The sequence below is a fragment of the Oncorhynchus masou genome, chromosome 29, assembly GCF_036934945.1.
Source record: "Oncorhynchus masou masou isolate Uvic2021 chromosome 29, UVic_Omas_1.1, whole genome shotgun sequence".
Classification (NCBI taxonomy): Eukaryota; Metazoa; Chordata; class Actinopteri; order Salmoniformes; family Salmonidae; genus Oncorhynchus; species Oncorhynchus masou.
Genome location: NC_088240.1, coordinates 23,243,224 through 23,299,605, shown reverse-complemented (window position 1 = coordinate 23,299,605; position 56,382 = coordinate 23,243,224). Strand labels below are relative to the sequence as shown.

Sequence of the window (56,382 nt, the reverse complement as noted above, 5' to 3'; positions counted from 1 at the left end):
AATGTATGGTTTCCTTTGTTCCAGTGGAGGTTCCTCAGAGGAGGAAGGGGAGGACCATCCTCCTCTGTGAATAATTTATTGCCACTGGGACCCGCTGGTGTAACTGCTAAACTGCTTGCTGCTGACTGTATACTGTACTGATTGTAGTGGGTTTAAGCGCGTTAGTTCTAGTAGTTATATAGACTACGATGTTAATATGGTGACAACAATGTAGAATGATGTAAGCTGTGTGTAGCGGTTATGATATGAAGGTTTGGCTTGGAAAGCAATTTTTCGCCTGGTCACAGGAAGCTATCCACAAGCGAAGAGAAAAGAAGTCTCGAGGTATATTGCTCGCCTGAGGTAGAATACCGTATGATAAGCTGTAGACCACACTATATACCAAGAGAGTTCTCATCTATATTATTCGTAGCCATCTATTTACCGCCACAAACCGATGCTGGCACTAAGACCGCACTCAACCAACTATAAGGCCATAAGCAAACAAGAAGATGCTCATCCAAACGCGGCACTCCTAGTGGTCGGGGGCTTCAATGCAGGCTTACTTAAATTTGTTTGTACTTCATTTATACCAGCATGTCACATTTGCAACCAGAGGGGAAAAAAACTGTAGACCACCTTTACTCCACACACGGAGATGCATACAAAGCTCTCCCACGCCCTCCATTTGGCAAATCTGACCGTTATTCTATCCTCCTGATTGCTGCTTACAAGCAAAAACTAAAACAGGAAGTGCCAGTGACTCGCGCAATACAGAATTTGTAAGATGACGCAGATGCTACGCTACAGGATAGTTTTGCTAGCACAGCCTGGAATATGTTCCAGGATTCATCCAAAGGCACTGAGGAGTATACCACCTCGGCCATCGGCTTCATCAGTAAGTGTATCAACGACGTAGTCCACACAGTGACCGTACCTACATATCCCGAACAAGAAGCCATGGATTACAGGCAACATCCGCATCGAGCTAAAGCTAGACCTGCCGCTTTCAAGGAGCGGGACGTTAAAATGAAATCCCGCTATGTCCTCAGACGAACCATCAAACGAGCAAAGCGTCAATAAAGGATTAAGATTGAATCCTACTGCACCGGCTCTGGAGCTCTTCGGATGTGGCAGGGCTTGAAAACGATTACGGACTACAAAGGGAAACCCAGACGCGAGCCACTCAGTGACGCGAGCCTACCAGACGATCTAAATACCTTTTTTGCTTGCTTCGAGGAAAACAACACTGAAGCATGCACGAGAGCACCAGCTGTTCTGGATGACTGTCTGACAACTCTCTCTTTGAGCAAGAACTTTAAACACATCAGGGTACCCTAGTGGTTAGAGCGTTGGACTAGTAACTGAAAGGTTGCAAGTTCAAATCCCCGAGCTGACAAGGTACAAATCTGTCGTTCTGCCCCTGAACAGGCAGTTAACCCACTGTTCCTAGTCCGTCATTGAAAATAAGAATTTGTTCTTAACTGACTTGCCTAGTAAAATGAAGGTAAAAAAAAAATATATTCACAAAGCCGCGGGGCCAGATTAATTACCAGGATGTGTACTCAAAGCATGCGCAGACCAATTGGCAAGTGTCTTCAATGACAGAGTCTGTAATACCTACAGTTTCAAGCAGACCACCATAGTCCTTGTGGCCAAGGAAGCGAAGGTAACCTACCTAAATGATTACCGCCCCGTGGCACTCACGTCGGTAGCCATGAAGTGCTTTGAAAGGCTGGTCATGGCTCACATCAACAGCATCCTCCCGGATACCCGAGAACACTCCAATTCGCATACCGCTCCAACAGATCCACAGATGACACAATCTCAATTGCACTCCACACTGCATTTTCCCACCTGGACAGAAGGAACACCTATGAGAGAGTGCTATTCATTGACTACAGCTCAGCGTTCAACACCATAGTGCCCATGAAGCTCATCACTAAGCTAAGGACCCTGGGACTAAACACCTCTGCAACTGGATCCTGGACTTCCTGCTGTGCTGCCCCCAGATGGTAAGGGTAGGCAACAACACGTCTGCCACGCTGATCCTCAATACTGCGTCCCCTCAGGGGTGTGTACTTAGTCCCCTCCTGTACTCCCTACTCACCTATGACTGCATGGCCAAACACGACTCCAACACCATCATTAAGTTTGCTGATGACACAACAGTGGTAGGACTTATCACCGACAACGATGAGACAGCCTATTGGGAGGAGGTCAGAAACCTGGCAGTGTGGTGCCAGGACAACAACATCTCCCTCAATGTGAGCAAGACAAATGAGCTGATCGTGTATTAAAGAAAAAGGCAGGCTGAACAGGCCCCCGTTAGCATCGACGGGGATATATTAGAGCGGGTCGAGAGTTTGAAGTTCCTTGGTGTCCACATCACCAACGAACCAAGACAGTCATGAAGAGGGCATGGCAACACATTTTCCCCCTCAGGAGACTGAAAAGATTTGGCAGGGGTCACCAGATCCTCAAAAAGTTCTACAGCTGCACCATTGAGAGTATGCTGACCGGTTAAATCACCACCTGGTATGGCAACTGCTCGGCATCTGACCATAAGGTGCTACAGAGGGAGGTGCGTACGGCCCAGTAGATAACTGGGGCCGAGCTTCCTGCCATCCAGGACCTATATACTAGGCGGTGTCAGAGGAAATCCCCCAAAATTGGGTCACCCGTCATAGACTGTTTTCTCTGCTACCACATGGCAAGGACCAAAAGGCTCCTTAATAGCTTCTACCCCCAAGCCATAAAACTGCTGAACAATTAATCAAATGGCCACCAGACTATTTATGTTAAGTACAGTGCTGCTACACGCTGTTTATTATCTTTGCATAATCATTTCACCCCTAACTACATGTACAAATTACCTTGACTAATCTGCACCCCCTCACATTGACTCGGTACCAGTAACCCCTGCATATAGTCTCATTATTTTATTTTGTTACTTTTTATTATTTTTTACTTTAGTTTATTTGGTAAATATTTTTTTAACTCTTTTTTGAATTGCACTGTTGGCTAAGGGCTTGTAAGTAAGCATTTCACGGTAAGGTCTACAGTTGTTGTATTTGGCGCATGTGACAAATAAAGTTTGATTTGATCTGATGAGAGGAGGAGTGAAGGAATGCAACAATCAAAGTGATCATTCATGCAGTTTGTATGTGGCTGCGATGAAAGTGAACTGTGTTTGCGTGTGTACAGGGGTGTATTCATTCCGCCGATTCTGCTAACGATTTTGAAATAGAAGCAAACGAAACGGGGATAAACTTACCTGCATTTGTCCAGTAGAAACTCTTGTTTCCAACTGTTAGACTAATGAATACATCCTAGATCAGCTATATGCTGGCAAGAGTGTGCAAGCCGGTATTGAATGTGTCAATGTCTGTCATCTTGATTACTCAAATTTCTATCAACCTACGTTGTAAACTTCCATTCTTAGGCTAAGTTGTAGCTAGCAACCTCATTATGTGGGCATAGGGAAAATGTGATTATCATGTAGTACCTAAACCTATCGATGTTATGTTAACCTGGGTGAATGGAATATGAATGACAGTCATCCATTATGCTGTAATAGAAATAAGGCCATGCTCATGATCATCCTCCCACATCTTAAATGGCAACATCGCCACTGCTTTGTTCATATTTCACAGGTTATGTCGGAGTTCCGTTGCTACGTTCAAATCAACTGGGAACTCGGAAAAATACGAAATCAAATCATGACGTCAGTGATCTTCAGGTCGGAAAGTCGGAGCTCTAGAAAGAGGCCCGAGTTCCCGAGTTGGATGACTATTCCAAATGATTTTCCCAGTCGGAGCTTGTTTTTTTTCCAGAGTTTCCAGTTGTTTTGAACGTGGCATTTGTCCTATGTCTCCGTCATTCTGGTTGTGCGTAATAGGAGCGCGCGCGCCCAAATAGGCTACGTGGCCTGAGCTCCACGCTTTGGAGTCAGAACGTTGAATAAGAGAAAATGATTGTTCCATGTATGCATGGTGTTGAAATATTATGAATAATCATTAAGTCTGAATAAGACGAATGTAACAATGGATGTGGAAATTGCCTTTTACATTGTAGTACCAGGTTATTGGTTGTAATTGCCAATTGGGTAATTGTATGGTCCTGGGGGCCACGAGCTTATATTATTTAGGCCTACCTGTTTGCCGGATTCGATTAGTTTTTTCAATGGGAGGTTACAGTCTTGCCTCTACTTGTGTCTGCTCAGATAGAACAGGTTCATCCTGATACAGAGGCTATTTCTTTTGGTCTATTGGCTCTGTATATTTGGTAAATCTACGTGTATATTTTGTATTGTAAAGTGGATGGTTCGAGCCCTGAATGTTGATTGGCTGGCAGCTGTGGTATATCAGACCGTATACCACAGGTATGACCATTTTTACTGCTCTAATTACATTGGTAACCAGTTTATAATAGCAATAAGGCACCCGGGGGGTTTGTGGTACATGGCCAATATACCATGGCTAAGGGCTGTGTCCAGGCACTCCACGTTGCTTCGTAATTAAGAACATACCTTGTATGTTGGCCATATAGCACACCCCCTCGGGCCTTATTGCTTAATTAAAAATAACCCGCGTTCACCAAGACCTGTAAATAAATATACACTGAGCATGTCAACCTGCCTTGCCTTCTGCTGATTTCATGCCCTTACAACTGCCACAAGGTCCCTATTTTACAATAACATAGGCAAATCAAAATGTGTTGTAGACAAAATAATGAAAAGGGCTGTCTGGTAGCCTCAGTAAATAGACGACAATGATTGGTAGTTGAACAAGTTGTTGCATGTATAGATTTTTTTTTTTACTTGACTTGAGATCTGACTTGAAAACTTGTGCCTGGGCTCTTAGAATGCACGACTTGGACATGACTTGAGTTTTGACCCGTTCTACTTGGGACTCGACTTGAGACTCGGGACCTTGTCACTTGAAATTTGCGTGTGACTCGAATAATAGTGACTTGGTGCCACCTCTGAATAATACAGTATTTCTATAAAACATTTGTGAATTCCAGTGGGATCAAATATTCTGGTCCACGTATAGTTACAACCTTACCAATAGGCTAATAAATAAAATTGACAAAATTCCCCATAAAATAATTTCACACTTGCACAATATTATTCAAATTGTATTATCCATCACCGCTGTGTAGTGTGCTCTTCATTGATCGAAGTGAGGATTCTCGTGCGTTGTATTTCCTGTAACCTGTCTGTGACTCCACTGTTAGCAACTTCACGTGTCCTGAAGAACCTCACCAAAGGTTCTGCCGCTATGTCTGAAAAAACGGAGGTTGATTTAACCGGAGCTAAGCAAAACACCGGTGTATGGCTAGTAAAGGTATGTTGCCTAAAATCTAATTAAACGGTAAGTCATATCCATACACATATTGGTCACAACTGACGGTTTTGTTGAGGAATAGCCTAGCATTTGGCTAGCTAAATTAAAACCTCCGGTCTCTTTTAAACTTTTGTTTGACCTAATCAGGTTCCCAAGTACTTGGCCCAGCAGTGGGCCAAAGCATCCGGAAAAGGAGAAATTGGAAAGCTCAAGATTGGAAAGTAAACACTGACCATTAGCTATAACTCCACATCTGTTCATTACTGAAAACATATGACTGCTTTTCAGAGGGGTTCAACACTACCAGACATAGAAATGTTGACTTTTGCAGTGGACATCATGCTCTATTTGTAGTTGGTGGTGCTAGTTATAAATGGTCCGAAAAATCCAGTAACATGGTTCTTCAGGAATCAGCTATCTAATGAGACAATTAGTGTAGCCTATGTTGTAGTTAACTGAAAGTAAATGCATTTCCCCCCCTCATAGGAAACAAGGAAAAGCAGATGTAAGTATGTTACTTGTTGCCACAAGGTGTCACTGTAAACCCATACACTGTTCCTTGTCCTCAGTAATACCTCAAACTTTTGGAAGCGTTCTAGAAAACAGTAGCTGTATTATTATAACATAATTTTCATTATTGGAAGTCATGTTTATAGATTCATAGACTATGATTAGTTGAATCAGAGGTTTAACTGCTTGGTTTGAACAAAAGCCTGCATCCATGCTGGGATGTTAGCGGATCCAAAGGTCTGTGGTGTTTCCTTTAGGTGTCGTTCACCCTGAATGAGGACCTAACCAGCCTGTCTGCCCTGGGAGAGAAGGCAGTGTCTGTACGAGCTCCCCGGGACCACCCATTCACCATGCATAGTGTGGGGGGGCAGACCCTGGCTGTGTTCACTGAAACCTCTGCAGGTAAGACTACTGCCCTGCTCTGCTCTACTACTGGTAAAACACCATGGAGATTCATTTTGAGTTGACGGTATATGGTGCCTTTTGAGTTGGTGAATCATAAATATTCAAGAGATGAGACTCCTTGAGATTTAATCGGATTAGATTTGGGTCGTCATTCTCAAGCAATGGAGAGATTCATCATCAAGACTTCTCGTTTGGCCTATTTCAGTTGACTTGTCTTAAAAGCTGTAGCTGAAATGTTGACAAACTATTTTATACTCCTGTTTTTGCCTTGCTCTATTGTAGACAGAGTTTTTACGATTACTCTAATGCACTGACTTATGTTTTAACCCTTTAAAATGTTATATAAAACAATTCTCATCAAATAGATATACCCGACTTTATTTTAAACAACCTACTGTAGAGACACAGGAGAGGTGTGCTTCTTTGGTTTATGGTTAATCCATGAGGTTCTCTTTGATCATTGCATGGAATAATATAGAATGAAGATACATTGATTAAGATCACTTTGTTGGTCAAGCTGACATTTGACTTCTACTTTTAACCCCTCAAAGACACAGATCCAGGTTTTTGTAAAGGCGCAGGGGGCTGCCACACTGGGCTCCCATTGGGCTGTTGTTGTGTGGGGTTTGCTCAAGGGCACAACAACAGGTAGTGGTATATAGGATTTGATATCAGCAACCTTTCTGCCTGCCAACTCGCTTCCCAACAGATTTTTCCCGTCAGACCTGGGTTTGGGACTGGCAGCCTTTCGGTTGCTGGCTCGCCTCTCTAATTGCTAGGCCACCTGCTGCCCTCATGAGACATAGGCTTGTGGTGCACCAATGCGTTGCGGCTACAACGGCCTTTGTCAGCTGGATAGTAAACAATGCAGTGAAACATTTTGAAAGCCTTTGTTTTCTGCTTATGCAAGAATTAAAAAAATGGACCAATGCGTTGCGGCTACAACGGCCTTCATCAGGGTGACAAAGAATAGTGGAAAAACAGGTGTGTATATACCAACTCACACCAAGCCTTTGACTGGTACTATGTAAAAAGGTGTATTTTTACATTTTGTAGAAGAAAAAAAATAACGTTAAAAAGTTCTACCCAATGACATCATCAAAAGTGAAAATATATTTTTTAATTTACTGAATCCTACCTTGTGATGTCACAGAGAAACATAGAAACACACCATTTTCACATAGTGCCTTCAGAAAGTATTCAGACCCCTTACATTACACTCATCTAAAATGTATTTAAAAAAAAATTAAAAATCCTCAGCAATCTACTCAGAATACCCCATAATGACAAAATGAAAATGGGTTTTTACATTTTTTTTGCAAATAAAAAACTGAAATACCTTATTTACATGAGTATTCAGACCCTTTGCTATGAGATTATAAATTGAGCTCAAGTGCATCCTGTTTCCATTGATCATCATTGAGATGTTTCTACAACTTGATTGGCATCCATCTGTGGTAAAGTCAATTGATTGGACATGATTTGGAAAGCCACACACCTGTCTATATAAGGTCCCACAGTTGACTGCATGTCTGAGCAATACCAAGCCAGGAGGTCAAAGGAATTGTCTGTAGAACTCTGAGACAGAATTGTGTCAAGGCACAGATCTGGGGAAGAGTACCAAAATATTTCTGCAGCATTGAAGGTCCGCAAGAACACAGTGGCCTCCATCATTCTAATTGGAAGAAGTTTGGAACCACCAAGACTCTTCCTAGAGCTAGCCAAACTGAGCAATTGAGAGGGGAAGGGCCTTGGTCAGGGAGGTGACCAAGAACCTGATGGTCCCTCTGGCAGAGCTCTAGATTTCCTCTGTGGAAATGGGAGAACCTTCCAGAAGGACAACCATCTTTGCAGCGCTCCACCAATCATATCTTTATGGTAGAGTTGCCAGACACAAGCCACTCCTCAATAAAAGGAAGATGACAGCCCGCTTTCATTTTGCCAAAAGGCACCTAAAGACTCTCAGACCATGAGAAACAGTATTCTCTGGTCTGATGAATCCAAGATTAAACTATTTTGCCTGAATGCCAAGCATCATGTCTGGAGGAAACCTGGCACCATCCCTATTGTAAAGTATGGTGGTGGAAGCATCATGCTGTGGGGATGTTTTTCAGGGACTTGGGAGATTAGTCAGGATCGAGGCAAAGATGGAACGGAGCAAAGTACAGAGAGATGCATGATGAAAACCTGCTCCAGAGTGTTCAGGACCTCAGACTGGGATGAAGGTTCAACTTTCAACAGGACAACGACCCTAAGTCCACAGCCGAAAGAATGCAGGAGTGGCTTCGGGACAAGTCTCTGAATATCCTTGAGTGGCCCAGCTAGAGCCCGGACTTGAACCCGATCAAACATCTCTGTAGAGACCTGAAAATAACTTTGCAGCAATGCTCCCATCCAATCTGCCAGAGCTTGAGAGGATCTGCACAGAATAATTTTGCTTGGGTTTTTTAGGCCTGTGGGTGTGTTTTGAGAAGACTTTCTCTTTCCAGAGATTTTGCTTTGGTGAGAGACTGGTTTAGCATTCTTGGTTTGTATCCCCGTTGCTGAGACCTAGAATACATTTTCACAGCTTTTTCCTCAAAATCCTCCATCCTGTCAAAAATACGGCTTTGCGGAGTGAAAACTGTCCACCCTGAGGATATTGTGGCCCGTACGTTTCCTGTAAATGGTGATGTGGAGTGGGCCATCCTGAGGATATTGTGGCCCGTACGTTTCCTGTAAATGGTGATGTGGAGTGGGCCATCCTGAGGATATTGTGGCCCGTACGTTTCCTGTAAATGGTGATGTGGAGTGGGCCATCCTGAGGATATTGTGGCCCGTACGTTTCCTGTAAATGGTGATGTGGAGTGGGCCATCCTGAGGATATTGTGGCCCGTACGTTTCCTGTAAATGGTGATGTGGAGTGGGCCATCCTGAGGATATTGTGGCCCGTACGTTTCCTGTAAATGGTGATGTGGAGTGGGCCATCCTGAGGATATTGTGGCCCGTACGTTTCCTGTAAATGGTGATGTGGAGTGGGCCATCCTGAGGATATTGTGGCCCGTACGTTTCCTGTAAATGGTGATGTGGAGTGGGCCATCCTGAGGATATTGTGGCCCGTACGTTTCCTGTAAATGGTGATGTGGAGTGGGCCATCCTGAGGATATTGTGGCCCGTACGTTTCCTGTAAATGGTGATGTGGAGTGGGCCATCCTGAGGATATTGTGGCCCGTACGTTTCCTGTAAATGGTGATGTGGAGTGGGCCACCCTGAGGATATTGTGGCCAGTATGTTTCCTGTAAATGGTGATGTGGAGTGGGCCATCCTGAGGATATTGTGGCCCGTACGTTTCCTGTAAATGGTGATGTGGAGTGGGCCATCCTGAGGATATTGTGGCCCGTACGTTTCCTGTAAATGGTGATGTGGAGTGGGCCACCCTGAGGATATTGTGGCCCGTACGTTTCCTGTAAATGGTGATGTGGAGTGGGCCATCCTGAGTTAAGATTTTCAAATCCAGAAAACTCGCCTTCAAATTCTCATTGAGGGAATTGACAGATTTGAATTTTAACAATTAGCTTTCTAATCTAGATGGCACTAAAAGGATGTCATCAATGTATCTGCCATACCATACAATTAAAAAAATGGTTGATCAATATTTACGGAATGGTTACCTGTAGGAAATGCGGGAGGGTCATGCTTTCTCAATTTCAGTCAAGGGGGGGTTTATTTAAAACATTTTTTTATCTAGTCCAGCGGAGGGTCATGTAATTGATGAAATGTTTAATATTTGACCGTGTTTTAGAATTAGTTGCTAATTTGGCTATATATCGATGTGTGCCCGATGCTGTACCTCATCTGTGATTCTCTGCTGGGCGCGCAATCTCAAGTGCGCCTATAGGCTATTTAGTGTGGTCTCAATCAAATGATCCATAGCCTACGAAGTGCATGCTCAGAGAAGCATAGATCAAAATTATATTTATAAGATAGCTGCTGGGCTGGTGTAAATTAAACTAGGCTGCATTACACACTGCAATGGATATTCCAACCCTGAGAACCCGTCTTGCTTTGCTCTTGTTGATCAAACTTTTTTATGTGCTGCCTAATCAATGGCTGTGCTAAAAGTAGGCAAATTCGAGTAGGCATAATTAATTTTAAGTCTTTATTTTAATTAGACTTTACTAACAACTAGTGGGCTTTGTGTTAGAGCCTGCTTCTTCCTATTTAAGAAATTAGATGGGCCTACCTGTTTGACAGACTAAATTAGGCTATAGGCTACTATATCCAAAGATCTGTTGGTCAACTCCCCCCACCATGCACTTTTTAAATAGCCTACCTCCGTGTCAGTGAAGGGCTGTTAAGTTAAAACCAAGACCCGAACTGAGGGGGTATGCAAGGGTATGCCATAGGCCTGCCTTTTCTGAAAGAAAATAGCAAAAAAGCACAGGCCTACTCCTTGTTAGCTTAAGATGTTGAAGAAATCTGTCACTATCAATTCATTTAACTATTCACTTTCTGTACAGTGGATGTTTAAACCCAGACAGCTTTACAGGGATCACTTGTGACCTTCTCTCGTTGGGTTAAGCCACGGAAGAAGAGTAGCCAGCAGTTAAAGCTTACAGTGTTCTGCATTGGTAGGCCTACTCTGTCTGGGGAGGAAAGGTAGGCCTACTCTGTCTGGGGAGGAAAGGTAGGCCTACTCTGTCTGGGGGGGAAAGGTAGGTCTATTCTGTCTGGGGGGAAAGGTAGGTCTATTCTGTCTGGGGGGGAAAGGTAGGCCTACTCTGTCTGGGGGGGAAAGGTAGGCCTACTCTGTCTGGGGAGGAAAGGTTGTCTACTCTGTCTGGGGAGGAAAGGTAGGTCTACTCTGTCTGGGGAGGAAAGGTAGGCCTACTCTGTCTGGGGGGGAAAGGTAGGCCTACTCTGTCTGGGGAGGAAAGGTAGGCCTACTCTGTCTGGGGAGGAAAGGTAGGCCTACTCTGTCTGGGGGGGAAAGGTAGGCCTACTCTGTCTGGGGGGGAAAGGTAGGCCTACTCTGTCTGGGGAGGAAAGGTTGTCTACTCTGTCTGGGGAGGAAAGGTAGGTCTACTCTGTCTGGGGAGGAAAGGTAGGCCTACTCTGTCTGGGGAGGAAAGGTAGGCCTACTCTGTCTGGGGAGGAAAGGTAGGCCTACTCTGTCTGGGGAGGAAAGGTAGGTCTATTCTGTCTGGGGAGGAAAGTGCCATGTTCAGATTCCTAATTACGTCGCCGATTTAAATTATTTGCAAACGGACAGTTTCGTGGGCAAACAAGACATTGGCATTGGAGAAAGATGATCAAATTCTTGGAATGTAATTTGTGTGATACTACAAAATATTCTGCTAAATCTACATAAAATGACATAGAATTGCTTGACATTTTTATACAAGGCAATATTTTTCCTCAGAACTGCAAATAGGATGATAGGTTCATGCAATGCTTTTACTATAAAGGAGATCTCTCCATCCCTACTCTTGTCCACAGTGGTCTGCGATTCCACAACCGTCTGGTCCACAGCCCTGTGCTCTATCACTATTCCTGTGTTGCCATGTAATGCTTACAGGATGAAGAACAGGTTCTAAAACTGCATATCTAAAGCTCAGGTCTGTGCAAGAAGTGAGCTGAAGCTGTAGACTTGTTCTCTGCTATCTACTTTGTTTTAATGATTATTTTAGGTCTAGGGGAGGTTCACTTGTTTTAATGATTATTTTAGGTCTAGAGAAGGTTCACTTGTTTTAATGATTATTTTAGGTCTAGGGGAGGTTCACTTGTTTTAATGATTATTTTAGGTCTAGGGGAGGTTCACTTGTTTTAATGATTATTTTAGGTCTAGGGGAGGTTCACTTGTTTTAATGATTATTTTAGGTCTAGGGGAGGTTCACTTGTTTTAATGATTATTTTAGGTCTAGGGGAGGTTCACTTGTTTTAATGATTATTTTAGGTCTAGGGGAGGTTCACTTGTTTTAATGATTATTTTAGGTCTAGGGGAGGTTCACTTGTTTTAATGATTATTTTAGGTCTAGGGGAGGTTCACTTGTTTTAATGATTATTTTAGGTCTAGAGAAGGTTCACTTGTTTTAATGATTATTTTAGGTCTAGGGGAGGTTCACTTGTTTTAATTATTATTTTAGGTCTAGGGGAGATTCACCTGTTTTTTTAAGCTTTCAGGGGGGGTTTAGGTAAAATATACTTTTTCATCCGATTTTCTCCATGTAACCCTTTATTATAAATAATGTTCACTCACTTAGCAAAACAGAGAATAAACTTCTCTTCCCAAAGTCCCCATAATAAGTTTGGGTAGTTCAAAGCAAGCCCTCATAGCAGTCTCCTTCTCTTGTGTAGTTCCACTCTGTTAATTGAAGAAAGTCAGCAGGGAGCATATTTTCATATGGCCTATGTTTGAGGTAATGCTTTGAAGCCTCCAGACCTTCATTGTGTACAATATTGGTGTAAAGGGATTCAACATCCATCGTTACCAAGTAGGAAGATCCAACATCTTTGAGCTCAGATAGCTTGTTAAGAGTATGAGTGGTATCTTGAAGGAAAGATGGAAGTTTGCCACAAAAAGGCTTAATGTAGAAATCAATGTACTTGGAGGCAGGCTCTGATGTAATGTCATTGTTGCTGATGGGCCTTCCAGGAGGTTTATGAGGATCCTTGTGGACTTTTGGTAACGTGTAGTAGCACGTTAACCTAGGGTGGGCAGGGACTTTTTCCACATTTTGTTATGTTATCCTTATTCTAAAATGGATTAAATCGTTTTTCCCCCTCATCAATCTACACACAATACCCATAATGTCTAAGAATTATTGTTTTTTAATTTGAGCAAATCTATATAATACAATAAAAAAAAAAATTGAAATCACATTTACATAAGTATTCAGACCCTTTAGCCTGTACTTTGTTGAATACCTTTGCCAGCGATTTACAGCCTGGAGTCTTCTTGGGTATGACGCTACATAGAGATGTTCCATAGGGTTCAAGTCTGGACTCTAAAAACAACGTTCTAAAGACGGTTGACATCTAGTGGAAGCCTTAAGAAGTGCAAAATAACCCATATCCCACTGTGTATTCGATAGGGGTGAGTTCAAAAACTACAAACCTCAGATTTCCCACTTCCTGTTTGGATTTTGTCTCAGGTTTTTGCCTGCCATAATGAGTTCTGTTATACTCACAGACATCATTCAAACAGTTTTAGAAACTTCAGTGTTTTTTATCCAATAATAATATGCATATATTAGCATCTGGGACTGAGGAGGAGGCAGTTCACTCTAGGCACGCTATTCATCCAAAAGTGAAAATGCTGCCCCCATCCCAAACAAGTTAATGATCTATTGGATGATTCTCAAAGAACACAGAGGGCACATCCACAGGTTGATTTAAGATGGCGCCGGTGTTCCTAACCAATTGTGTTTTTTGTTGTTGTTTCTTTGCGTTGTTTAACTTATTTGTGTACTTATTTTGTAAATAATGTTGCTGCTGCTGTCTCTTATGACTGAACATAACTTCTGGGCATCAGAACAGTGATTACTCACCACGAACTGGCAGAATCCTTTTTTTTCCCTTTTAACGAGTCCGACGTGAATGACATACTGCTTTCCCGGGAACAGGCCCAAATCCTCCTCATTTGCGTGGAGAAAAAGGCGCCAGAGGTCGAGCTGCCTTCGGAGAATTTGAAGTCGATCGAATAAGCCCCCACTACCTTCCGTTCTGCTAGCAAACGTGTGATCTTAAGAAAATAAAATCAATGACCTACGTGGAAGATTAACTTCTCTAGGGTAGGGTGCAGCATTTGGAACGTTGGTTACATTTTTACATTACATTTAAGTCATTTAGCAGACGCTCTTATCCAGAGCGACTTACAAATTAGTGAATTCACCTTCTGACATCAGTGGAACAGCCACTTTACAATAGTGCATCTAAATCATTTAAGGGGGGGTGAGAAGGATTGCTTTATCCTATCCTAGGTATTCCTTGAAGAGGTGGGGTTTCAGGTGTCTCCGGAAGGTGGTGATTGACTCCGCTGTCCTGGTGTCGTGAGGGAGTTTGTTCCACCATTGGGGGGCCAGAGCAGCGAACAGTTTTGACTGGGCTGAGCGGGAACTGTACTTCCTCAGTGGTAGGGAGGCGAGCAGGCCAGAGGTGGATGAACGCAGTGCCCTTGTTTGGGTGTAGGGCCTGATCAGAGCCTGGAGGTACTGCGGTGCCGTTCCCCTCACAGCTCCGTAGGCAAGCACCATGGTCTTGTAGCGGATGCGAGCTTCAACTGGAAGCCAGTGGAGAGAGCGGAGGAGCGGGGTGACGTGAGAGAACTTGGGAAGGTTGAACACCAGACGGGCTGCGGCATTCTGGATGAGTTGTAGGGGTTTAATGGCACAGGCAGGGAGCCCAGCCAACAGCGAGTTGCAGTAATCCAGACGGGAGATGACAAGTGCCTGGATTAGGACCTGCGCCGCTTCCTGTGTGAGGCAGGGGCGTACTCTGCAGATGTTGTAGAGCATGAACCTACAGGAACGGGCCACCGCCTTGATGTTAGTTGAGAACGACAGGGTGTTGTCCAGGATCACGCCAAGGTTCTTAGCGCTCTGGGAGGAGGAAACAATGGAGTTGTCAACCGTGATGGCGAGATCATGGAACGGGCAGTCCTTCCCCGGGAGGAAGAGCAGCTCCGTCTTGCCGAGGTTCAGCTTGAGGTGGTGATCCGTCATCCACACTGATATGTCTGCCAGACATGCAGAGATGCGATTCGCCACCTGGTCATCAGAAGGGGGAAAGGAGCAGATTAATTGTGTGTCGTCTGCATAGCAATGATAGGAGAGACCATGTGAGGTTATGACAGAGCCAAGTGACTTGGTGTATAGCGAGAATAGGAGAGGGCCTAGAACAGAGCCCTGGGGGACACCAGTGGTGAGAGCGCGTGGCGAGGAGACAGATTCTCGCCACGCCACCTGGTAGGAGCGACCTGTCAGGTAGGACGCAATCCAAGCGTGGGCCGCACCGGAGATGCCCAACTCGGAGAGGGTGGAGAGGAGGATCTGATGGTTCACAGTGTCGAAGGCAGCCGATAGGTCTAGAAGGATGAGAGCAGAGGAGAGAGAGTTAGCTTTAGCAGTGCGGAGCGCCTCCGTGATACAGAGAAGAGCAGTCTCAGTTGAATGACTAGTCTTGAAACCTGACTGATTTGGATCAAGAAGGTCATTCTGAGAGAGATAGCGGGAGAGCTGGCCAAGGACGGCACGTTCAAGAGTTTTGGAGAGAAAAGAAAGAAGGGATACTGGTCTGTAGTTGTTGACATCGGAGGGATCGAGTGTAGGTTTTTTCAGAAGGGGTGCAACTCTCGCTCTCTTGAAGACGGAAGGGACGTAGCCAGCGGTCAGGGATGAGTTGATGAGCGAGGTGAGGTAAGGGAGAAGGTCTCCGGAAATGGTCTGGAGAAGAGAGGAGGGGATAGGGTCAAGCGGGCAGGTTGTTGGGCGGCCGGCCGTCACAAGAAGCGAGATTTCATCTGGAGAGAGAGGGGAGAAAGAGGTCAGAGCACAGGGTAGGGCAGTGTGAGCAGAACCAGCGGTGTCGTTTGACTTAGCAAACGAGGATCGGATGTCGTCGACCTTCTTTTCAAAATGGTTGACGAAGTCATCTGCAGAGAGGGAGGAGGGGGGGGAGGAGGATTCAGAAGGGAGGAGAAGGTGGCAAAGAGCTTCCTAGGGTTAGAGGCAGATGCTTGGAATTTAGAGTGGAAGAAAGTGGCTTTAGCAGCAGAGACAGAGGAGGAAAATGTAGAGAGGAGGGAGTGAAAGGATGCCAGGTCCGCAGGGAGGCGAGTTTTCCTCCATTTCCGCTCGGCTGCCCGGAGCACTGTTCTGTGAGCTCGCAATGAGTCGTCGAGCCACGGAGCGGGAGGGGAGGACCGAGCCGGCCTGGAGGATAGGGGACATAGAGAGTCAAAGGATGCAGAAAGGGAAGAGAGGAGGGTTGAGGAGGCAGAATCAGGAGATAGGTTGGAGAAGGTATGAGCAGAGGGAAGAGATGATAGGATGGAGGGGGAGAGAGAGCGAAGGTTGGGACGGCGCGATACCATCCGAGTAGGGGCAGTGTGGGAAGCGTTGGATGAGAGGGAGAGGGAAAAGGATACAAGGTAGTGGTCGGAGACTTGGAGGGGAGTTGCAATGAGGTTAGTGGAAGAACAGCATCTAGTAAAGATGAGGTCGAGCGTATTGCCTGCCTTGTGAGTAGGGGGGGAAGGTGAGAGGGTGAGGTCAAAAGAGGAGAGGAGTGGAAAGAAGGAGGCAGAGAGGAATGAGTCAAAGGTAGACGTGGGGAGGTTAAAGTCGCCCAGGACTGTGAGAGGTGAGCCGTCCTCAGGAAAGGAGCTTATCAAGGCATCAAGCTCATTGATGAACTCTCCGAGGGAACCTGGAGGGCGATAAATGATAAGGATGTTAAGCTTGAAAGGGCTGGTAACTGTGACAGCATGGAATTCAAAGGAGGCGATAGACAGATGGGTAAGGGGAGAAAGAGAGAATGACCACTTGGGAGAGATGAGGATCCCGGTGCCACCACCCCGCTGACCAGAAGCTCTCGGGGTGTGCGAGAACACGTGGGCAGACGAAGAGAGAGCAGTAGGAGTAGCAGTGTTGTCTGTGGTGATCCATGTTTCCGTCAGTGCCAAGAAGTCGAGGGACTGGAGGGAGGCATAGGCTGAGATGAACTCTGCCTTGTTGGCCGCAGATCGGCAGTTCCAGAGGCTACCGGAGACCTGGAACTCCACGTGGGTCGTGCGCGCTGGGACCACCAGATTAGGGTGGCCGCGGCCACGCGGTGTGGAGCGTTTGTATGGTCTGTGCAGAGAGGAGAGAACAGGGATAGATAGACACATAGTTGACAGGCTACAGAAGAGGCTACGCTAATGCAAAGGAGATTGGAATGACAAGTGGACTACACTTATCGAATGTTCAGAACGTTAAGCTTACGTAGCAAGAATCTTATTGACTTAAATGATTGAAATGATACAGTACTGCTGGAGTAGGCTAGCTGGCAGTGGCTACGTTGTTGACACTACACTAATCAAGTCGTTCCGTCGAGTGTAATAGTTTCTACAGTGCTGCTATTCGGGGGCTAGCTGGCTAGCTAGCAGTGTTGATTACGTAACGTTACGTTAAAAGAACGACAATAGCTGGCTAGCTAACCTAGAAAATCGCTCCAGACTACACAATTGTCTTAGATACAAAGACGGCTATGTAGCTAGCTAGCTACGATCAAACAAATCAAACCGTTGTACTGTAATGAAGTGAAATGAAAATGTGATACTACCTGTGGAGCGAGGCGGAATGTTGACCGGGTTGTTGAAGTTCAATTCGGAAGACGTTGGCTAGCTGTTGGCTAGCTAGCTAGCAGTGACTCCTACGTTAAGGACGACAAATAGCTGGCTAGGTAACCTCGGTAAATTAAGATAATCACTCTAAGTCTACACACTCTAAACTACACAATTACCTTGGATACGAAGACAGCAAAGACAACTATGTAGCTAGCTAACACTACACTAATCGAGTCGTTGAGTGTAATAGTTTCTACAGTGCTAGTGGACGTTAGCTAGCTGCTGTGCTAGTGGACGTTAGCTAGCTGCTGGGCAGAAAGCAGTGTAGACTACGTTAGGACGACGAAATACGATAATTACGCAATTATCTTTGATACAAAGACGGCTATGTAGCTAGCTAAGAAGAAATTGCTAAGATTAGACAAATCAAACCGTTGTACTATAATGAAATGTAATGAAAAGTTATACTACCTGCGGACCGAAGTGTAGATGCGACCGCTCGCTCCAACCCGGAACGTTGAAAAGCATGCCTAAATTAAACAGCTTTCTACTCAGGCCCAGAAAATAGGATATGCATATAATTAGTAGAGTTGGATAGAAAACACTCTAAAGTTTCCATAACTGTTAAAATAATGTCTGAGTATAACATAACTGATTTTGACAGGCGAAAACCTGAGAAAAATTCATTCAGGAAGTAGGATTTTTTAAACTTATCCATTAACTTAGGACTCGAATTGCAGTTCCTATGCCTTCTACTAAATGTCAACAGTCTTTAGAAATTGTTTCAGGCTTGTATTCTGAAAAATGAGGGAGTAAGAGCAGTCTGAATGAGTGGACCCTGCGTGTCAAAGAGCTTTTTCATACGCGCGACCAGAGAGAGTGCCTTTCTAGTTGACCTTTTATGTTGATGACGATATTGTCCGGTTGAAATATTATAGATTATTTAGGCTAAAAACAGCCTGAGGATTGAATATAAACATCGTTTGACATGTTTCTATGAACTCTACGGATACAATTTGGATTTGTTAACTGCCTGTTGTGACTGTGTTTGAGCCTGTGGATTACTGAAGAAAATGCGCTAACAAAACGGAGGTTTTCGGATAGAAAGAGAGACTTTATCGAACAAAAGGAACATTTATTGAATAAATGAATGTCTTCTGAGTGCCACCATATGAAGATCATCAAAGGTAAGGGATTCATTTTATTTCTATTTCTGACTTGTGTAACTCTTCTTCTTGGCTGGTTACTGTTTGTAATGATTTGTCTACTGGGCTATGTTCTCAAATAATCGTAAGGTATGCTTTCGCCGTAAAGCATTTTTGAAATCTGACACCGTGGTTGGATTCACAAGAAGTTAATCTTTAAACCAATGTAAAATAGTTGTATCTTTTCTGAATTTTTATAATGAGTATTTCTGTATTTGAATTTGGCGCTCTGCAATCTCACTGGATGTTGGCCAGGTAGGACTCAAGCGTCCCACATATACAAGAGAAGTTAAACTACCAATGGGACAATATAAACAGTAATATCTTATGCTTCACGAAGTCGTAGCTGAACGAAGACATTATCAACATACAGCTGGCTGGTTATACGCTGTATCGGCAGGATAGAAAAGCGGCATCTGGTAAGACATGAGGCAGTGGACTATGTCTTTTTGTAAATAACAGCTGGTGCACGATATCTAAGGAAGTCTTGAGGTTATGAGGTAGAGTATCTCATGGTAAGGTACCTTTTCATATGTATTTTTCGTAGCTGTCCACATACCACCACAGACTGATGCTGGCACTAAGACTGCACTCAATGAGCTGTATTCCGCTATAAGCAAACAGGAAAACACTCACCCAGAGGCTGCGCTTCTAGTGGCCGGGGATTTTAATGCAGGGAAAATTAAATCTGTTTTACCAAATTTCTATCAGCATGTTAAATGTTCAATCAGAAGAAAAAAAACTCTAGACCACCTTTACTCCACACATACACATACAAAGCTCTCCCTCGCCCTCCATTTGGCAAATCTGACCATAATTCTATCCTCCTCATTCCTGCTTACAAGCAAAAGTTAAAGCAGGAAACACCAGTGACTCAGTCAACAAAAAAGTGGTCAAATGAAACAGGTGCTAAGCTACAGGACAGTTTTTCTAGCACAGACTGGAATATGTTCCGGGGTTCTTCCGATGGCATTGAGGAGCACACCACATCAGTCACTGGCTTCGTCAATAAGTGCATCACTGACGTCGTCCCCACAGTGACCATACGTATAACCCCAACCAGAAGCCATGGATTACATGCAACATCTGCACTGAGCTAAAGGCTAGAGCTGCCACTTTCAAGGAGTGGGACTCTCACCCGGAAGCTTATAAGAAATCCCGCTATTCCCTCTGCCGAACCATCAAACAGGCAAAGCATCAATACAGGACTAAGATCTAATCATAGTACACCAGCTCTGACGCTCGTCGGATGTGGCAGGGCTTGCAAACCATTAGACTACAAAGGGAAGCACAGCCGAGAGCTGCCCAGTGACACGAGCCTACCAGACAAGCTAAACTACTTCTATGCTCGATTCGAGGCAAATAACACTGAAACATGCATGAGAGCATCAGCTGTTCCGGAAGACTGTGTGATCATGCGCTCCATAGCCGATGTGCGTAAGACCTTCAAACAGGTGAACATTCACAAGACCGCAGGTCCAGACAGATTACAAGGATGTGTACTGCGAGCATGCGCTGACTAACTGGCAAGTGTCATCACTGACATTTTCAACCTCTCCCTGCCCAAGTCTGTAATACCAACATGTTTTAAGCAGACCACCATAGTCTTTGTGCCCAAGAGCACTAAGGTAACCTGCCTAAATTACTATCGACCCATGGCACTCACGTCTGTAACCAATAAGTGCTTTGAAAGGCTGGTCATGGCTCACATCAACACCATTATCACAGAAACCCTAGACCCACACCAATTTGCATACCTCCCTAACAGATCCACAGATGACGCAATCTCTATTGCACTCCACACTGCCCTTTCCCACCTGGACAAAAGGAACACCTATGTGAGAATGCTATTCATTAACTACAGCTCAGCATTGGACACCATAATGCCCTCAAAGCTCATCAATAAGCTAAGGACCCTGGGAGTAAACACCTCCCTCTGCAATTTGGATCCTGGACATACTGACGGGCAGCCCCCAGGTGGTAAGGGAAGGTAACAACACATCCGCCACGCTGATACTCAACACAGGGGCCCCTCGGGGGTGCGTGCTCAGTCCCCTCCTGTACTCCCTGTTCACTCATGACTGCATGGCCAGGCACAACTCCAACACCGTCATTACGTTTGCCGATGACACAACGGTGGTAGGCCTGATCACCAACAACAACGAGACCGCCTATAGGGAGGAGGTCAGAGAGGTGCCAGGACAACAACCTCTCCCTCAAGGTGACCAAGACAAAAAAGATGATTGTGGACCACAGAAAAAAGACGACCGAGCACGCCGCCACCCTGGCGGCTGCAATGGAGCAGGTTGAGAGCTTCAAGTTCCTTGATGTCCACATCCCCAACAAACTATCACGGTCCAAGCACACCAAGACAGTCGTGACGAGGGCACGACAAAACCTATTGCCTCCTCAGGAGACTGAAAAGATTTGGCATGGGTCTTCAGATCCTCAATTATACAGCTGCACCACTGACTGGCTGCATCACTGCCTGGTATGGCAACTGCTCGGCCTCCGACCGAAAGACACTACAGAGGGTAGTGCTTACGGCCCAGTACATCACTGGAGCCAAGCAACCTGCCATCCAGGACCTCTATACCAGGCGGTGTCAGAAGGCAGTAAAAATTGTCAGACTACAGCCACCCTAGTCATAGACTGTTCTCTCTGCTACATCATGGCAAGCAGTACCAGAGCGCCAAGTCTAGGTCCAAGAGTCTTCTAAACAGCTTCTACCCCCAAGTCATAAGACTCCTGAACATCTAGTCAAATGGCTACCCAGACTATTTGCATTGCCACCTCTCTTTACACCGCTGCTACTCTCTTTTGTTGTTGTCATTTATGCGTAGTCACTTCAATAACTCTACCTTCATGTACATACTACCTCAACTAACCGGTGCCCCCGCACATTGACTCTGTACTGGTTACCCCCCTGTATATAGTCTCGCTATTGTTGTTTAACTGCTGCTCTTTAATTACTTGTTACTTTTATCTCTTATTCTTGTCCGTATATGTTCAAACTGCATTGTTAGTTGGCTGCTCGTAAGTAAGCATTTCACTCTGTCTACACCTGTTGTATTCGGCGCATGTGACTAATAAAATTTGAATTGAAGTGAAGGGGTTTGAATATTTTACGAATATTTTAGGAATTCACCTGTATATGCTAAAGGGTCTGTGTACATTCCATCGAGGGCATAGTGGAACAGTAGGCAGGCAGTTATTCAGTCAGCTGTGTGAACATTTCCTGCTGATTATTCCTGGCAACACTTACCTCCTTTGTGAGAGAGCAGAGCAAAAGGTGACCGTCTCTCTGAGAAACAATGACTTTTCCTGCCTGAACAATACGCTGCTGCCACTTCTGGCTGGATGATGTCCATCTGGACCTGGGCTGGTAGCTTTCACACCAACCTTGGCACATCCACCCAGCTTCCCAGCCCATCAGACACTGCATATTTGTTCTATTCCGGCAGCAGCCCTTGCTTGATGAATTGAACGAGGTCTTCTATCTAGAGCTGAGCTGGAGAGTAGAGACATGTCCAGTAGGAGAAGGCAGAGAAACTGTCTGCCATCCCTACCACTCTGGACTTGGCTTCTCCTCTCATTACAGACAAGGACAGACAGAGAGACAGGAGCTCAGTTCTCTGCCTGGCAATAATTACATGACAGCTCCAGTAGAGAGACTGGAGAGAGAACTGAGCAGGTCTGAGGGGGTTTGGCTCTCTTTGATCTTTGTAGTTAATATAATTGTGTTGACTGCAGAACTTTTGGTGAATGGGGCTCGGTAAGACCTATTCCTAGAATAATGTAGGCTACTGTACACAACAGGCACGGTGAAGAATCCGGTCCAAAATGAAAACATGAAACTTTGGGCTTGAAATGGTATCATTTTATCAGGGATTTTTTTCACCTAAAGAAAAGCTCGACTGTCAGGGAGAATAGAAAATCACAAAACAATACATTTAGCAGTGTTCATTTTGTTTGAGCAAAAGAACACAGCATTATCCAAGGAAAATGCATAGAATTGCAGGAAACTAACTTTAAAACTGCCACATTTCCTCAGCTACATGGCAAAATTGAAGGAAATTTGCTTTAAAACTGCTAAATAAAATCTCAGCTCCATGGAGAAAGGTGTATAATTGCAGGAGATTAGTTTAAGATTTTTCTATAGTGCCAAGATGGCTGCCTCTAAAATGTAACCTCTCTGATGGCCCAAATGTGCTCACTGCCTCGGATTCAGACTGCTACATTTCTTACAAGCTGCATCTGATCCTACGAGAGATGGAGGCAGCGAAGACAGACAAACCGACAAAGAACATGACAGCGGGGAATTTTGCTCAAAGCAATTAGATGCACTCAGGGGAGAGCCTGGATTTGTGTACTGTATATCAGCATCACTCATCCACTCCACAACAGGTGGGCTCTTTCTGCTGTGTGTAATGCAGTATGATTATCTCCAGACAGAGTCAAAGGGGTCTTGGCTGACTGCGTGTCTGCAGTAATAGCGGAGTACAGAGTGTTATTAAAAAATGATCTGTATCTCTCTCTACAGGGAGAATCTCTATGCTCTGCTCACCAGACCTGGCTGCTCTGTTTACCGTAGCTTCTGGAACATTAGATGGAAGTAGTTTCACCCCTAACCATTTGCAATTAAAAACTTACTGAGAGAACCACAACCTGTAGGAGTGGGAGAGAGACGAAGAGCGGGGAAGAGAGTGGGAGAGAGGAGAGGGGGAGAGAAAGATAAAAAAGAGAGCTGGTTGGGGGGGTGAGAGAAAGAGAGCAAGAGGGAGGAATGGCTTTCTAACAGCACTTGCAGCTGAGCCTATTCACTGCCAGCTTCTGTGGCCTGTTGCTAAGCAACCTCTTAATCAATACCTGCTGCATGCCAGAGCTGTGCAGAACGCAGAAAAAAATAAAACACTTAGACTTAAAATTACATGAACCAACTACTACTGACATTCCGCGCATGGCTTCTGTAGGAATGACATCATTAATGGACGCAATTAGCGCTGTCTGCGTTGATATACACTGAGTGTGCAAAACATTAGGAACAACTTCCTGATATTGAATTGCATCCTCTTTTCCCCTTAGAACAGCCTCAAGTCGCCAGGTCATGGACTACAAGGCGTCAAAATCATTCCACAGGGATGCTGGACCATGCTGACTCCAATGCTTCCTACAGTTGTGTCAAGTTGGCTGGATGTCTTTTAGGTGGTGGACCATTCTTGATACAAACGGGAAACTGTTGAGTGTGAAAAACCCATCAGCATTGCAGTTCTTGACACACTCAAACCGGTGTGCCTTGCACCTACTACCATACCCCGTTCAAAGGGAGGACTTTAACCTTTTGTCTTACCCATTCACCCTCTGAATAGCACTAACGCAATCCATGTCTCAGAAATCCTTCTTCAACCTGTCTCCGTCCATTCATCTACACTGATTTGAAGTGGATTTAACATTTGACATTAATAAGGGATCATAGCTTTCACGTAGATTCACCTGATCAGTCTGTCATATAAAGAGCAGGTACAGTACATCCACCTATGGTATACCAAATCAAATTGTATTTGTCACATGCACCAAATACAACAGGTGTAGACCTTAGGGGCTCCTAAGTAAGCATTTCACTAACTAACAACGCAGTTTAAAAAAAATATGAATAAGAAATAAAAGTAACAAGTAATTAAAGAGCAGCAGTAAAATAACAATAACGAGACTATACAGTGGGGTACCGGTACAGAGTCAATGTGCGGGGGCACCAGTTGAATTCACCAATTTGTAAGTCGCTCTGGATAAGAGCGTCTGCTAAATGACTTAAATGTAAATGTAATGGAGGTCATTTGTACATGTAGGTAGAGATAAGTGACTATGCATAGATGATAACAGAGTGGCAGTGGTGTAGGGGGGGGGGGGGGGTGGCAATGCAAATAGTCTGGGTAGCCATTTGATTAGATCTTTAGAAGCCTCTTGGACCTAGACTTGGCGCTCCGGTACCGCTTTCTGTGCGGTAGCAGAGAGAACAGTCTAACACTAGGGTGGCTGGAGTCATTAGCAATTTTTAGGGCCTTCCTCTGACCCCACATGGTATAGAGTTCCTGGATGGCAGGAAACTTGGCCCCAGTCTTGCGGTCGGAGGCCGCTCCGTTCCATACCAGGCAGTGATGCAACCAGTCAGGATGCTCTCAATGGTGCAGCTGTAGAACCTTTTGAGGATCTGAGGACCCATGCCAAGTCTCCTGAAGGGGAATAGGCTTTGTCATGCCCTCTTCACGACTGTCTTGGTGTGCTTGGACCATGGTAATTTGTTGGGGATGTGGACACCAAGGAACTTGAAGCTTTCAACCTGCTCCACTTCAGCCTCGTCGATGAGAATGGGGGCATGCTCGGCCCTCTCCTGTAGTCCACAATCATCTCTTTTTTCTTGATCGCGTTGAGGGAGAGGTTGCTGTCCTGGCACCACACGGCCAGGTCTCTGACTTTCTTCCTATAGGCTCGTCGTTGTCAGTGATCAGGCCTACCACTGTTGTGTCATCGGCAAACGTAATGATGGTGTTGTTGTGCCTGGCCGTGCAGTCATAAGTGAACAGGGAGTGCAGGAGGGGACGGAGCACACACCCCCGAGGGGCCCCTGTGTTGAGGATCAATGTGGCGGATGTGTTGTTTCCTACCCTTACCACCTGGGGGCGGCCCATCAGTAATCCATTTGCGGAGGGAGGTCTTTACTCCCAGGGTCCTTAGCTTATTGATGAGCTTTGAGGGCACTATGGTGTCGAACGCTGAGCTGTAGTCAATGAATAGCATTCTCACATAGGTGTTAATTTTGTCCAGGTGAGAAAGGGCGGTCCTGAGTGCAATAGAGATTGCATCATCTGTGGATCTGTTAGGGCGGTATGCAAATTGGAGTGGTCTAGGGTTTCTGGGATAATGGTGTTGATGTGAGCCATGACCAGCCTTTCAAAGCACTTCATGGCTACAAATGTGAGTGCTATGGGTTGATAGTCATTTCGGCAGGTTCCCTTAATGTTCTTGGGCACAAAGACTTTGGTGGTCTGCTTAAAACATGTTGGTATTAGACTTGGGCAGGGCGAGGTTGAAAATGTCAGTGAAGACACTTGCCAGTTGGTCAGTGCATGTTCACAGTACACGTCCTGTAATCCATCTGGCCCTGCGGCCTTGTGAATGTTGACCTGTTTAAAGGTCTCACTCACATCGGCTGCGGCGAGCGTGATCACACAGTCTTCCTGGAACAACTGGTGCTCTCATGCATGTTTGTGTTATTTGCCTCGAAGTGAGCATAGAAGTTGTTTGGCTTGTTTGACAGGCTCGTGTCACTGGGCAGCTCTCGGCTGTGCTTCCCTTTTGTAGTCTGTAATGGTTTGCAAGCGCTGCCACATCCGACGAGCGTCAGAGCCGGTGTATTACGATTAGATCTTAGTCCTGTATTGTCCCGCTTTGCCTGTTTGATGGTTTGTCGGGGGGGGGGGGGGGGGCATAGCAGGATTTCTTATAAGCTTCCGGGTGAGAGTCCCACTCCTTGAAAGCGGCAGCTTGGAACCACCAAGACTCTTCCTAGAGCTAGCCGCCCGGCCAAACTGTGCAATCGGGGGAGAAGGGCCTAGGTCAGGGAGGTGACCAAGAACCCAATGTTCACTCTGACAGAGCTTCAGAGTTCCTCTGTGGAGGTGGGAGAACCTTCCATAAGGACAAGCATCTCTGCAGCACATGACCGCCTGCTTTGAGTTTGTCAATAGGCACCTAAAGGACACCGACCATGAAAAACAAGATTCTCCGGTCTGATGAAACCAAGATAAAACTCTTTGGCCTGAATGCCAAGTGTCACGTCTGGAGGAAACCTGGCACCATCCCTACGGTGAAGCATGGTGGTGGCATCATCATGCTGTGGGGATGTTTTTCAGTGGCAGGGACTGGGAGATTAGTCAGGATCGAGGGAAAAGATGAATGGAGCACAATACAGAGAGGTCCTTGATGAAAACCTGCTCCAGAGCGCTCAGGACCTCAGACTGGGGTGAAGGTTCACCTTCCAACAGGACAACGACCCTAAGCACACAGCCAAAAGAATGCAGGAGTGGCTTCGGGACAAGTCTCTGAATATCCTTGAGTGGCCCAGCTCGAGCCCTGACTTGAACCCGATCTAACATCTCTGGAGAGACCTGAAAATAGCTGTGCAACGACGCTCCCAATTCAACCTGACAGAGCTTGAGGATCAACAGAGAAGAATGGGAGATACTCCCCAAATACAGGTGTGCCAAGCTTGTAGTGTTATACCCAAGCAGACTCTAAGATGTTATCGCTGCCAATGGTGCAACAAAGTACTGAGTAACGGGTCTGAATACATTTTGTAAAATTTCTAAAACCTGATTTTGCTTTGTTATTATGAGGTACTGTGTGTAGATTGAGGGGGGAAAAAACTGGTAAATTTTACAAAAAGGTGTCTACACTGTAAGTGAATTTGTCCAATTAGCTTACTTATGACTTCTTCAAATTTGGGGACTAGATACATAGTGCTTTATTTCTAAATGGTAAAACAAATATGTATAAAAATACCCTCAAATAAAAATGTAAATTCTGTACTGTCACCTATTATGAACAGTTACTTCTAAAATATGAAATGCTTTGTAGAGACACATTTTAAAATATCTTTACTGTCCAAATACATGTGGAGGGGAGTGTATGTACTACATAGATAATGTACAAGTGTGTGTATATATTGGGCCTGTGTAGAACATAAAAATATTCTTTAGAATGTACAGATTATTTCGAATATCGAGGTTTATAGGTTATTTAGTGCTTACTGAAGGCTGGTGATTTATTTGAGAGAAACCGCAGCATGTGGCTCAGCTCCGCTACAAAGTGATTGATTCGGCTGTGTGTGTTTGTCTTTTTCTCTGCCTTTCTTTCTATGCCATTCATATGGCTCCTGTCTCCCCTTGCCTTTTTCTCTCTCCCTTTCTCTCCTCTCTCTTTTTCTCTATGCCTCCCTCTTTCGGGCTCTTCCCCCTCACCCCCCTCTCTGCCTCTTCCTCCTCTACCCTCTTTCTGCCTCTCTCCTCTTCCCCCTCTCCCTTCTCTGCCTCCTCTCCCATCTCTGCCTCTTCTTCCTCATCTTTTTCTCTGCCTCTTCTCCCTCTACCCTCTCTTTCTCTTCCCCCTCTAGCCCTCTTCCCCCTCTAGCCCTCTTCCCGCTCTAGCCCTCTTCCCGCTCTAGCCCTCTTCCCCCTTTAGCCCTCTTCCCCCTTTAGCCCTCTTCCCCCTCTAGCCTTCTTCCCCCTCTAGCCCTCTTCCCCCTCTAGCCCTCTTCCCCCTCTAGCCCTCTTTCCCCCTCTAGCCCTCTTTCCCCCCCTAGCCCTCTTTCCCGCTATTGCCCTCTTTCCCGCTATTGCCCTCTTTCCCGCTATTGCCCTCTTTCCCGCTATTGCCCTCTTTCCCGCTATTGCCCTCTTTCCCGCTATTGCCCTCTTTCCCGCTCTAGCCCTCTTTCCCGCTCTAGCCCTCTTTCCCGCTCTAGCCCTCTTTCCCCTCTAGTCCTCTTTCCCCTCTAGTCCTCTTTCCCCTCTAGCCCTCTTTCCCCTCTAGCCCTCTTTCCCCCTCTAGCCCTCTTTCCCCTCTAGTCCTCTTTCCCCTCTAGCCCTCTTTCCCGCTCTAGCCCTCTTTCCCGCTCTAGCCCTCTTTCCCCTCTAGCCCTCTTTCCCCTCTAGCCCTCTTTCCCGCTCTAGCCCTCTTTCCCGCTCTAGTCCTCTTTCCCCTCTAGCCCTCTTTCCCCTCTAGCCTTGGCCTCTTGTCAGTCTAGGTTGGCTGTAGTTGATCCATCCATAAGAATCATTCCAGGGGTAAAAGGATAGTTAGGAATGTTAGTTGTTTCCCTTAGTTACGCATAGACATGGAGACACCTAATACTATAAGGAACAAGCTCGGTGTGTGTGTGTGTGTATATATTAGAGGGAAGAAAGTCAGTGTGGAGACAAACAGTGAATATTAATCTGAATAATAATCTGTTAATGGGATGCCTCTGTTTTTTAATAAGCTGTGTGCTCTCTGTATTTCTGTCTTTTCCTCTCTCTGTTGTTCTCTTGTTCTGTATTAATCCCCACCCCCCTCTCCCTGATCCCACTGCTTCTTCCTCTACCCCTCTTCTTCCATCTCTTTCTCACTCTCTCTGCCACCTGTGGCTGAGATGTTCACCAATCTGAGCTAACAGCTAATTGGCACAGTGGTACCTCATCAAATATGGATGGGCCTTATCTGCAATTAAAAAGCTCTTAGGTTTGATGTCCCCCTCAGCATACTGCTGGCTCTGGGAGCCTCGTGTTTTCTCCAATGCCAGAAGAGTGTGCGTGCGTGCGTGGAGCTTGAGTGCTGTAGTGGATCAGAAGGGATGTGTTCAGTAGTATGAAACATAGAGACAGTGTTCACTGTGTGTGTCATGAGTAGGGGGCTGTAGGTCTGAATAAGGAGTGTGCTACAACAGATGGTTTCCAGGGAGGTTTGAGACGCAGGCTAAGTCGAGGTGGGTGTATTATGTGGTCAACACTACAGCTACTGTACTTAAAGCATAGACTGAGTTTAGTTATTTTAGTTCCTAATATTCAGTTCTCGCACCATCTGTTGCCTTGTGTCAGAAGGGTTCTGTCAGAGATGAATTACAAGGTGGTAAAACAATTAGCACTGGGAGGCAGGGGACTCTGTTTAAGACCAAACTTAAGGAAACGTGTCTGCTTAGTCCGAGGTGCACTGTATCATACTCTACCACTCGTACTCGGTACAAACATTTAATGGAATACTGACCCACTGCTCAACAACAACCCCTTTAGCAGAGTTTTGGGAAATAACTACACAATTATTGATTCAATATGTTTAGTCTTGTTGTGGAATGTAGTATTGGCCTAAATGCATAGTGAAATATTTGATAGTACTACACATTTAAAAGGTTGAGATATGGATGTAAAAAGAGGTACACCTTGAGGGAAGAGAGCAGTGTTTATTGAACTGCCTTCCTGACCCACTTCTTAAAATATCAATAGTCTCCATGGTCTGGGGAACATAAATCCTAGAGGCCCTGGGATGAAGACACCTGCACAACTGTCAATCACTAACCTCACTCACCAGTGATCACTTCCTATATGAAATGTTGGCTTATAACATTGGGCTCCCGAGTGGCACAGCGGTCTAAAGCACTGCATTTCAGGCGTCATTACAGTCCCTGGTTTGAGTCCAGGCTGTATCACGTCCGGCCGTGATTGGGAGTCCCATAGGGCGGTGCACAATTGGCCCAGCGTCATCCAGGTTTGGCCGTAATTGTAAATAAGAGTTTGTTCTTAACTGACTTGCCCAGTTAAATAAAAATAATATAAAAAATGATGAATGTAGTGAAATGGGAAAAGAGATTTATTATAGGAATTCAGATTTGATTATGATCCTTTCAGGTAGGTTATTACATTACAGATGTAGGATCTTAATCTGAGCCAGTTTGCTACAGCAGGAAAATAATCCTTCAGAAACAGGAAATGTGAATTATTATATGGATTATAAATCATTGACATTTTTGTAAGGGTTAAGGATAAATCAAGTCTGAAATATCAAAGTGGAAATTATAAACTTCAGAAGCTTTTTTTAAGCCTCAAATACACCATGTTTTACTTTTCCTGAATGAAAGAAGGTTCTGCAACGGTGATTTAAGGTCCTGAATCTGTACGTCAAAACACTGCATGTTTGGTTTGAGGTGACTGCTCTGGGATGTTGGGCACTGATGCATGTTCCAGTACACTAAGCTGACTTTCTAAGTTGCTAACTCTGTTACAGTTCTATGTCTGATACATTAGTTCCCAGTCTATTCTATTAAAGCGCTATGGTCAGCTCTATCTGCCTTAGTCAACTGTCATAATGTTGATGCAATTAAATATGATATACAAGTCCCCTTGTACTGTATATAATAGAGTAGACACAAATGCCAGCATGACTTGTGGAAAATATTAGATAATATAATCATGCCGATATTCATGACTTTTATTTTGTGTGAAACAAAACACTCACATTTCCAAAATACCACACATTGTCACATACTCACTCACAGCACTTACAATCACAATGTTGATGTCTGATTTGAAAATCTTCACTGCACATGCATCATGCTAGATTTGAACCTTTTGGGTCTAAACTGTCTGTGCTTCTCTGCTGCAGGGCATTCACACTGACCTCCCTTCGATCTAGTCAGGCAAGTTGCTGCAATTAAACAATAGTTTTTTTGTCCAATGATCAGCCACAGTCAGTCAGAGGTATAGTGTTCAACTGTACCTCTCACCTCAGAATCCAGAGAAAGGCTTGGTCACACAACCGAAAACACACACTGTAATACCTCACGGTGCACTAAGGCTGGTTTGAAGAGGAAGCAGCCTGGATGGAAAAAGCAGCGTATGTATGCGTAATTCAGTAGGGGACTGGTGCTCTGAGAGGTTGTGTTCTGTCCTGCAGCAGTGAGGGTGGATGCTCTCTCTCTTGACTCTTCGGTTGGACTCCAGACAAAGTGCAGAGAAATGACTGTCCTGTGTCAATTTCAATCTAGGGGCTAGGGGTCAATCTGGAATCAGACACCTTTCTCCTTCCCTCATCCCTTTGTCTCCTTCTTGTTTCCCTCACTACCTACTGTACCTGCCCCCCTCTCTCCCAGTCTTCCCCTCTCTATCCACCTCCCTGTTCATTCCCTTCCTGATCCTGCTCCCCCATCTTTCCCTCTTCCCTGCCTCTCCCCACCCTCTCTTACTTGACAAAATGCAGAGCCTCTGCGGCCACCACAGATCCCTTGCTGCTGTCCAGAGAGCTGATTAGAGAGAAGCCAGCCTTCAGGGCCAGCATCACCGTCTCTAGCTTCAGACACTCCAGGGTACACAGGAAGGTACTGTCCTGTTTCAGCACCAGCCTGGAGCCAGGGTCCGACTTGATGAAGTGGCGGAACTGGATCACGTTGGACGACACCTCAAACTCCTCCGGGAAGCCGTCCAGCCGGCTCTTTGAGATCTGAACCAGGCGCCCTTTGATCTTGTCGATGAAGGAGGGGTCGCTGCAGTACACCTTGAAGCCCTGCGACCTCTCGTCAGTCACCTCCAGGAAGGCAGGCTCCCGTTGCGCCGCCCGCATCCCCTCCCACTCTGAAATGGCCTCCACCAATCCGCTGAGGCGGTAGAACTCTGCTTCTCCTCTCAGAAGGCCCACCTCTCGGAAGTCGTCGGGCAGCTGCAGGTCTCCGGTCCGCAGAAAATTGAGGATGTGTCTGAACACGGGGCCGTCGCGGTCGATGAAGGGGTTGCCCATGGAGTCAGTGTGCTGGATGGGCTTCCTGCCGCTGGCCAGCTCCTCCAACACTGACCCCTGGTGGCGGCTGAGGGTGGTGCGGTGTGCGGCATAGAGAAAGCCCCCCACGTTGAGAGTGATGGTGCCTGAGGAGGGCTTCTTGATGCTCTTGCTGGGCTGCAGCAGGTCTGGGTTGATCTGTCTCAGTTCACTATCCATCCTTCTGAGGTTCCATTCCATGCCGCTCCCGCTCAACAACCGCACAGTCTTTTTGTCTGTGTGTCCTCAGGATAAGTGTATAGCGTGCAGTAACAAAGTGTGTGTGTATTAGCGTATGGGAGCGTCACGGAGAGGTACTGGCATAGAGAGGAGTGCAGAGCGCACTGGTAACAGAATGAGTCTGCCTCTATTTGTCTCTCTCTCCTCCCTCTTACATCCCTCCCTCACTCTCTCGCTCTCTCTCTCTCTGTTGGAGGAAGAGAGGGGGCCAGTGCCATCCTCCATTATAGGGTGGGAGGAGAGAGTGTGTGTGCTTTAGAGTGAGAGAAAACAACAGAGTAGAAAGAGTGGCAGGTGCACTCCTTGCCCCTCTCTCATCCTCTCTAAATCTCCCTGTCTTTTCTCTTTCCCCTCTCTCTCGTTCCTCTCATCCCCTCTCTTTTTCTATTTCTCTCCATCTTCCCTTATCCCACCTCTCATCCAGCCCCCCTCTCTCTTTCTTCCAACTCTCTCTACTCCACTTTCTCCCTGTCTTCATAATTAGCCCTCTCCTCTCGCTGATGAAAAGGTTCCTCAGCTGTGCTGCTGCACGTGAGAGCAAAGGAGGCCCTGAACACACACGCTTTATATACGCTTGCAGATACACACCAACCTCCTACCAACACACAAACACACACACACACACACACACACACATGACGTTGTCCTAGCTGGGAACTTGGATAACAAACCTCTCTCCCCAACCCTTAGACTGAGAGAGGGGAGGTGGCAGTATCTCTGTTATAAAGACTTACTGCAGTCAGATATATGTTAGACTATGTTTACAGCTTTGTGCAGGGTGGCATTACTGGCAGCATGGTGGGCACATTCGCTGGCAGTGTGATGGGGATGGGCAGATGGCCTGATTTCTCTCTCCAAGATTGCGTACAGTTGGTTAAGATCTCCCTGTGTGTTTTTGTGGGAACAGCCCAATTACTGGTGAATGCAGGCAGGGTCTTTGATTTGTCCACATCTTCGTTGTATCCAGTTGACTGGAAGGTAATTGGGTCTGAACAGAGTGTCATGTCTCTGTTACTATGCCAACAGTCTCTGTTACTGCTCTATAAGGAAGACCGATGCTTGTTTGTTATTATGGTCATAGACTTGTAGTGTCAGTAATGTACACTATATATATCACAAGTATGTGGATTTGCCTATTTCAGCCACAATAATTGGCAGGGTTGCACATTTTGGGGAATATTCAGAGGTGGAAATATTCAGAGGTGGGAATTAACGAGAATATATAGGAATTAACGGAAATAATGCAAAATAATATTAATACCATTTAAATGTAATGTTTTTTGCATTGGATATATTTCCCATATCATATGGAGACAAACATAAACCTTTTACATAATTGCAAATTATTAAATCCTTCCAATATAAATAAATTTAGAGAAACAATTTAGTTACGAATTGAACTTTAATTTAAATGAGTTGACTCTTCACATGGGATGATTTCACTGAACAACAAAAGAAAGGGAATATTGAATGATCCCCAATGATCCATCGCATTTCCCCAAAACTTTTTCAACATCTGTAAAATGATAGTCTAGAAACTAAAGCTTTGGCTGTTTTCCTCTCAGGCTTCCATGTCTTCTCCCTGGACCTCCTCAATGTCCACCTCTTGAACATCAGACTCTGAGGCCTCATCTTCACTGTCACTTAACAACCTTGTTGAGGATGGCTCGTTGTCAGGCTCAAAAAGCCTAGAATTTGCCCGGATGGCCACCATTTTTTCAACCCTTGTATTGGTCAGCCTGTTGTGTGCTTTGGTGTCTGTGTTCCCAAACAAGGACCAGTTGCGCTCTGAGGCGGCTGATGTTGGTGGGATTTGGAGGATGGTGGAGGCAACAGGGGAAAGAGCCTCAGATCCACAAAGTCCCTTCTACCAGGTGGCTGATAAGATATGTTGGGACGACTGCCATATTGCATTTCCGTCACAAAGCCCTTGCTTGGAAGTGTACATCGCCAGACTGCTAAGAACCTTGCCCTCATCCAGGCCAAGGTGGCGAGCCATGGTAGTGATGACATCATAGGCCTTGTTGAGCTCTGCACCAGACAGGATGCTCTTGCCAGCATACTTGGGGTTCAACATGTACGCTGGAGCATGTATAGGCTTCAGGCAGAAGTCTTCACGCTTTTTGATGTACAGTGGGGCAAAAAAGTATTTAGTCAGCCACCAATTGTGCAAGTTCTCCCACTTAAAAAGATGAGAGGCCTGTAATTTTCATCATAGGTACACTTCAACTATGACCGACAAAATGAGAAAAAAAATCCAGAAAATCACATTGTAGGATTTTTAATGAATTTATTTGCAAATTATGGTGGAAAATCAGTATTTGGACACCTACAAACAAGCAAGATTTCTGGCTCTCACAGACCTGTAACTTCTTATTTAAGAGGCTCCTCTGTCCTCCACTCGATACCTGTATTAATGGCACCTGTTTGAACTTGTTATCAGTATAAAAGACACCTGTCCACAACCTCAAACAGTCACACTCCAAACTCCACTATGGCCAAGACCAAAGAGCTGTCAAAGGACACCAGAAACAAAATTGTAGACCTGCACCAGGCTGGGAAGACTGAACCTGCAATAGGTAAGCAGCTTGGTTTGAAGAAACCAACTGTGGGAGCAATTATTAGGAAATGGAAGACATACAAGACCACTGATAATCTCCCTCGATCTGGGGCTCCACGCAAGATCTCACCCCGTGGGGTCAAAATGATTGCAAAAATCCCAGAACCACACGGAGGGACCTAGTGAATGACCTGCAGAGAACTGGGACCAAAGTAACAAAGCCTACCATCAGTAAAACACGACGCCGCCAGGGACTCAAATCCTGCAGTGCCAGACGTGTCCCCCTGCTTAAGCCGGTACATGTCCAGGCCCGTCTGAAGTTTGCTAGAGAGCATTTGGATGATCTAGAAGAAGATTGGGAAAATGTCATATGGTCAGATGAAACCAAAATATAACTTTTTGGTAAAAACTCAACTCGTCGTGTTTGGAGGACAAAGAATGCTGAGTTGCATCCAAAGAACACAATTCCTACTGTGAAGCATGGGGGTGGAAACATCATGCTTTGGGGCTGTTTTTCTGCAAAGGGACCAGGAAGACTGGTAAAGGAAAGAATGAATAGGGCCATTTTCCTGAGATTTTGAGTGAAAACCACCTTCAATCAGCAAGGGCATTGAAGATGAAACGTGGCTGGGTCTTTCAGCATGACAATGATCCCAAACACACCACCCGGGCAACGAAGGAGTGGCTTCGTAAGAAGCATTTCAAGGTCTTGGAGTGGCCTAGCCAGTCTCCAGATCTCAACCCCATAGAAAATCTTTGGAGGGAGTTGAAAGTCTGTGTTGCCCAGCAACAGCCCCAAAACCTCACTGCTCTAGAGGAGATCTGCATGGAGGAATGGGCCAAAATACCAGCAACAGTGTGTGAAAACCTTGTGAAGACTTACAGAAAATGTTTGACCTCTGTCATTGCCAACAAAGGGTGTATAACAAAGTATTGAGATAAACTTTTGTTATTGACCAAATACTTATTTTCCATCATAATTTGCAAATAAATTCATTAAAAATCCTACAATGGGATTTTCTGGATTTTTTTTTCTCATTTTGTCTGTCATAGTTGAAGTGTACCTATGATGAAAATTACAGGCCTCTCTCATCTTCTTAAGTGGGAGAACTTGCACAATTGGTGGCTGACTAAATACTTTTTTGCCCCACTGTATTTCCTAACTGCAGTTTCCTCTGCTTGGAGCAACAGTGAAGTGGGCAGGGAGGTACAGATTTCTTCTCTTACATATGCAAGCAGAATCGGAACATCAGAAAGGATGGCATTGTCTCCCTCAATCCGTGCAATGGCTACTGCTATAGGTTTCAGGCTGCTTACCACTTTCTCCCAAAATGCATCATCCAGGAGGATCCTCTTGATGGGGCTGTCCATATCGGCAGACTGATATGGCCATTTCTTGAGAGACTCCTTCCCATCCAGGAGGCTGTCAAACATGATGACAACACCACCCCAACGGGTGTTGCTGGGCAGCTTCAATGTGGTGCTTTTATTCTTCTCACTTTGCTTGGTGAGGTAGATTGCTGCTATAACTTGATGACCCTTCACATATCTAACCATTTCCTTGGCTCTCTTGTAGTGTATCCATTGTTTTCAGTGCCATGATGTCCTTGAGGAGCAGATTCAATGCATGAGCAGCACAGCCATTGGGTGTGGTGTGAGGGTAGGACTCTCATTTTAGACCAAGCAGCCTTCATGTTTGCAGCATTGTCTGTCACCAGTGCAAATACCTTCTGTGGTTCAAGGTCATTGATGACGGCCTTCAGTTCATCTGCAATGTAGAGACCGGTGTGTCTGTGCTCTTGTAGAATACTGGTTGAGGGCTGGAGATGATGTAGTTAATTATTCCCTGCCCACAAACATTCGACCACCCATCAGAGATGATTGCAACACCGTCTGCTTTCTCTAGGATTTGCTTGACATTCACTTGAACTCTGTTGAACTCTGCATCCAGCAAATTAGTAGATAAAGCATGTCTGGTTGGAGGGGTTTATGCTGGGCGAAGAACATTCAGAAATCTCTTCCAATACACATTGCCTGTGAGCATCGGAGGTGAACCAGTTGCATACACAGCTCGAGCAAGATATTCATCAGCATTTCTCTATGTTCCTCCATTGAGTCAAAAATTCTTCTGATTCCAGGAGGACCCTGAGCTGTTGCTATCGATAAGGTGTCTGATTCATCATTTTCACCTCGAATAACAGTAGAGGGACTTTTGTCAGATGTTGCTTGTTGTGAGCTCTGAGGGAACTTTATGCATTTGGCCAGATGATACTGCATTCTTCACATATGATTTGGCACAGTATTTGCAGATGTACACAGCTTTTCCTTCTACAATAGCTGCAGTGAAATGTCTCCACATATCAAATAGTGCCCGTTGCATTTTCCTATAAAGATTAGAATATTTTTTGTAAAAATAAAATACAATTCCATGTACATATAAATAGCTAATCAGTTAGATTAAACAACTCCTTTTGTAAGTTAAATGTTTTAAAATAAAACATGTATGGAAACAGGTGAATTAACACTCCTCAGTTAGCAGGCTCAATCAAGCAAGCTAAAACCCACATGGTAGCAAAAACTAACTAGCAGAAATTGTTAACAAGTTAGAAATTATTTAAACACACTTTGATGTAGGCAAAGCTCTGACCTCAACCCAATCAAACACCTTTTGGGATGAATTTGAATGCCGACTGTGAGCCAGGCCTAATCGCCCAACGTCAGCGCCTGACCTCACTAATGCTCTTGTGGCTGAATGGAAGCAAGTCCCTACAGCAATGTTCCAACATCTAGTGGAAAGCCTTCCCAGAAGAATGGAGGCTGTTATAGCAGCAAAGGGGGGACCAACGCCATATTAATTCCCATGATTTTGGATGTTCAACGAGTACTATTTACTAGTTAACAAAAAATCATGTATGTCCTATAAAATATATTCACCCCACCCAGTATTGTAATCAAACTTACCAGAAAGCATATAGTCCTTGGCACAGACAGTGTAGTATTGTGGGCTCAATAGCATCTCATTAGTGTGCAAGAGCTTGAGAATCAACTGTACATGTGATGGAAGAATGCACTGTGCATGCAGAGTTGCAATTTCATTGAATTGGGGATTGTTTAACCAAAATATGCCACAAGACCAAGAATTGCCTGATGTGTATCCCATAAAAAAGGTTCACTATTATAAGTTAACTTTTTGGATGAATTTAAACAAAATTCCCCAAATTCCCGTGCTTAACTTCCCATTGAAATATTCAGGAAATTTACCGGAAAGTTTCCGACCCTTTGCAACCCTACCCATTGGTGACAGGTGTATAAAATTGAGCACACTGCCATGCAATCTCCATAGACAAACATTGGCAGTAGAATGGCCTTATTGAAGAGCTCAGTGACTTTTAACGTTGCAACGTCATAGGATACAACCTTTCCAACAAGTCAGTTTCTCAAATTTCTGCTCTGCTCGAGCTGCCCCAGTCAACTGTAAGTGCTGTTATTGTGGAGTGGAAATGTCTCGGAGCGACAACACACAAGCCTAAGCTCACCATGCGCAATGCCAAGCATCGGCTGGAGTGGTGTAAAGCTAGCCGCCATTCGACTCTGGCGCAGTGGATAGAGTTCTCTGGAGCGATGAATCCCGCTTCACCATCTGGCAGTCCTGCGAACAAATATGGGTTTGGCCGATGCCAGGAGAACACTACCTGCCCCAATGCATAGTGCCAACTTTAAAGTTTTGTGGAGGAGAAATATAGATCTGGGGTTGTTTTTCATGGTTAAGGCTCCTTAGCTCCAGTGAAGGGAAATCTTAACGCTACAGCATGCAATGACATTCTAGACGTTTCTGTGCTTCCAACTCTGTGGCAACAGTTTGGGGAAGGCCCTTCCTGTTTCAGCATGACAATGCCCTGTGCACAAAGCAAGGTCTATACAGAAATGGTTTGTCAAGATCTGTGTGGAAGAGCTTGACTGGCCTGCACAAAGCTCTGACCTCAACCCAATCGAACACCTTTTGGGATGAATTTGAATGCCGACTGTGCGCCAGGCCTAATCACCCAACGTCAGTGCCTGACCTCACTAATGCTCTTGTGGCTGAATGGAAGCAAGTCCCTACAGCAATGTTCCAACATCTAGTGGAAAGCCTTCCCAGAAGAATGGAGGCTGTTATAGCAGCAAAGGGGGGACCAACGCCATATTAATTCCCATGATTTTGGATGTTCAACGAGCAGGTGTCCACATACTGTATTACACACTACATGACCAAACGTAAGTACAATGTTTCTTTCTACATGGGCTGACTGTGGCAAACTGCCTGTAAAATGTATACTCATGTCACTCATGGTATCTAAGAGTGTGTGTGGGGGGGGGTGTTTATTGACAGTTTGGTCCCTGAGGAGAGGGAGCGAGAGAAACAGAGGGAGTGCGTGTGTCCTGCAGGTGATGGGCTGTCAGTCAGACAGTGATGTTACTGGACCCCCTCTTCTCTCTTCCTTCATCTATCACACACACACACTCTACCTTGGGGGCAGAAGTCTAATTGAAGTAAATAGTGACATCGATGTCAGGTTGTCAGGTTGTGTGTGTGTATCTAACAAGGGGGATGTATTTTCTCTCAGTGTGAAGTCTGTTTTTGGGGGCTGTCTATAGTTATACATAAAGCTCTGGTGTGTGAATGCTGGTGTTCAAATTTTAAATTAAACCAAGCAATCACCCCAGAATCCAGATGTAGAGCATTCCCCACACACTCTCGACAGAGAGACAACCTATCCAATAGAATACCACTCTCTGCTGTCTCCAGAAGTGGAGGCACAACTTCCATTCACTCAAACCCTTAAATAGATGTACCTGTGGACAATCAGTGTGGCAGTCTGACAAACCTTTCCATTCAGTTAATTGTGTGTGTATACATCGATAACGGTGACATTTTCGACTTAAACTCGTTGAAGAAAGATTTAGCTCAGAGTATCAGAATCAACCAATAGGAAGCATTATGCAAAAAAAAAACATTTTAATTTTAATTGGGAGGTTCCGAGTTGTCTTGAAAGTAGCAAATGAGCCTATGATCCCAGAGTGATGGCTCACCACGGTGACGTCTGTGACACATCGGCGATCAACGAGGCGGCTCGACCGTATCGTGGTGCTTTTTTAATCATGATGTGATTAATGGAATCATCCCCGCATTAGAATTGCAAACGAGGCAGTGGAACAGCGGAGAGGGGAGGGTGGGTGGGTGGGTGGATGACCTGCGCTCCTTCCCAGCCCTGTCACACCATCATTACCTGAGATAATTGTTCAACATCATGTCGGAATCTATTTGATTTCTTTTTCTTTTTAATGAGAGCATTAATGAGCGCAGTAATGGGGATTTCCATCAGTAAAAGCACTGTCTCTATTCATTAAAGATGTTGAGTTATTCATAATGCTGCTGGCCAAGTCAGAGCTGTAACGTTATATCACAAACTGCAGTGAAGCTGGCATAGCAACAGTAGCCTTGAGGAACATAGATGGTGTGTGTGTGGCAGAGGTGGTTAGGTAACCTTGCCTGAGACCTGTAGACTTGCATAAGGCTCCCTAAGCTAATGCCTGGCCTTTAGCTCAGCAGGCTAACACGGTTTAGGGCTGTACAGACAACCCGGGTTCAAACCCAATTAGTCACATGTGTTCTCTATGTCAAAACACTTTGATGTTGGTTATATTTGGGCAAATATCTCCACTAACGGTGCTGAAAATATCCTCCGGTGGGTTTTATACAGGTAATGAAGTAACTGAATAACCCCTCACAACAGATTGTTGATAAACATGTCTTCTCTCTCCCTTCTGAATGCCCTACCAGGCTGTGGAGAGATTAGTGCTTCTATAGTATTACGTATCCTCATCATATCTAAGTGTCCCCCCCCCACATGGGTAGTCATTTATAGATCTGGTGGTCACAGGGAGATGGCTTTGGGCATGCAGTCAGCTTACATCTCCTCCACTATTGAGACATGTTTGGCTGCTTTTCCAAGGCTGTGTTGTCTGGTATAGGAAAAGTGTGGTGTGGATTATCAATAGGACAAAAACCGCAATGGGGCCATCATTAATGAGCAGGTTCATAAGGTGTTTGTTTTTGACGTAAGGTTAAGATTAGAGACTACCGTGGTGGTCTGAAAGATTCCTGTACGCAGGCTGGTAGTAGGAGTCGATCTAGTCAACAGGTTTCCTCGCCGGTTCTCACTCTCCTTTCTTTCTCTCTCCTCTGTCTCTCTTTTTCTTTTTTACAGGCTTTGTCACTGTTCTGTCCCCTCAAGGATGAGTACTGCAATTTACGAACACATTCCTCCTCCCATAGCCACTTTTCTATCTGAGGGTTTTTGGTAGTCTAGCGTCTATCTGTAATTCACCAGAGGCTTGAGAAATCTGAAGGCTCCTGGAATATTCAGATACAGAGGGAAGTGTCTAGGGAATATCAGTGGGAGTGGGGGGTGAGTGTGTGTGCTTTTTAGATGGAGGGTCCTTAGAGAAGATAAGAGGTTAGAGATGGTGGGAGAAGATGAGTGGGCGGTAGCTTGACCTCTCACCCTTCTTTCTCCTCTTCTCTCTCCTCCCGTTCTCTTTCCTCCTGTTCCTCTCCCTCTTAGCACGACAGCCTTGAGCAACAAATGCTGTGGCCATTCCACCTCTCACTGTGCCCTCCTCCTCCTCTCATTCTGTTCTCTTCTCTTCCTGCTTCCTTCCATCTCTGCATGTGCAGCTTTGCTCTCCTACATACCAGTGTCCCTTGGGTCCTGCAAGTTTTATCCTAATTCATTCCACACTAAACAGACATAAACCCTCAACACTCCCAGTCTTATACAACCCTACAGATGATCCCTGCCAGGGGCCTGTGAGTGACTAGAGGGGGAGATGGAGGCAGGCTGCTCTGAAGTTGAGAAATGCGTTTGTGTCTAAGTGTGTTTAGGGAGATGCGCCGACAAGTGTTTCAGCCCTTATCATGCAATAATTGCACATAATGCATCCATTTGTGAAAAAGATGAGGAATGGATATTAGTGAGTGCATGAGATCTGTGACATTGGATTGACTGACGTGATTTCTCTGGAGCCACCTGGTAAAAGTGCACAGATTTTTAATTGCACCAACAAACGCTAACTGGACATTTATTTTCTCAGTAGAACAAAACCTGATTAGCCAACAAATGGACACCAACTGGACTTAGTGGTTGTTGGCTGTTCTTTGGCATTTGTTGGACAGTCTGGACAGAGTGTACTATTTATCTCTGTGTGACAGTGTCTCATACAATTGTGTGAACCTATCCCGGCCCCCTTGTTAGACACACACACACACAATTTTGTTTTGCTATCCTTGTAGGGACCAAAGAATTGATTCCCATCCAAAATCCAAATTTTCTTAACCTAACCATAACCTTAAGCCTAACCTTAACCCCATAAAACTATGCCTTCCTATTTGTCTGAATTTTCCTTGTTTTACTATCCTTGTGAGGACTTCTGGTACTCACAAGGTTAGTTACACACACACACACAATGACAAAGAAAACGCCAAATAGATGAATCACTACATTTTGAAATGGCAAGCTGTTGATGAGCAGTCCAGTGGCAGTTGATGGAGATTTGGAGTGTTGGCTGTGGAGTACTCAACTTGGGTGGTTCCACCTATTTCACCTGTTTCTCTACTGATTCAGTCAAGTGATTCAGTTCAGTCAAATATAATTTGGGCTGCATGTTTAGTACGGTGCTGAAGAATATGAAATCACACTTAGGCCTGTTGTATTGAAAGAAAGAATACACTGTGATTTAAAACAGCATTCTGCTATTGATGTGTGTGGGTCCTTAAAGGAAACGTATTGTCTTTGTTTCAGATAAGATCAGTCTGGAGGGCATGGTGGTACAGAGAGCGGAGTGCAGACCAGCCGTCAATGAAAACTATATGAAACTGAAGAAGTGAGTGAAACAAAATTCAATACAATTTCAATATACAGTACCAGTCAAAAGTTTGGACACAGCTACTCATTTCAGGGTTTTTCTTTATTTGTACTATTTTCTACATTGTAGAATAATAGTGAAGACATAACAACTATAAAATAACACTCATGGAATCATGTAGTACCAAAAAGGTGTTAAACAAATGAAAAATACGTTTCATATACGAGATTCTTCAAAGTAGGCACCCTTTGCCTTGACAGCTTTGCACACTCTTGGCATTCTCTCAACCAGCTTCATGAGGTAGTCACCTGGAATGCATTTCAGTTAACAGGTGTGCCTTGTTAAAAGTTAATTTGTGGAATTGCTTTCCTTCTTAATGCATTTGAGCCAATCAGTTGTGTTGTGACAAGGTAGGGTGGTATACAGAAGATAGCCCTATTTGGTAAAAAACCAAGTCCATATTATGGCAAGAATAGCTCAAATAAGCTAAGAGAAATGACAGTCTGTCATTACTTTAAGACATAAAGGTCAATCAATCTGTAAAATTTCAAGACCTTTGAAAGTTTCTTCAAGTGGAGTCGCAAAATCCATCAAGCGCAAAGAGTTTTTATTTACTAACTCTATTTTATCAATGTACCAATCAGGCTTCAGGAAGAAGCATAGCACAATTACAGCAGCCATGAATGTTTTAAATGATATCACTGAAGCCTTTGACAAAAAAACAGCACTGTCTCACTTTTTATTGATCTCTCTCTAAGGCTTTTGATACAGTTGATCATGCTATTTTTTATTTATTTTGATTTGACCTTTATTTAACCAGGTAGGCAAGTTGAGAACAAGTTCTCATTTACAATTGCGACCTGGCCAAGATAAAGCAAAGCAGTTTGACACATACAACGACACAGAGTTACACATGGAGTAAAACAAACATACAGTAGAAACAAGTCTATATACGATGTGAGCAAATGAGGTGAGATAAGGGAGGTATAGGCAAAAAAAAGGCCATGGTGGCAAAGTAAATACAATATAGCAAGTAAAACACTGGAATGGTAGATTTGCAATGGAAGAATGTGCAAAGTAGAAATAAAAATAATGGGGCGCAAAGGAGCAAAATAAATAAATCAATTAAATACAGTAGGGAAAGAGGTAGTTGTTTGGGCTAAAATATAGGTGGGTTATGTACAGGTGCAGTAATCTGTGAGCTGCTCTGACAGTTGGTGCTTAAAGCTAGTGAGGGAGATAAGTGTTTCCAGTTTCAGAGATTTTTGTAGTTCGTTCCAGTCATTGGCAGCAGAGAACTGGAAGGAGAGGCTGCCAAAGAAAGAATTGGTTTTGGGGATGACAAGACAGATAAACCTGCTGGAGCGTGTGCTACAGGTGGGAGATGCTATGGTGACTAGCGAGCTGAGATAAGGGGGGACTTTACCTAGCAGGGTCTTGTAGATGACATGGAGCCAGTGGGTTTGGCGACGAGTATGAAGCGAGGGCCAGCCAACAAGAGCGTACAGGTCGCAATGGTGGGTAGTATATGGGGCTTTGGTGACAAAACGGATTGCACTGTGATAGACTGCATCCAATTTGTTGAGTAGGGTATTGGAGGCTATTTTGTAAATGACATCGTCAAAGTCGAGGATTGGTAGGATGGTCAGTTTTACAAGGGTATGTTTGGCAGCATGAGTGAAGGATGCTTTGTTGCGAAATAGGAAGCCAATTCTAGATTCAACTTTGGATTGGAGATATTTGATATGGGTCTGGAAGGAGAGTTTACAGTCTAACCAGACACCTAAGTATTTGTAGTTGTCCACGTATTCTAAATCAGAGCCGTCCAGAGTAGTGATGTTGGACAGGCGGGAAGGTGCGGGTAGCGATCGGTTGAAGAGCATGCATTTAGTTTAACTTGTATTTAAGAGCAATTGGAGGCCACGGAAGGAGAGTTGTATGGCATTGAAGCTTGCCTGGAGAGGTGTTAACAGTGTCCAAAGAAGGGCCAGAAGTATACAGAATGGTGTCGTCTGCGTAGAGGTGGATCAGATACTCACCAGCAGCAAGAGCGACCTCATTGATGTATACAGAGGAGAGAGTCGGTCCAAGAATTGAACCCTGTGGCACCCCCATAGAGACTGCCAGAGGTCCGGACAGCAGACCCTCCGATTTGACACACTGACCTCTATCAGAGAAGTAGTTGGTGAACCAGGCGAGGCAATCATTTGAGAAACCAAGGCTGTCGAGTCTGCCGATGAGGATGTGGTGATTGACAGAGTCGAAAGCCTTGGCCAGATCAATGAACACGGCTGCACAGTAATGTTTCTTATCGATGGCGGTTAAGATATCGTTTAGGACCTTGAGTGTGGCTGCACCCATGACCTGCTCTGAAACCAGATTGCATAGCAGAGAAGGTATGGTGAGATTCGAAATGGTCGGTAATCTGTTTGTTGACTTGGCTTTCGAAGACCTTAGAAAGGCATGGTAGGATAGATATAGGTCTGTAGCAGTTTGGGTCAAGAGTGTCCCCCCCTTTGAAGAGGGGGATGACCGCAGCTGCCTTCCAATCTTTGGGGATCTCAGACGACACGAAAGAGAGGTTGAACAGGCTAGTAATAGTGGTGGCAACAATTTTGGCAGATAATTTTAGAAAGAAAGGGTCCAGATTGTCTAGCCCGGCTGATTTGTAGGGGTCCAGATTTTGCAGCTCTTTCAGAACATCAGCTGAACGGATTTGGGAGTGCAGTGCTGTTGACCGGGGTAGGAGTAGCCAGGTGGAAAGCATGGCCAGCCGTAGAAAAATGCTTATTGAAATTCTCAATTATGGTGGATTTATCAGTGGTGACGGTGTTTCCTATCTTCAGTGCAGTGGGCAGCTGGGAGGAGGTGTTCTTATTCTCCATTGACTTTACAGTGTCCCAGAACTTTTTTGAGTTAGTGTTGCAGGAAGCAAATTTCTGCTTGAAAAAGCTAGCCTTGGCTTTTCTAACTGCCTGTGTATAATGTTTTCTAGCTTCCCTGAACAGCTGCATATCACGGGGGCTGTTCGATGCTAATGCAGAACGCCATAGGATGTTTTTGTGTTGGTTAAGGGCAGTCAGGTCTGGGTAGAACCAAGGGCTATATCTGTTCCTGGTTCTAAATTTCTTGAATGGGGCATGTTTATTTAAGATGGTTAGGAAGGCATTTTTTTTAAATATTCAGGCATCCTCTACTGACGGGATGAGATCAATATCCTTCCAGGATACCCCGGCCAGGTCGATTAGAAAGGCCTGCTCGCTGAAGTGTTTCAGGGAGCGTTTTACAGTGATGAGTGGGGGTCGTTTGACCGCTGACCCATTACGGATGCAGGCAATGAGGCAGTGATCGCTGAGATCTTGGTTGAAGACAGCGGAGGTGTATTTAGAGGGCAAGTTGGTTCGGATGATATCTATGAGGGTGCTCGTGTTTAAGGCTTTGAGGAGGTACCTGGTAGGTTCATTGATAATTTGTGTGAGATTGAGGGCATTAAGTTTAGATTGTAGGATGGCTGGGGTGTTAAGCATGTTCCAGTTTAGGTCGCCTAGCAGCACGAGCTCTGAAGATAGATGGGGGGCAATCAGTTCACATATGGTGTCCAGAGCACAACTGGGGGCAGAGGGTGGTCTATAGCAGACTGCAACGGTGAGAGACTTGTTTTTAGAGAGGTGGATTTTTAAAAGTAGAAGTTCAAATTGTTTGGGTACAGACCTGGATAGTAGGACAGAACTCTGCAGGCTATCTTTGCAGTAGATTGCAACACCGCCCCCTTTGGCAGTTCTATCTTGTCTGAAAAGGTTGTAGTTTGGAATTAAAATTTCAGAATTTTTGGTAGTCTTCCTAAGCCAGGATTCAGACACAGCTAGAACATCCGGGTTGGCAGAGTGTGCTAAAGCAGTGAATAGAACAAACTTAGGGAGGAGGCTTCTAATGTTAACATGCATGAAACCAAGGCTATTACGGTTACAGAAGTTGTCAAAAGAGAGTGCAAGGCACTGTAGGGCCTGGATTCACCTCTACATCGCCAGAGGAACAGAGGAGGAGTAGAATAAGGGTGCGGCTGAAAGCAATGAGAATTGGTCGTCTAGAACGTCTGGAACAGAGAGTAAAAGGAGGTTTCTGGGGGCGATAAAATAGCATCAAGGTATAATGTACAGACAAAGGTATGGTAGGATGTGAATACAGTGGAGGTAAACCTAGGTATTGAGTGATGAAGAGAGAGATATTGTCTCTAGAAACATCATTGAAACCAGGAGATGTCATTGCATGTGTGGGTGGTGGAACTAATAGGTTGGATAAGGTATGGTGAGCAGGACTAGAGGCTCTACCGTGAAATAAGCCAATAAACGCTAACCTGAACAGCAATGGACAAGGCATATTGACATTAAGGAGAGGCATGCTTAGTCGAGTGATCAAAAGGATCCAGAGAGTGGAGAGGTTGGTTGGGGGTCACGGCGATCCAGACAGCCAGCAAGGCCATCGGTAGCAAGCTAGCATAGGATGGACGTCTGTTATTAGCCACCTCTTGCGCTCCGTCAGTAGATTAGTGGGGTTCCGTGTGGTAGAAGGGACCAATCTAAATCACACAACAACAACAAAAATATAAACAATAGATATAGCTAGAGGCCCAAGAAGAAGAGAAAAATAAATTGTCCGATTATCTATTCAGATAGCAGCCGATAAGACAGCTAATGGCTAGCAGGCCGCAGATGGGCGCCCAGGCAACTAAGGCAGAGATTGTCGAGTGTAGGTCTTTCAGAGCATGCAGTTGCATGGTTTGCTAACTATCTGTCTGATACAACTCAATTTGATGGGCATATGTCTGTTAATAATGGTGTGCCCCAAGGCTCTGTACTTGACCCTCTCTTATTCACTATTTATATAAATGATTTAGACAAAAATGTCCAAAATGCGCAACTTCTTTTTATGTTGATGATAGTGTTATTTATTGTTGTGCCTCGTCTCTTACAAAAGCTTTCCAGAACTTGCAAACTGCTTTTTATACTGTTTAACATACCTTGTGTCAATTGAAGCTTATCCTCAATGCTGACAAAACTAAACTTATGGTGTTTTCTAAATCAAGAAATAGACCTCTGAACCTTTCACCTATTACTACCTGTCAGGGCAAGGAGATTGAGGTTGTAACCTCATATACATATATTGGAATTTTAATTGACGACGGCCTCTTTTAAATTGCATATTTAACAACTTACAAAAACAAATTGAAGCTGAAGTTGGGATTTTATTTTAGGAATAAGGCCTGTTTTTCTTTTGAAGCCAGAAGAAGGCTAGTATCAGCTATATTTATGCCTTTACTAGACTATGGGGATATTTTATATATGAAGTGTTTGAGATCAATTGACACCCTTTACCATGGCACTTTGAGATTTATTTTAAACTGCAAAATCCTTACGCACCACTGCACTTTGTATACGAGGGTTGGCTGGCCTTCTCTAGCCACTCGTAGGCTCAGGCACTGGTATACTTTTATTTACAAAGCCATTTTGGGTTTACTACCTTTTTATTTTTTATTTGGCCATTTTTATTGTTCAGAAATGTGGTGGGTACTCTCTTCGTTCGCTGGACTTTATCCTGCTAACTGTTCCAAATGTCCGAACTGAATTTGGTAAAAGGGCTTTATGTACTCTGCGCCATCGTCTTGGAACGCCTTACAAAATACTTTTAAACTGGAAGAACTTGTCCCAATTGGTGTTTTTAAATCACTGATGAATGATCTTGAGACTGATTTCCTGACCTGTCAATGTTTTTAATTTGCTGTTTTTGATTTTGTTATACTCTTGTGAATTCTATGGTTTTTACTAGATTACTTGTAGTTTTTCATGTTTGTCTGTCATTTTTGTAATGACTTGGTGCTGCCCATCTTGGCCAGTACGCTCTTGAAAAAGAGATTTTAAATCTCAATGAGCCCTTCCTGGTTAAATAAATCAACAAAACAATGATGAAACTGGCTCTCATGAGGACCGCCACAGGAAAAGAAGACCCAGAGTTACCAGCCTCAGAAATTGCAGCCCAAATAAATGCTTCACAGAGTTCAAGTAACAGACACATCTCAACATAAACTGTTCAGAGGAGACTGCGTGAATCAGGCCTTCATGGTCAAATTGCTGCAAAGAAACCACTACTAAAGGACACCAATAAGAAGAGGCTTGCTTGGGCCAAGAAACACGAGCAATGGACATTAGACTGGTGGAAATCTGTCCTTTGGTATGATGAGTCCAAATTTGAGATTTTTGGTTCCAACCGCCATGTCTTTGTGAGATGCAGAGTAGGTGAACAGATGATCTCTGCATGTGTGGTTCCCACCGTGAAGCATGGAGGAGGAGGTGTGGGGGTGCTTTGTTAAGGACACTGTCTGTGATTTATTTAGAATTCAAGGCACACCTACAGGTTGTGTAAGGACTGTTTGACCAAGCCGGAGGGTGATGGAGTGCTGCGTCAGCTGACCTGGCCTCCACAATCACCCAATGTCAACCCAATTGAGATGGTTTGGGATGAGTTGCACCGCAGCGTGAAGGAAAAGCAGCTAACATGTGCTCAGCATATGTGGGAACTCCTTCAAGACTGTTGGAAAAGCATTCCACGTGAAGTTGGTTAAGAGAATGCTAAGAGTGTGCAAAGCTGTCATCAAGGCAAACGGTGACTACTTTGAAGAATCTCAAATATATAAAATATATTTTGATTTGTTAAACACTTTTGCTTACTACATGATTCTATATATGTTATTTCATAGTTGTGTCTTCACTATTGTTTTACAATGTAGAAAATAGTAAAAATAAAGAAAAAACATTTGAATGAGAATGTGTGTACAAACTTTTGACTGGTACTGTAATTAGGTGACAGTAAAATAAAGCATCACCAATAGGCTATTTCTCCTGGTTTCATTTCTGAGTGAGATTAGTAGATGTGGGAGGAACAGTATCCACAGCGAACTCCAAGAGAATATCTAATAATGGTGTATAACTGTTCTCAATTCAGTTTTATGGGAGCAGAGGTTGGCAGGGATTGCTATAGCAACTATTCCTTGTGTGCTATGGAAACTGTTCTCTCTCCTGTGTGTTATTTTTTTTATGTATTAGGGGTAGATCTGCTTTAATATTGCAGATAGAGTGTAGCTTCCATCAATGTAATTGTCTGCATCATTTCCAATCCTCCATATGTATGTATGTATTTATTTATTTATATTAGATATATATATATATATATATTTATTTATTTATTTATTTATATATATTTATTTATTTATTTATTATTATCATTTTTTTACAGTACAAGGCAAAAGTTTGGACACCAACTCATTCATTCTTTATTTTCGCAATGTTCTACATTGTAGAATAATAGTTAAGACATCAACTATAAAAGAACACATATGGAATCATGTAGTAACCAAAAAAGTGTTTAACAAATGAGATTCTTCAAAGTAGCCACCCTGTGCCTTGATGACAGCTGTGCATTCTCTCAACCAGCTTCATGGGGTATGCTTTTCCAACCGTCTTTCCCACATATGTTGAGCACTTGTTGGCTGCTTTTCCTTACACCCTTACACAACCTGGAGGTGTTTTGGGTCATTGTCCTATTGATAAACAAATGATAGTCCCACTAAGCACAAACCAGATGGGATGGTGTATCACTGCAGAATGCTGTGGTAGCCATGCTGGTTAAGTGTGCCTTGAATTCTAAACAAATCACAGATGGTGTTACCATTAAAGCACCTCACACAACACATCACCTCCTCCATGCTTCACAGTGGGAACCACGCATGCGGAGATCATCCGTTCACCTACTCTGCGTCTCACAAAGACACACGATTGGAACCAAAAATCTCAAATTTGGACTCATCAGACCAAAGGACAGATTTCCGCCGGTCTAATGCCCATTGCTGAGAGTTTCTTGGCCCAAGCAAGTCTCTTCTTCTTATTGGTGTCCTTTGGTAGTGGTGTCTTTGCAGCAATTCAACCATGAAGGCCTGATTCACACAGTCTCCTCTGAACAGTTGATGTTGAGATGTCTGTTACTTGAACTCTATGAAGCATTTATTTGGGCTGCAATTTCTGATGCTGGTAACTCTAATGAACTTATCTTCTTCAGCAGAAGTAACTCTGGGTCTTCCCTTCCTGTAGCGGTCCTCATGAGAGCCAGTTTCATCATAGCGCTTGATGGTTTTTGCGACTCCACTTGAAGACACTTTCAAAGTTCTTGAAATGTTCCGGATTGACTAACCTTAATGTCTTAAAGTAATGACAGACTGTTTATTTTTGCTTATTTGAGCTGTTTTTGTCATAATATGGACTTGGATTTTTACCAAATAGGGTCATCTTCTGTATACCATGCATAGCTTGTCACAACTCAATTGATTGGCTCAAATGCATTATTTCAGGGTTTTACTTTTTATAAATGAGCAAAAAATTCTAAAAAACATTTTTTTTTTATGGGATATTGTGTGTAGATTGAGGGTTGGGGGGAAACATTTAATCAATTTTAGAATAAGTCTAATGTAACAAAATGTGGAAAGAGTCAAGTGGTCTGAATACTTTCCGAAGGCACTGTGTATATAAGTAATTATTTAAAAAAATATTTTCCTTTATAATTTTCCCCTAACCTTACCCTAATTGGAGTAAACGAATGGACACCACCTCTTAAGTTTATACATGCCATATACATTTTCCGGACAGTTTTGTTTGTTTTTAAGCTACCCTCAACCCCTTCCTTCTATCTCCAAAGACCATCCAGTTAGATATCTATTTGACATATTTTTTTAAATGTGCTGTTTCACAAAAGTTCTGAACCTATATACATTTTATGGACACAGTATATTTTACAATAGTTATCTTGTTGTTATTATTCCCACCCTTCAGCTCCACTCAACCCCTCCCGTCTATCTCTTAACACAATCCAGTTTGGATTTCTATTTGCTATATATTTTTCAACTGAGCTGTGATGTTTCACAAAAGTTCTGAACCTTTCAATTCTCATAGTTTCTACAGATTGTAAATTAAAGATAACAATTTTGCTAAAAGTATTATTATTATTGATCGATTGACTATGACTTTTCAGTTAGCTCCAGGTAAATGTTGCAATTCTTCAGCCATTCCTGGACCTGTGACCAAAAAAAGCTACATATGGACAGCACCAAAACAAATTATTTTAAGGATTGTCTCTTCGCAGCAAACTCTGCAGAGCTGGGATGGTTGTATCCCCCATATACAGTTCAGGTTGGAGTCATTAAAACCCGTTTTTCAACCACTCCACAAATGTCTTGTTAACTAACTATAGTTTTGGCAAGTCGATTAGGACATCTACTTTGTGCATGACACAAGTAATTTTTCCAACAATTGTTTACAGACAGATTATTTCATTTAAAATGCACTGTATCACAATTCCAGTGGGTCAGAAGTTTAAATACACTAAGTTGACCGTCTTTAAACAGCTTAGGAAATTCCAGAAAACTATGTCATGGCTTTAGAATCTTCTGATAGGCTAATTGACATAATTTGAGTCAATTTGAGGTGTACCTGTGGATGTATTTCAAGGCCTACCTTCAAACTCAGTGCCTCTTTGCTTGACATCATGGGAAAATCAAAATAAATCAGCCAAATTCTAGACCTCCACAACATTGGTTCATCATTGGTAGCAATTTCCAAACACTTGAAGGTACCACGTTCATATGTACAAACAATAGTATGCAAGTATAAACACCATGGGACCTAGCAGCCGTCATACCGCTCAGGAAGGAGACGCGTTCTGTCTCCTAGAGATGAAAGTACTTTGGTGCAAATCAATCCCAGAACAACGGCAAAGGACCTTGTGAAGATGCCACTGCTCCAAAACCGCCATAAAAAAAGCCAATACGGTTTGCAACTGCACATGGGAACAAAGATAATACTTTTTGGAGAAATGTCCTCTGGTCTGATGAAACAAAAATAGAACTGTTTGGCCATAATGACCATCGTTATGTTTGGAGGAAAAAGGGGGAGGCTTGCAAGCCGAAGAACACCATCCCAACCGTGAAGCACGGGGTGGCAGCATCATGTTGTGGGGGTGCTTTCTGCAGGAGGGACTGGTGCACTTCACAAAATAGATGGCATCATGAGGTTGGAAAATTATGTGGATATATTGAAGCAAATTCTCAAGACATCAGTCAGGAAGTTAAAGCTTGATCGCAAATGGGTCTTCCAAATGGACAATGACCCCAATCATACTTCCAAAGCTGTGGCAAAATGGCTTAAGGACAACAAAGTCAAGGTATTAGAGTGGCCATCACAAAGCCCTGAACTCAATTCTATAGAAAATTTGTGGGCAGAACTGAAAAAGCGTATGCGAGCAAGGAGGCCTTACAAACCTGACTCAGTTACACAAGCTCTGTCAGGAGGAATGGGCCAAAATTCACCCAACATATTGTGGGAAGCATGTGAAAGGCTACCTGAAAGGTTTGGCCTAAGTTAAACATCTTAAAGGCAACGCTACCGAATACTAATTGAGTGTATGTAAACTTCTGACCCACTGGGAATGTGATGAAAGAAATAAAAACTGAAATAAATCACTCTACTATTATTCAGACATTTCACATTCTTAAAATAAAGTGGTGATCCTAACTGACATAAGACGGGGTATCTTTACTAGGATTAAAGGTCAGGAATTGTGAAACTGAGTTTAAATGTATTTTGCTAAGGTGTATGTAAACTTCTGACGTCAACTGTATATACATTCTATTGGTTGCAATAATTTTTATAATCATTTTAAATTGAAAAAAATCTTATTTTTAAGTTGTCATTTTGCATATCAGTTCATAAACCAAGTGACATGGAATGTGGCATCAAACATCTCTTCCTAGCTATTTTGCCATCTATATGGCACAGCTGTAAAAAATAAAAAAAGGTTCCTTTATATTCATCTGATATACTGACAAGTTCTTTACTTCTTGCTTCTCTCAATAATACCCTGTCTTCATTCATTTTAATAATTTCTCAGGTTCTCTCAAACAGTTCTGTGACAGTGTTCTAGAATGTATCCTCCTCTCCTCAGATTACAGATTGAGGTGTCTACCAAGCCCCAGCGTCTGACCGAGCAGATGGACAGGGCTGTCACTAACAACTTCAAGCCTGTATCCAACCATGTTAATAACGTAAGAACACTACCATATCACATGTTCAAATCAGTGTGTATCTGCTTGCATGCACCTGAAGGTTCCATATCTTTGTAGTGTTGGATCAATACACATTTGGAACTGTAATGTGCACTTCTACCATGCTCCCTCCTTGCCCCTGTGTGGGTTTTCCGTGGGTTGTTTTGTGTAGGTGGAGTATGAGAAGAAGAAGAGGGCTGAAGGTAGGATGGTGAGGGCAGACAGACAGCAGGTGATGGACATGCTCTTCTCCGCCTTTGAGAAACACCAGTACTACAACATCAAAGACCTGGTGGAGGTCACCAAGCAACCTGTGGTTAGTCACACAAACAGCAACCTGTTCACTGTCCTGTCTGATTTCATTACCATAAGTGAGTATGCGCTGCGAGCGGTTCTGCTCAGCCTTCCAAGATCGATTACACTCCACCACTGTAACCTTCTCTCTCCAGGATCGATTACACTCCACCACTGTAACCTTCTTTCTCCAGGATTGATTACACTCCACCACTGTAACCTTCTTTCTCCAGGATTGATTACACTCCACCACTGTAACCCTCTCTCTCTAGGATCGATTACACTCCACCACTGTAACCCTCTCTCTCCAGGATCGATTACACTCCACCACTGTAACCCTCTCTACCCAGGATCAATTACACTCCACCACTGTAACCCTCTCTCCCCAGGATCGATTACACTCCACCACAGTAACCCTCTCTACCCAGGATCGATTAGACTCCACCACTGTAACCCTCTCTACCCAGGATCGATTAGACTCCACCACTGTAACCCTCTCTACCCAGGATCGATTAGACTCCACCACTGTAACCCTCTCTCTCCAGGATCGATTAGACTCCACCACTGTAACCCTCTCACCCAGGATCGATTAGACTCCACCACTGTAACCCTCTCTCTCCAGGATCGATTAGAGTCCACCACTGTAACCCTCTCTCTCCAGGATCGATTAGACTCCACCACTGTAACCCTCTCTCTCCAGGATCGATTAGACTCCACCACTGTAACCCTCTCTCTCCAGGATCGATTAGACTCCACCACTGTAACCCTCTCTCTCCAGGATCGATTAGACTCCACCACTGTAACCCTCTCTCTCCAGGATCGATTAGACTCCACCACTGTAACCCTCTCTCTCCAGGGTGCTTCACAGGGAGAACAGCATGTCAGAGTGAACTATAGTAACCTGAGGCCTGATTAGTCATACCGTAATAAGTTGAACAGGATCAGAACACATACTGTAGACCTGTATCTGGAGGAGGAATGTCAACCATTACCCACTATTGACATCTGGTGGACATTATCAACTACAACAAATGGCTTTTGACACTAAGAATAACAGGTAGACTCGCCTCACTGGTAGATGCTTCTAGTTTTCAGAGTAAGGGTGCAGGCTGTAGCTGTGTAAAAATGGACACTGTAGAAAGAGCCTCTCCTATAGACATATAAAAAGGATATTCTGAGAGATGTTTGTGTGTTTCCTGTAGACCTACTTGAAGGAGATCCTGAGGGAGATAGGCGTGTACAACACTAAAGGGACGCACAAGAGTACATGGGAACTGAAGCCAGAGTACCGCCACTACCAGGGAGGAGAGGAGGAGATAAAGGGTGACTAGCCCAGAACAGAGCACCCTGTCTGGGATACAGACATTGACCTGAGGGCCTACCATCACAGAAGTCTTTGTTCTTTTGTCTTTCACTTTATCTAAAACTGATACCCAAAACTACATGATCACAAAGGGTCGACCTTTTATCAGCTGTTGGTAGGATGGTGTGTGGGGATCTTGCACTATGAACCAGACTGTGTGAAACACTTGCCTTAAAGCAACACTCTTTTGGATGGGTTATTTTTTATGTTGTTTGGTGCAGCTTATAGAAATTGTAATGTTTTTTTTCTTCACTCTACTTACAGAAGCTGACACTTTGCACTATCATTTGTAAATCATTTATAAAATAATGTAACTACCGGTTTTGGAATATTTGACATTTTCTTTCAATGAATGTGACAGGACAAGCTTTTGAGCTAAACTACACATATATACATGCATACAAATGAGTGGATTCGGACATTTAAGCCACACCCGTTGCTGACAGATGTATGAAGTTGAACACACAGCCATACAATCTCCACTGACAAACATTGACAGTAGAATGGCCTTACTGAAGAGCTGACTTTTTATAACGTGGCACCGTCATAGGATGCCACCTTTCCAACAAGTCAGTTAGGCTCGTGTGCAGCTGCAAATTTGACAAAGGTCACCATGCGGAATACCAAGCGTCGGCTGGAGTGGTGTAAAGCTAGCCGCCATTGGACTCTGGAGCAATAGAAATGAGTTTTCTGGAGTGATGAATCACTCTTCACCATCTGGTAGTCCGACAGACGAATCTGGGTTTGGTAGATGCTAGAATGCTATCTGCCCCAGTGCATTGTGTCA

The 56,382-nt window shown here is 44.2% G+C and overlaps 2 protein-coding genes across 3 annotated transcripts; one reads left to right on the top strand and one right to left on the bottom strand.

Annotated features, from left to right (window-relative positions):
• The first annotated feature begins 5,214 nt into the window (after window positions 1–5,214).
• Window positions 5,215–55,916, top strand: gtf2f2b (general transcription factor IIF, polypeptide 2b). 2 transcript variants are annotated; one of them, XM_064944308.1, is made up of 8 exons: window positions 5,215–5,330; window positions 5,478–5,551; window positions 5,817–5,835; window positions 6,098–6,242; window positions 42,735–42,816; window positions 53,839–53,938; window positions 54,111–54,254; window positions 55,435–55,916. In XM_064944308.1, the coding sequence occupies exons 1-8, from the start codon at window positions 5,265–5,267 to the stop codon at window positions 55,561–55,563; spliced, it is 759 nt and encodes a 252-aa protein (XP_064800380.1). In that variant the 5' UTR covers window positions 5,215–5,264; the 3' UTR covers window positions 55,564–55,916. The 2 variants fall into 2 exon arrangements, with proteins under 2 accessions (XP_064800380.1, XP_064800381.1); XM_064944309.1 differs by lacking the exons at window positions 5,478–5,551; window positions 5,817–5,835.
• Window positions 31,469–32,420, bottom strand: kctd4 (potassium channel tetramerization domain containing 4). Its single transcript, XM_064944306.1, has one exon. It carries the CDS (start codon window positions 32,292–32,294, stop codon window positions 31,524–31,526), a length of 771 nt encoding a protein of 256 aa, XP_064800378.1. The 5' UTR covers window positions 32,295–32,420; the 3' UTR covers window positions 31,469–31,523.
• Window positions 55,917–56,382: the final 466 nt, after the last annotated feature.

Bases quoted from the DNA above. Each gene is read 5' to 3' on its own strand.
- gtf2f2b (XM_064944308.1), top strand. From the start codon at position 5,265: ATGTCTGAAAAAACGGAGGTTGATTTAACCGGAGCTAAGCAAAACACC. The intron at 5,331-5,477 runs GTATGTTGCCTA...TGACCTAATCAG, and splicing joins CCGGTGTATGGCTAGTAAAG to GTTCCCAAGTACTTGGCCCA. The intron at 54,255-55,434 runs GTTAGTCACACA...TGTTTCCTGTAG, and splicing joins AGGTCACCAAGCAACCTGTG to ACCTACTTGAAGGAGATCCT.
- kctd4 (XM_064944306.1), bottom strand. From the start codon at position 32,294: ATGGAATGGAACCTCAGAAGGATGGATAGTGAACTGAGACAGATCAAC.